Here is a 72,089-nt window from a genome sequence, read left to right as displayed (position 1 = left end):
ACCAAATTATTAACTGGAATCCACTTATGTTCTATGGTGTATAATTGTGTTCTCATTAAGAGTCTATTCTCATTAACTAAAAATAAAAATAGCTCATTTAATCAAAGACTTATGCTGAGTCAGCTAATGTACTGAATTCTCTTATTCTGTCATCATAATCCACAATCTAGGTTTTATCAGCAACAACTTGAATTTTACAGTGGTTTATGTCTCACTCAAATACAACAAGTAATTTTATTCAACATTTATTTGTGAATATAATGAATAAAGCATGGGGATAGTTAGGAGAGCTTCATGGAATCTGGAGTGGGGCTTCTCAGATCCTTAAGGGGATACAGCTAAGCTTTTGATGGAGGAGCTCCTCTGAAGCAGGATTGGGGAATCCAGAAAGGGCATAGGAAAGCCTTCAGAAATCTTTCCTGAAGAAAGGAAATCCAAGATTGTGGGAGGCATGGTCTTGTCTTGTCTCTTATCACCCAATTTCTGAGTTTCCTAAGAAAATAAAACATGCTGCTGTGTGGCCTTGAGACCAGAGTGTGATTTGACAGTGAACTTTGCTGACCCCTGAGTGGTAGGTAAAACTTCCTTTCAGTGGTGATAATTTGCAGACAGAAATCAGCTGCTATCTCATTGAAGTAGGACATGTGATAAAACTTTGCTTTACAAAATGCAAGAAATTATCTAAAATGAAACTAATTTAATATTTTTGTTTCTAATAGAACATCCTACACAAAATCGATCACTACGGACACCATTTGTCTTGTTCTGTAAATTATAATCAGTTTATAGGTATTTGGGGGGTGTGTGTGTGTGTGCGTGTGTGTGTATACACACACACACACACATACCTATACATTTCAGTTAAGTTGTAATAGAACACTCCTATAGTTTTGAGTTAAAACATACTGTGTATAACTTTGGGGATTTATAAAAACTGTCAAAAATGTGAAATGTAAGGGGTGAATGAAAAATGTCTGTAAACACATAAAAGATTAAAATAAAGGCTGAGACCAGTGAAACAAACTGATCTTGTGAATTATCAATTAAAGTGCCTTTATAGGATATTGTCTTAGTAGAGTCTGTGTTTTAACAGCTGCCAGTAATTTAAACTAGTGGAGGCCTGAATAGCCTGTAATAATTTGAGTATTCATTGCATTTATAAATTGCTTCTTAATGGGAGCCCTGATTAATGTTGCCTTCCTTAAATTACTTGAACTGTTGTTATAAAAATGGAATGAGTAAATAAATTTTGCAAACATGAAAGGTGCTTGTTCTCTCTTTCTCTATGTGTATATATGTGTGATATAAAATTATATGGTAATCTTATTGAGTTGTAGTTTTAATGGTTTTAATCTTCATTTAGATCCCAGGAGTACAAATAGTGAAAAGGTCTCAAGCATATTTGGCTGAAAAAGGTTAAGTTTGTGTCATAAAGGGTGTTGTAAGAGGGGCTGAGTTTATCACTCAGTGGTAGAGCACTTGTCTGGCATGTGTGAGGTACTGAGTTTGGTCCTCAGTACCAAATAAAAATAAATAAATAAGTAAAGGTATTGTTTCTGTTTATGATTAAAACATATTTAAAAGAGTATCATAAGAGTCTTTAGGTGAAATATGAAGCCAACTTTTTTAGGAAGAGATTTTGTCTAATAATCAATGAATTCATTAATAATATGTCATTTGCTTGAATTATTTAATTGGCTACAGGGTCCTTTGCTGGTTATGTACTGTAACACCTTGTCCATTTACTTGGTTTTACTCTGAGTACTTCAAAACCAACTGCAGTTTCTTAAAAATTATTCTAAAATTAAAATATTTAAATTTTCAGTTTAAATATTTTCTAAATTCATTGGTCCTTTCTTTGGTTAGCTATAAGGGAGAATGTTTTCCTATTATCACAGATGATTATAACTAGTTTTAAAACTAATTCAGTTAAATGATACACAAAAACTTTTTTCTCATGCTCATAAGTGATATTTAAAAATCGTTCTTTTTAGATATACATGATGATAGAGTATATTTTGACATATTTACATGGAATATAACTTATTTTAATTAGAATCCCATTGTTATGGTTGTATATAATGTGGGGAATACTGGTAATGCATTGATATATAAACATAGGAAAGTTACATCTGATTCATTCTGTCTTTTCTATTCCCATCCCTCCTCATATGTCTTCATTCCCTTTTGTCTAATCCAATGAACGTCTATTCTTCCCTCCACCCATTATTGAGTGTTAGCATCAATATATCAGAGTAAAATTCAACATTTGGCTTTTGGGGACTGTCTTATTATACTTATAATAATAGTTTGCAGATCCATCCATTTAATACCAAAAGTCATTAAATAATTCTTTTTTATGACTTAGTACTATTCCCTTGTGTATATGTACCACATTTTATTTATCCAGTCATCTGTTGAAGGGCACCCATATTGACTCCATAGCTTGGCTATTTTGAATTGAGCTGCTATAGACATTGATAGCTACATCATTGAAGCATACTGATTTTAAGTCCATTGAGAAAATGTTCAGGAATGAGATAACTGCGTCAAATAGTAGTTTCAATACAGATTTTCTAAGGACTCTCCATACTGCTTCCCAGAGTGGTTGCACCAATTTTCAGTCCCACCAGTAATGTATGAGCATGCCTTTCTCCCTACATCCTGGCCAATTTTTGTCATTGCTTGTATTCTTTATAATTGCCATTTATCTGGAGAGAGATGGAATTCCATTGTAATTTTAACTTGTATTTCTCTAATTGGTAGAGATGTTGAGCAATTTTTTCATATATTTTGATCATTTGTATCACTTTTGTGAAGTGCCTGTTCAGTTCCTTTGCCCATATAATGTTTGAGGTTTTTATTTTTTTTATCATTTATATATCCTTGAGATTAATGCTCTTTTTGAGCTGCAGATGGCAAAGATTTTCTGCACTTCTGTACACTTTGTTTTCACATTCTTTATTGTTTTCTTTGATGTGAAAAAAAATTTTGTTTGATTCCATCCCATTTATTGATTCTTAATTTTAATTCTTGTTCTTTAGGAGTTTTGTTAAATTAGTTGGTTCCTAAGCTGAAATTATGGAGGTGTGGGCCTGCACTTTCTTCTGTTAAGGACGGAGTCTCTGGTCTAATGCCTAGTTTGTGTTGAGTTACTTTTGAAGCACACACATTTTAGGTAACTTTTAAATACATGTTAAAATATGTAAGAATGCAATATTACTCAATATTAAAATTATCTTTACATAGTAACCATAATTTGGCATTTTTTCTTTTGACTATATAAGGGAGAATGAAGAGCTTATGAAATTAAATATGGAATAGGAAACATTTTTAAAATCCCCAAGAAACAACAAAAGCTATGTGGGGAAAATACCAATGAATGTGATGAAATTAAGAAGTGTTCCAGAAATAAAAAGATGAAGGTTTTAAATGTGAGGATGCCCATATTTGATGATCTTAGAAGAAATCAGTTAGTTTGATAATCAAACCCCATTCTCTATCAACCCCTGCCCTCTTTCTGGATCAAGGCCATCCACCTAAGTTCTGCAGTCCTATTTGTTCTACTATAGAACCCCAGTCAGCCCTGCTGTCTAAACCTCATTATTTTACTTTATTTCTAGGCATACTTTTGACAGAGTTTTGCCCTCCAGTATCTTGGAAATCATGCCGGTGCCCTGGAAGCCTTCATATCTGGACTGGCTCAAGACCCAAAAAGCCTCCAGCTTCTGATGGGGATGACAAAAGCAGCCATGAAATCTCCCATGAGAGATAATTATGATGAAAGTACTTGGTCTGACCTTAATTTAAACTCAAATATTTGTAACCTTCTAAGATTATACACTCAGGGAGAGGAAACTGATAAGATATAAAATTTGATGTGCTGGGAATGTAGCTCAGTGGTAGAGCAATTATCTAGCCTGTGTCAGAACCTAGGTTCAATCCCTGGTATGGAAAGATGAGAGGGATGGTCTCAGATTTGCCAAGATATGATATCTTATACAAAGGAAGATCAAGACACACTGCCAGTCATTGATGCTAATGAGGCTTAAGAGTTTGAAAGACAATTGGTCTGGACATAGAATATATTCTTAATTTTTTTCATTAACTAACTATATGATCATGAGTTGACAGATTGAGTTCTCCAGATTTTAGGATTGTTTAAATAATTTCTTTCATTTTTTGTAGTTCTGAGATTCTGTAATTCTGAACCACAATACTTTTAATAATAAATAAATTGCTTCAGATGAACCAATATACCTTCCACAAATAAATAAGGGAAGATATTAGACATTATTTTATTTCCTTAAACAAAATGTGTAAATAACTAGAGGCAGTATCTAACATTGTGGGGAGGAGCATTAAGAGATTATTTTGAATTACAAAGAGAGAGCATAATAAGATAAATATACAGTATTTTATATTTATTTTTTCCTGTTATTTTTTCTATGTTATTGTAACTCATATTCTGGAATAACAAGAGATTAAAAATAACACTGTGAAAATTAGAGTAGCTCTATGGCCCCAACTAGATGGCTTCATTTGGAGGAACATTATTTCTTTTTTCGTTTTGTGGTGCTGGGATCAAACCTAAGTTCTTCCTCTTGCTAGGCACATGCTCTACCACTGAGCAACACCCCCTATCTTGGGAACATTGAATTTTGAGGAATGAGCTGTTGGGAATATATGACCAAAATTATGTACTAATTGTTGTCGTGGAATGGCAACGTCGTCAGTAACATATATTCAGAGCATGCAGAAGGCAGTTAATAATGTCTGACCCTAATTAGTTTATGTCTAGAAGTGATCTGTTTTGACTCAAAATTTATTATTTGTTTCTATTTTCTTTTGTTTTAATTTATTTTTTATGATTCCAATCACTTATACAGTAAGCATTAGATTTTTGATTCATGGTATACAAATGGACCACAACTTTCAATTCTCTAGTTCTACATGATATAGAGTTGCACCACATGTGCAGTCATATATATACCTAGGGTAATAATGATTTTTATCCCATTCTACCATCTTTCCTACCCTCATATCCCTTGACTTTGTCTCCCTCCCCTTGGCTCAAAGTTCCTTCATTCTCCCTATACCCCCACATTATGTATCACTATCTACTTACCAGAGAGAACATTCAGCCTTTGATTTTTGGGGATTGGCTTAATTCACTTAGAAAGATATTCTCCAACTCCACGCACTTATGTGTAAATGCCATTTTTTTTCTCTTTTAATGTTGTGTAATATTCCATTGTGTATTATATAGCATAGATTTTTATCCATTCATCTATTAAAGGGCATCTAGGTAGGTTCCACAATTTAGCTCTTGTGAATTGAGATGCTAAAAACATTGATGTGGCTGCATTATTACAGTATGTTGATTTTAAGTCCTTTTGGTATAGACTGAGGAATGAGATAGCTGAGTCAAATGGTGGTTCTATTCCAAGTTTTCTAAATAATCTACATACATCTTTCAAGATTTGATGTATTAATTTTCAGTCCTACCAGCAATCTATGACTGTGCCTTTTCCCTTACATCCTTGCCACACTTATTGGTGTTTGTATTCTTGATAACTGCTATTCTGACAGGTATGAGATGAAATCTCAGAGGAGTTTTGATTTGCATTTCTCTAATTACTGGAGATGTTGAACATTTGTGTATATATTTGTTAATGGAATGTTTAGAACAACGGTACAGAATAGGAGACAGAGAGAAAAACCCACATAGATAAAGTTATTCCATACTAGAGAAAGACTCCAAAAACATACAGTAGAGGAGAGATAGCCTCTTAAATTAATGATGCTTAGAGTACTGGAAATCCATATGCAGCAAAATGAAAATCAACCCTTGTCTCTCACCATGCAAAAAAAAAAAAAAAACTCAAAGTGGTTTAACAACCTAGGAATTAGTCCAGAGACCATGTGCCTAGTGAAGAAAAAAGTAAGCCCAAATTTTGAACATGTTGTATTAGGCCCCACCTTTCATATCAAGACTCTAAAGTGCAAGAAATAAAATCAAGAATTAATAAATTGGTGGAATCAAACTGAAAAATTTTTTTTTTTTTCCCCAGAAAAAGAAACAATCAGTGAGTTGGAGAGAGAGGTTACATTTTGGGAGCAAAGTTTTGCCACACTCACATAAGATAGAGCACTAATCTAGAGGATATATAAATAACTCAAAAAACAACACCAAAGAAGTAAACAACCCAATCAATAAATGAGCTAGGAAGATTTATAAGGAAACATAAGTTATGTTGACCTTTCCCAGTGTTGGTAATTAAATCTTCTCTTTGACTTTGAGGACAAAATTTAGTCCTTTTAAGTGTTAGAATTTTAATAGAATTTTCCAATCCTGTTGGCTAAAATAGTTCCTTAGGAATAAAATAGACACATATCTTCTGCTGGCATTGTTCTGTTTCTTAACTACTAGAAAAAATATTGGCTAGGGTAGGGTGTGGGGAGTGGAAAAAGAGATAGATAAAGAGAATGCTTTGTAAAGATATAGTCTTTGGGGCTGAAAAAGTAATTCAATTGAAGAGCACTGGACTAGCATTTGTGAGCCCCTGGGTTTGATCCTCAATATTAATCTGAAACAAATAAAAGAATGCTATTCATATACAACTACAAAAATTTAAAAAAGATTAAGTCTTTGAAGACTATAGTCTCCTGAATCTTTTTTGTTACTTGTAATAAAGTTCACATATTATAACAGTCACCATGTTAAAAATGTAAAATTGAATGGTTTTTTGTATATTTGCAGAGTTATGCAACCATCACAACTCTCTAATTCCACAAAATTTTCATCACCTCAGAAGGAAACTCTGTACCAATTAAACAATTATTCATTCCCCAGCATCCTTATGTAGTTCAGGATGATTCATGTGAATATGTGGCATTTTGTATGATTCTTGTAATGTAATGTTTTCCTGGTCTTTTCATGTTGTAGCATTTAGCAGTAGTTCACATCATTTTTTGGCTGAGTAGTATTCCATGGTCTGAACATAGCGCATTTTATTTATCCATTCATGAGTTGATTAGTGTTAAAATTGTTTCCATATTGGTACTATTAGAAATAATACTGAAATGAATATTAGCATGAATATTTATATAGATGTATTTTCACCCCCCAGAATATATGCTGTGGAATGGGATGACTGGGTCATGGCCAGAGGTACCCATTCTGCACTCAGGCCTGTGATCCCTTGTCATCCTGCCTGAGAAACTACCATGTCTCACAGACAGACTTTCTTTGTTCCACTAAAGAAAACTCACCAGCTTACAAACCCCCAAATCCTATCACTTAGTGGTAATTTGGGGAGTTTATATCAGTATGGTATCCTCACTTACCTGTCTGTGGCTTGTGTTTAGCTATAGTCAAGCCTCCCCTGTGACATACTCAGTTCTGTGTCAAAGATTTGACAGTGATCTGAGTTTGGCTTTCATTTGCAATCCATTTAACTATTCAGCATGACAGCTCCTACTGTTTCTCTAGTTAATTTCCCAAAGCAATACTTCTTGGTATATATATGCCTCACTGTAAATCAGAGAGGCAGCACTTACTGCACAAAAAGAATACCCAACGAATTGAGTGACTGCCTTCAAGATGACTGCAGTGTACCTGGTACTCAGGAAGGGGTCTGAGGCAACAAATGTGAGGAGTGGACACCCTTCTCTTGCTGCTGGTTGTTTTGCATTATGTTGCAGTGTCCTTTCTTTGCATTGCTGGACATGACCCCTCCATCCCAACCTGGCTGACCCTGATGATCACATTTGAGGATTTTTGACCTCCAGTGGTCTCATATTCCTAATGGAGTTATTTTTTAGCAGCTTTTGTTTGATTCACACCTCATTGGATTCCTTACCAAAAATATCTAGATATGGGTTATTTCATACCCAAACCTGAACACATTTTGTGTATCCTGAGACTTTATAGTGTGTGTATTGTTTGTTATAGGAACTAACCTACCTTTTTTCCCTTATATTAAAAAGTGCAAATCTATTTTGTTCTAGTGGAGCTGTTTTGGTAAGATGTAAGCAGTTCGGGTTCTGTTTAGGGAGTGAATTCAAGGGATTGATGATTCAGTTTGAACTTTATTTCATATCAGTAATAGAACCATTTATAATTTATCTGAATAAAATATTTCCTTTTCCATTGTGTTTTAAGCCTTCCCTACTCCCATGTTTCTGCTTTGACTTTATGTTTATGAATTTTTTTTTCCCTTGGAAACCAATGATTAACCAAAAATGGGCACAAAGCTGTGTTCCAGAATCTACCTTCAGAATTCATGTATTGGGGCTGAAGGAGTTGGGATGTATTGGGCTTTAGGTATCTTCAGGGTTGAAGAGGGCAAGATAAAGAGGGGACAAGATGAGAGAAGAGTGAACCTATACACCTCTACTAATAAGGAGGGTCCATTTAGTTCAGTATTATATTTTGACATACAAGATACAATTTTGTTTACAAATGACAAAAAATGTTTCCACTTATCTTTAAAGAAAATAAAAGAAAAAGGCTTAAACTCCAGTGCTAGAGGTTTTATATATAACCTAGGGTTTTCTTTGCAGTTTCTAGATATATTCCCTTTAAGCCACAAACATGAATAAAAAGAAAAAAAAATGTTTACTAACTTCTGAGAATCACACACACACACACACACACACACACACACAAAAAAAAAAAAAAAAAAAAACACTCCACAAAATAGGCAAAAACTGGCCCTACCTCTGTGGGCAATCTACATTTAAAGTTTAGATCAAATATGATTTCCAAGTAAATGAAGAAGATTTCTGTGACAGAATCAGGGTTTCTTATCTTTAAATTTGGGCCAAATAACTTTATAATTAATTTGTCTCTCCTTTTAAGACCCTTTCCATAGAGTGTACAAGTTATTAATATTTGTACATAGTAGAGTGATAGGGGACTCAACTTTAGGGCAGCCATGAAAATCTTAAAAGCTCTCAATGGATGTATTTTTTAATATAATTTTAAGAGATACTCACCAGCCCTTCCTCTAAGCAAATATATATTCTAAGCTGATGACACTCTACACACACTAAAGCATTCACCAAGTATATTTTAACAAGATGTGATTAGAGAAGAGGTCCCACCGGGTATAGTGGAAAGACCCAGAACTTTAATGCCAAGCAGATATAAATGGGAGAAATGGCTCAGCAGCAATAATAACAACAAAGGAGATGATGACATATTCCCTTGGAACCTGTCTCTTCATCAATGAAAGAACAATTAGTATAGCCATTTTCCAGTGTGATTGTATTACAAATAACAAACAGATACTACCACTTATCACTACCACCTAAGATTAATACATCAGCCTAAGGATATACCTCAGTGGTTGAGCACTTGCCTTGCACATGTGAGGCACTGGGTTTGATCCTCCACACCACATAAAATAGTAAATATATTGTGTCCATCTTATAAAAAAACTTTTTAATCAATATATCATATATAGCAGCCATTCAGACTATAGTGTAGTGTGGTTAATTGGCCTCATGATGACTTGTTTGCCCAGTGGCATAACCACTGTGGACTGCCATAGCCATGTCCCTCACCTACTGTCACTCTTGTGGCAATTGTAATTCCCATCCTATAGAACAGCAGTGCTTTAGGGGACCTAGCCAAGTGTCTTGCACACATTTGAGTTTAACACTTGATGGAGGGAATTGAGCTCATCCACAAGTACTGGTTCAATGTGTTTCTTCTAAGTCAGCCTCCAGTCCCCATTGTATTTGAGGAACTCAAAGCTCCCCACTTGACAAGGACTACCATGTATCTTTTCTGTTTGGGCAAAATGTGGTCTGTGTCTTCAAGGAGTCCTCTCATTTCTAGTTGAGTCTACCTCGTAACTGCTTAGCACTTCATGTAGGCAGCCACCACCCCACCACTGAAAAGGCTATTTCCCTACATGCTAAGGATGGGAGGGGTATTACAACCAGGAAGACCCAGGTCCTCCTTTGAGGAATCCATCAGTTTGAGGCTTGATGAATCCATCAGTACACGGCTTGTTACCAGGCCTATGGCTCTGGAAAGAATGAACTCACCCACTCCTCCCTACACAAATTGGAGTCCTCAAAGGCCCCAGCCTCATTTTTCCTTCAAGATGAGGTAACAAAGTTCTGAGCCCTGGGAGTTCCAGGAGTAGTGGTTGTGGAGTGGGTGACAGTTGATGGAAAGAAGGGACTCCATCTTGTGACATGACATGAGCATAGTTGTCTTCCATCAAGGAACGGTCCCAACACAGAATTGTCTGTTTCCAACTTCATAAGGGGAACTCACAGAACATCCACCAGGAAAGGGCCTTACACTCTCAGGAGCTTATATTTATGTTGTTGGTTGTTAAGGAGCCATATCAAGATAGCTTTTTAAGTGGGGAGTAGGGCAAGAAGCACAGTGAACATTGGACATCCCTGTCCTGAAGAAGTTTCTGACCAAGTTTTCAGGGAAAAAAGAAGCTCAAAGAACCATGTGGTCCAAACCTCCTTCTTTGGCTCCTACAATCTCTCTTGTTTCTTCAACAAGTGTTTCTTGGGAATCATAATGCCATGTGGGAGCTCTCTCTTATGTATCCTACATCTCTTTCCAGCTTCATCTCTCTTCCCTTCATTCATACAACTTTCCCTTCTGGTCATGGCAGGTTCCCCATAGACCTTTGGACTTTGGCTCAGACTGCTCTTTTACTCAGGGCTGGCTCTCTCCACATTTACACCACTGAACACCTTATCCTCCCAGGTGGTCAACTCTCCATCTCTGAAGCACATAGTACTTTGAATTGATTTCCCAGAACCACATTGTGTCCAGTTTGAGGCGACGTGGAGAGTTATCTTATCCAACTCTGATCAGTTGCTTGAATACTGAGGTCAGAACTTCCCTACTCAGCAACCAATCCCGCATCCAGCATTCATTTAACTGAGGGACTTGGTTCATTTATGAACAGCTCAGTTAGGAAGTGATTAGCTTCAAAAGTGGTTTTGCCAACCATCCTCACAGCTGCTAATTCTCCTTACTGAAAATTCTAGGTACAGTAAATTTTATCTTAATTATATCCTTTGAGGTAGGCCTTATCCTCATTTTCCCAATAAAAAAGCTGAAACTGAGAGTCTAATATTAAGTGACTACTCCAATTTCTACCAAAGACCTGAACTTTTCAATGTGGATCATTGCTTTATTAGTAAATGTCTAATAAAGCCTAAGATAGCCTCCCAGAAGGGTGTACCCCTGATCCTGGCTTGGCTCCTGGACACAATTTAGTTACTCCCATTTCTTAAATTGCCAGAATGATATTTTCAAGAAGAGCTAATGATTTTCTGCTCAGACACATAATGACTTCCCATCTCACTCAGATTTCAAACCATAATCCTTGACCAAGGCCTTGAAATCACTGAGCAATCTCACCAGCTACTCCAATACCTCTTTAGCCTCATTTCTACTGCTTTCCTCCTCATTCACTCATATAGAGTACAAGCAGCGTACACATGCTCCTGCTTCAGTGTGTTTGCACTTGCTATTCCCTCTTCCTGGAAAGCTGTTCTTTAAGATACTCATGCAGATAATTTGCTCATTTCCTTTAGTTTTCTGCTTGATTGGCCCCTTATCATTATCATCCCTCTTAGCCTGCTCTGTTTCTCAATTTAGCATGTATCATCACCTAACCTAAATTTATTTTTTGTATGTATCTACTGGAATATAAGCACCTTAAATTAATGTAAACAAGGATCAAAGAATTTCAGAAAGTGAAAACTTCTATGAAGAGAATAAAGTAGGAAAAAATAAGAAGGCAAAATAAAGTAAAGAAAGGATGATGCAGTTGATAAATACAGGTTGCTTTGTGGTCCAGGAGAGGTTGCAGTCAAATAAACCTAAGGAGGATTTCCACACAATGGAAACCAATGAGGGCCTTTACAGAGGGTCCACTCATTCTGCAAGCATGTGAAGAAAGTGTCAATGACACTGATCATGAACTCAGGAGCTCACATGTGATTCCAGAGGTGAAAAAGATAGTATTATCTAGGTTGAGGAAGAGAAAGAATGCATTCCAGAGACCAAAAAGAGCCTGAGTAACAACTTGTCAAGGGCAATTCCTGGTGATTCTTGGAAGTAGTTTCATATGGCTGGAGGTGCAATTAAATGTCAGGAAGCAGAAGGCAGCAAGGCTTTGGAACCAACTGCCACATTGAAAAGTTCAGATCTTTGGTAGTTCTTGGAGTAGTAACTTAATATTTGGCCCTTGGCTTCAGCTTCCTTATTTGGAAAATGAGGATTAGGCCTACCTCAAAGGATATGATTATGATAAAATTTACTGTAAACCTGAAAACCTCAGTACAGAGAAGTAGCAGCTGTGAGGATGGTTGGTGAAACAACTTTTGATGCTAATCACCAACTGCTACAAGGGCCAAGTGAACTTTAAAAGGAGCAAGCTCTGTGAGGACCCTCAGGTTCTGCCAGCTCTCCAGTGGAAGATTGGTACAGAGACAGCTGGTCTGGAGAAGGAAGGATGTGCATCCAGGCATGCTTTTGGAAGTAGGAGGGCTGAGGCACACATAAGGCAGCAAGAGTCTACAGGAAGGAGTTGGAGGGGTGAGCCTAACCCATTAGTGGACTCAAGTCTACTATAGACACCTGCCAGCAGAAGTGCTGTCAGAAATGAGAATCTGTCTTTAAAAATAATAATCTTTAGATTTTTTACCTCCTCTGAAGCTTAATGTGAAAAAAGTGAAATGGCCAAGCACAGAAAACCCAAGCAGACCTAATTCTGCAGAGGAATCCTTCATATTCATAGTGACAAGTAGATAATGAACCCTCCAGTACTAGCACATAGTGGTTACTGACAAATCCTTTCTCATCCCAACATCCCAGAATCTTAGGGACAAGTTTTATCATAAACAATAATTCTTAGAATAATATGTACAGTGGTTATAAAAATGGAAAAAAAAAACAGTTCTTAGATGCACATTCATTTAATGAGTTTGTGCACCTTGGCTGAATTGGTTTTCTTTTTTTCTATGAATAAAGCATAAATTGATACTCTATTCGATCACATATTTCAGAAAGATGCCTTGGGGAAACAGCCTATGAAAAGAGGATTCTCTAAGAACAAGTACTTTTCTATTTAAATGTAGATGGCCAAGTCATAGGAGACATTCATAAGAAGATATTGAAAATTTGAACATATTTATGTGGCTCAATGATATTGTATACGATGATTTTAAACTAGAAATGAGAAGTATTTCTATAAATTTTTGTGCCCTTTACATGAACCCCAGATTAAGTATGAGTTGTGAGAGTTTTGGAGAATATTTTAAGGAAACAAAATGTAACATATTTCCTTTCTCTGGGAAGTGGTTTAAAAAATCAAATAAAAACATTTAGTCTGTCACTTAATTCACACATAAGGAACCATCTCTGGTAAAATCACAGTTACATTCAAAATAGCAATCACCTTCTTACCTTTCAGCAGCTGAAGAGAAACTCATTGGTGAGAGTCTAGAATGAACATGAAAACCTAAAGGATATTCCCCAAGAATAGAAATATGAAAGAATCTGAGAGTTGATAACTCAATGTCTCTGAGCATACAAACTTTCTTTTTTTTAATTATTTAATTAATTATTAATTTATGATGGGTGCTGATCATTGAACCCAAGGGTGTCACACATGCCAGGCCAGCATTCTACAACTGAGCCACAAATCCAGTCCCACATACAGGTTTTCATATAATTTTCCTCTGCTTATTGAAGATTTGTTTCAATGTGCTGATATGTTGTTTCCTATAAGTCTTAGAGCCAGAATAAAGCTATGGTGAGGGATTTGTTATTATTTTTATTGTAGGTGTTAATTGCTTTTTATTTTCTGTTTAAGACTCTCAGTTCAGTCTTTTAACATTGAAATGGTGAAATACCCAGCTGCAGAAGAAATAAAACAGGTAATGGATGAAAATGAATTGGCATATTCCATGAAAACGTGTTGTGTCTGTGAAACAAATCTGAATGTAGAAAGAGCAAACATTTTCTGGAAATATGTGGAAAAAGTGATGAATTATATGAGCATGAGTAAACTTGTCTTTCTTGGTGTCTCTCTTATATAACTAACATAATTGTATTTTATTTTTTCATTTTTTCATTCCTGTTACCTATACCTAATATAAAACCATCAATACCCTATAATAGATTACTACATTATCTTTCTAGTAGGTCTTCTGCTCCAATTTTACCCTCTCTAAATATCATATTCTCACCAGCCAAGTCCTCTTAAATTTTGCTTACCTGATAGGGAAGCATACAATACTGTTTCAAATATAGACTCCAGAACCAATCTGCCAGTTTTAAATCTTAGCTTTACTACCTACTTGCTGTCTGACATGGACAAGTTTGTTAACTTTTTGAGCCCTAGTTTTCCTATTGTAAAGTGGAAATAACAACCGTACATACTCGAAAACTATTTGAGAATTAAACAAATTAACCTCTATAAAGCATTGGATCAATGCCTAGTAGAAAGGAAGGACAATAGTTATGTTCTCCAAAGAATAAAAATAAATATTCTGTTGGGAACCTGCTTTCAAATGTTAAGTAACTTCTTATTGCTTTCTCTTTCTTTCTTTCTTTCTTTCTTTCTTTCTTTCTTTCTTTCTTTCTTTCTTTCTTTCTTTCTTTTCTTTCTTTCTTTCTGCAGTCAAATTCCTCCATTATTCCAGAACCTTCCACAAGAAGCTTCCTGACCTCTTTTCTTCAATAAACTCATCATCTATTCTGCCTATTTGGCCACCATATGTGCCTTGGATTTTCATTGCAACTTACATTTTCATGTCTGAGTCTTCTTTAATTAGACTTCAAGATGTGATTTTTGATATTTCATAAATTTTAATTTAGGTATATGTACTAATTATGAAAATAATAATAAAAGTAGCATACTCTGTCAGGTATTATGCCTAGTGCTTCATATGTATTATTTCATTAAATTCTCATGACTACTTTCTGAAGGCAATATTGCTATCCTCACATTATAGTTGAGGAAGCTGGAATTAGTCTCATAAATTTCAGTGCTGATTCATAAAATTTGTTATTATCATTACTTAAGTCAAAATGATCAGAATATGCTGTCTTTAAAATAAGACAATGTTTTGACATGCTTTTATTAATAAAAAGTCAAAGTGACCTTAGGCTTCATTAGTTGAGTGGTGAAAGAGGACACACCTGTCATGTTTCACTTTTTAGAGGGAATGCCTTCAATATTTTTCCATTTGGAATAATGTTGGCCTGGGGCTTAGTATAGATAGCCTTTATGATGTTGTGATATGTTCCTGTTATTCCTAGTTTTTCTAGTTGAACATGAAGGGGTGCTGTAATTTTTCAAATGCTTTCTCTGCATCTATGATCCTACGATTTTTATCTTTAAGTCTATTGATATGATGAATTACATTTATTGATTTCCATATGTTGAACCAAACTTGCATGCCTGGGATGAAACTCATTTGACTGTGGTGCATGGAATTTTTTATATGTTCTTGTATTTGATTTTCACAAATTTTACTGAGAATTTTTGCAGTACGTTCATTAGAGATATTGGTCTAATGTGTCTTTTTGATGTGTCTTTGCCTGGTTTTGGAATCAGGGTGATGTTGGCCTCATAAAATGAATTTGGAATTACTCCATCTTTTTCTATTTTATGAAATAAACTGAAGAGTATTGATATCATTTCTTCTTTAAATATCTTGTAGAACTTGCCTGTGTATCCATCTGGTTCTGGGTTTTTCTTGGTTGGTAGACTTTTCATGGCATCATCTATATCATTGCTTGAAATTGATCTGTTTAAAAAAGATATATCATCTTCATTTATTTTGGGCGAATTATTCTGACTGTAGAAATTTGTCAATGCCTTCTATATTTTCTATTTTATTAGAGTACATGTTTTCAAGATAATTTCTAATCATCGTCTGTATTTCTGTAGTGTCTGCTGTCAAATTTACTTTGTCATCACAGATGTTAGTAATTTGAGTTTTTCTGTCTTTCTCTTCATTAGCATGGCTAAGGGTCTGTCAATTTTAATTATTTTTTTTAAATAACTAACTTTTTCTTTTGATTTTTAAAATTTTTTTATTTCTTTTTTATTGATTTCAGTTCTGATTTTAATTATTTCCTGTCTTCTACTTCTTTGGGTGTTTATTTGCTCTTTCTTCTCTAGGGCTTTGAGATGTAACGTTAAATATTTATTTGTTGCTTTTTTCTTCTTTGAAGGAATAAACTCCCTGCATTAAACTTTGCTCTTAGAATTGCTTTCATAGTGTCCCAGAGATTTCAATATGTTGTATCTGTGTTCTCATTCACCTCTAAAACTTTTTAATCTGCTCCTTGATGTGTTCTGCAACCCATTGTTCATTTATTAGCATATTATTTAGTCTCCAGGCATTGGAGTAGCTTTAATTTCTTGTTTTATCATGGATTTCTAATTTTATTCTACTATGATATGATAGAATACAGGATATTCTTTCATGAAGTGTGAAATATTCTATATATGTAAGTTAAATCTACTTTATTGATTTTATTATTAAATTCTATAATTTATTTGTTCAGCATTTGTTTGGAAGATCTATCCAGTGATGAAAGAGATGTGTTAAAGTTACCAAAAATTATTGTGTTGCTAAGTATATGACACTTCAACTTGAGAAGAGTTTGTTTGATGAATGTAGATGCTCCAGTGTTTGGGGCATACATATTTATAATTTTTAAGTCTTCTTGGTTTATTGTCCCCTTGATATGTTTGTTTATCCTTTTTGATTGACTTTATTTTGAAGTCTTCATTATTTGATATGAGGATGGAAATACCTGCTTGCTTCTGCAGTCCATGTGAGTGATATAATTTTTTCCAATTCTTCACCTTCAGCCTGTGGATGTCTTTTCATGTGAGATGAGGCTCAGGGAGGCAGCGAACTTTTGGGTGTCTATTTTTTTTTTTTAATTTAATCTGTTAGTATATGTCTTTTGATTGCTGAGTTTAGGCCACTAACATTCAAGATTATTATCAAGACATGATTTGTATTCCCAGCCATTTTTCTTTATGCTTGATATTTAATATGACTTGATTTCTCATCTGGTTAGATTTTCCTTAAGTGTAATACCTCCCTCTCCTGATTTCCATCACTTTTTTTTTCATTTTCTCTTGGAATTTTTTGTTGAGGATGTTCTGTAGAGAAGGCTTTCTAATTGTAAATTCTTTTAGCATTTGTTTATCATGAAAGGTTTTTATTTTATCATCACATCTAAAGCTTAGATTTGCTGGATATAAGATTTTTGGTAGGCATCTCTTTTCTTGGTATGCATTGTTGCTCGATTTTCTGGCTTTGAGGGTCTGGGTTGAAAAATCTGCTGAGATACAAATTAGTCTCCCTCTATATAAAAATTGATTCCTCTCTCTTGCAGCTTTTAAGATTCTATTCTTATTCTGTATGCTAGGCATTTTAGTCATAATGTGACTTTGTGTATATCTGTTGTAATTTTGTACATTTGTGTCCTATAAGCCTCTTGTATTTGATTTTGCAACTCATTCTTTTATGCTTAGGACATTTTCTGATATTATCTCATTGGAGAAATTGTGCATTCCTTTGGTTTGAAACTCTGTGCCTTCCTCTATCCCAGTAACTCTTAGATTTGGTCTTTTGATGCTGTCCAATAATTTTTGTATGTTCTATTCATGGTTTCTTACTATATGCACTGAGTGATCAAGTTTATTTTCCAGATTATATGCATTGTCTTCATTATCTGATGTTCTTTTTTCCATGTGATCTAATCTATTGCTTATGTTTTATATTGAGTTTTATATTTGGTTTATTGTATCCTTCATTTTAAGGACTCCTGACAGTTGTTTTTTTTTTTTTTTTTCAGCGTCTTTATCGACTTCTTGAAATAATATTATACTACTTGTATTTGCTCTCTTATCTCTTTGTTGGAATGAACAAATTTTGCCTGTATTTGCTCACTTAGGTCATACTTTAATTCATAGATCATTTTAATTATGAACCTTCTGAACAACTTCTCTGACATTTCATCACCCATTGTTCATGGGCTCTGTTATAGTAGTACCTGTTTTTTTAAAGGCACTTTCCTCCCTTGTTTTTATGTTGTTTATGAGTCCTCTTTTCTTGCATTGTAGATATGAGAAAACACAGTTTCTACAATATATTCTTGTAGTACCCATGCATATTTTCTGTACCTCATCTTGAAGTTGGGCTTGCAGTCCCTGCTGGTATCTCTCAATGTATGCTACTGCATCTAAAGTGGTGGCAGCAATATACAAGATAACTGGAGATAATAGTTGAAGTGCCTCAAGATGGAAACAAAGTCTTACAGATGGGGCTGAAAGTGTGGACCCCCACTATCATTGGGATGCCTGCTCTTAGATGCAGCTGATCTAGGCCATGTCTGTTGTAAAATATTAGTGGCTACTGTGTGGGAAAGGCTATGGAGAAGACTGCAGTGTCCCAAGACATTTAGGTTTAGGCTCCCAGGTGTGTGATAGGGCAAACTCTGAATCTGGGTTCTGTGTAAGTTGGCATGGGTGGATCTGGACCAGGCCTGGGCTCCCACAGTATTCTGCTGTCTGAAGAGATGGTCCTGTGCCAGAGGCTGGGCTCCAATCGGTACCTGCCAATGGAGGGGTGAAACCAGGCCTACTCAGAGCCTGGGTTCCATGCAGCCCATTTGGGTATATATGGGCCACCTAGCTTGATCTCATAAGGTAGTCTATTCTTTTTTTTTTTTTTTTTTTTTTTTGGAATACTATACTTACTTTACATTGTAGAAGTCTTTCACCTCTTTAATTCAGTTGACTCCAAGGGTTCCTTTTGTTGTTGTTGGTGGTGGTGTTTTTTGTTTGTTTGTTTGTTTGTTTTGGGGTTTTTTGAGGCCACTGTAAATGTGGTGGTTTTCCTCGTTTTGCTTTCTGAGAATTTGTCACTGATGTATAGAAATGACTTTATTTATGGTATTGATTTTATATCCAGCTACTTTGCTGAATTCATTTATTAGTTGCAGATTTTATTGGTGGAAATTTTTAGGTGTCCTAAGTATACAATCATATCATCTGCAAAAAAATGCAGACCTTAAAATTCTTTTTAAAATTTTTTCATCTGTCTAATTGCTATGGCTACGTTTTAGAACTACATTAAAAGTAGTGAAAGGGGGAATCCGTGTCTTATTCCAGTAAACAGAGGGAACATTTTCAATTTCTCTCCATTTAGAATGATGTTGGCCTGGGGCTAAGCATAGATTCTCTTTACAATAGTGAGGTATGTTCCTGACATACCTGGTTTTTCTAGCATTTTCAACCATGAAGGGGTGCACTTTTTCAAATGCCTTCTCTCTATATATTGAGAACATCATATGATTCTTATCTTTAAGTTTATTGATGTGATGAATTACATTTATTGATTTTTGTATGTTAAACCAACCTTACATCCCTGTGATTAACCCTACTTGATCATGGTGCACTATCTTTTTAATGTGTTTTTGTATTCAATTTGCCAGAATTTTATTGAGAATTTTTGCATCTATATTCATTAGCATATTGGTCTGAAGTTTTCTTTCTTTGAAGTTTTTTTTCTTTTCTTTCTTTCTTTGTCTGGTTTTGGCGTCAGGGTAATTTTGGCCTCATATAATGTGTTTTGAAGCATTTCCTCTTTTTACATTTCATGAAATAGTATGAGGAGCATTGATTAGTTTTTCTTTAAATGTCTTATAGAACTCAGCTGGGCATATCTCCAAATCTGGGCTTTCTTTGGTTGTAGGCTACTGATGTCATCCTCTATTTCCTGGCTTGAAATTGATTGAATTAGCAGTGTCACCTGCTAATCTTTTAGAAAAACAAGTTTTAACCATCAACACACAATCAGAACTTCCAATCTTCCAAATACATTAGAAAAACAGTTAATCACAGTAAAATTTACAATTCAATTTTGCTCTAGTTAGAGCCAGACCTCTTTACATATTTGGACTATTCTTGTTTTTTTTTTTACCTTTTCTTGATATATAAAGTTTCTATTTATGGAACCAGGATGGCAGGCAAGAGGGAGGCCACATTTTGTATTGCTCCATGACCTGGGATGCAAGTAGTGAGAATACTGCTTCTGTGCAAGCAGTCTTCCTACCTCCTGCACTTGTCCAGGGCTCAAGGCCTCAGCATCAGAGAAGGTCCCAAACTACTCACCACATAGGACTACTGGGTATGCAAGCAAGACCATCAGAGGTGGCAGCAGCACCCGTGAGGAACTTTTGACCACCATTGAGGGAGAAAGCATTTATGAGGCTCCCATGGAGGACACCCAGCTGCTTCCCATGAGTAGTAAATCAGACCAAGATTCATGTGTGGACCCCCATCTACCTAAATGAGGCTCTTCCTGTTGCTGCTGTCTTGGGACTCAGCAGCAGGGATTCAGCCCCCTATGTGCATACCCTACCTGACCATGGGAATTTCACAAGGCTCCCAAGTCAACCCACACTGCAAAACACATAGTTCACTGCTAAAGTCATGCCTGGCTTCCCCCACCCAATCCAACACCCCACTTCTGAAAGCAAGATCCTCCATCTTGGGTCACCTTCATCACTATCTTCCAGGTATCTAGTTTCTAACTTCCCCTCTCCCCAGCAGCTGCTAACCAGGTACAGTGGCATTCTGGTTACCTTCACCATCCGGAGGGCAGAGATACAAGCTAACAACGGATGACTCCACCTATTGAATGAGACAGGAAGCAGGAAAAATACTGATCTCCAACCAAAACAAGCCCTAGGTCTTTCTTCAAGATTTTTTTCCCTCTCCTCACATCACATCCCCAACATATGTAAAACCAAGTACTTTGCATAAATTAGGACTTTAAGGATGGGGACTTCTGAATAGTATGTTATAGAGGAGTTGTACACTCTTTTTATTCTTATTTTTTTTTCTTTTTCTTTTTTTTTCCCACAAATTTCTGCTACTTTAACATTTTTTTTATTTTTCTAGATATATATGTGTGTTTGTTTTATGTTCTCTCCTATCTTCCCAGTTACTTGTCTACCCAAATTTATTTCCTCTCCTTTCTCCTGCTACTAATCTTTCTCTTTATATTTCTCTTTTACACTTCCTAAGACATAATAGCTCTATATCTTTACCTCCTACCTCCTTAGCATATCAACTTATCCTTCATCTGCTTCTTTGTAACTGTAAACCCTTTTACAAACCTATGGGCTATATTGTAGATAATAATTAAATTCACAATATCTGTACATTGTGACCATATGTAAACATCTTATTAGCAAACACTGGTTTTTAGGGAGTATATGGTTTATATTGAGATCTGATAACATTGTCCTTCACCTCAAAGGAGTTGATCCCTACAGGAGCACTATAAGCCTGTAGGGTAAAAACAATAGTGCCTAGGATCCACAGTGCTAGGAGGGAAGACACACAAGCAATATAAAAAGACAAAGGAAGAAAGGGCCTGAAACAAATCAAGATACAACATTATTAGAATCCATGGCCAGCACAATAGAAGATATGACAGAAAGAGCTAAGGATGTACATAATTTAAATATTCTGCAAATTAAAGGATAATATAAAAGACCAAATACTAGCAGCAAAATATCATTTTTAAAAAGAGCTACATAAACAAAAGAAATACAGGAAGCAAAACATTACTTTGGTAGGAAGATAGAGATTCAAAAACAAAAAAGAAGAAAAGAAAGAAACCCATGAAATGAAAGAAAAATAATCCAAATTTTAAAAGTTCAATTAAAAGACTCACCAGCAGATTAGACCACTGGAAATATAGGACCTCAGACAATGAATATATGACCTCAGATATAAAAGACATCAGATATGAAGACATATATAATTTTGAAATGAATGTAGATCACATAATGTAAATAGTATGAAGCCTTGAGCATAACAGTCAAGAAATATGGCATAGCATAAAAAGAAAAAAGGTTTTTATTTTTAAGACATATTCATTGAAAAAATCTGCAAGAAAAAGCTCTTCAATGTACAACTTCAAAGTATAAATATAAATATCCTCACACAATTAAACTTCAGTCAGGATATTTTATGAAACTTAAGAAATACTTTTATTCTTCAGTTGCAAACAGCTGGAGCTGGTGCAATAAAGTGATTTTAGTGATTCTTAGGATGCAAATGTGTCTTGTGGCTCTGGTGGTGGTGGTCACTTCAACCTAAATGCATGATGAAATCACAGTGGACGACATATACAGAGTTATAAATCTCTGAATTTCTTATGTAATGGGAAAGTAATTGGGGTAACTCTTTTAACCATATAGGAGATAGATAAATAAAATAAGCTGGGAAATAGATAAAGGCTCTAATTTAACTATAAACATAGCTAAAAATGCTCTTATTTAAAATAATATTTTTCAATGTCTTGTTCGTTCAAATGTAGGACATGTCCAGTAGAATTTGTACTTTAGATTTTGGAATTTCCTTTGTCCTAGGCTAGCAATATAATGCACAACACCCTCTTGGTGGGCACAGCAGCATTGAGTGGCAGCTCCTGATCAATGACAGTATCATCAGTGGAAGGAAGCAGCACACTCCAGAGCACTGTGCTTCTTGGCATGTGGTGCGGTGCCTGATGCATTATTAATTTGAGATGTTTTCATTTATGATGGGCTTAAGTAAAGCAGCATCTATGATGCCAACTGGGCAGAGCTCCGGAAGCAGTTGAACATTTCTCATATGAACTGTTATTGGAACTTCCTTTACAGTGTATGGAAGAATGGAAATTTAAATAAATTAGCTAAGAAGAAAAGTGACACTTTGTAAAGGAGTGTGTCCTGTTAATTAAAAAAAAAAGTTTTAACCATCAAACAATAAACAAAACTTTGAGTCTCTCAAATACATTAGAAATACACAGTAATCACAGCAAAATTGACAATCAAATTTTACTCTTGTTGGAGACAGAGCTCTCTCTTTTCATTTTTGAACTTGACTTGTTTTCATGTTTTCTTGCTATGCATATATTTCTCTTTCTAAAGCATAGCTATATTGACAAATTCTGCAAGATGCCCTTCAATAGATGAATGGATAAAAAAATGTGGCATCTATATACAATGGAGTATTATGCAGCACTAAGAAATGACAAAATCATAGAATTTGCAGGGAAATGGATGGCATTAGAGCAGATTATGCTAAGTGAAGCTAGCCAAGCCCTAAAAAACAAATGCCAAGTGTCTTCTCTGATATAAAGAGAGCAACTAAGAACAGAACAGGAAGGAAGAGCATGAGGAAAAGACTAACAGTAAACAAAGACAAATGGGGGGAGAGAAAGGGAGAGAGAAGGGAAAGAATATGCAAATGGTAGGAGACCTTCAATGATACACAAAAGTATAAGAGGTTATGATGGGCAAGGGGGAGGGGGAAAAAGGGAGAGAATTGAACAACAGCAGAGGAGGCAGAGAGGGAAGGTGGGAGGGGAGGGGAGGGGGAATAGTAGGGGATAGTAAAGGTAGCAGATTAAAACAGTCACTAATATGCCATTAGGTAAAAATGTGAGTATGTAACAGATGTGATTCTGCTATCTGTATTTGGGGTAGAAATGGGAGTTCAAAACCCAATGGAGTCAAATGTATGAAAGATGATTTATCAAGAGCTCTGTAATGTATGGAACAATCAATAAAAAAATGTACAACTTCAAAGTATAAATATGAAAATCTTCAAAATCTTCAATACACTTAAGTTTAAGTCAGGATTTTTTTTTAAATAATGGGATGGTAAAAATTCTAAAGTTCTAAATATCTGGTGCTAGTGCAAGGAGGTGATTTCACTGATTCTTAGGATGCAAGTATTTCTAGTGCTTGTTATGGTGGTTGACACATCAACCTACATGCATGATGAAATTTCTAGAATTGTAGGGGAATGGTCTTCTTTGTGTGCTACATAATGAAGCCATGAGTGGTACTTTATTTTCTAGTTGTAAATTGCTTGAGGTTTAAAAGATAAACTACATGTTCCTTTCCTAAAGGAGATTGAAAATCAAATTAAGAAAGAAGTTAAAACTGAGAGATAAATTAATATTTAAAGAAAAATCTGATCTCTATAGCCACTATGTATTTTGTCTTCACTTTTTATTTTGGTAAGTTAAAAAAAATCAAAATAACTCAAGTTAGGCGAAATCAGAGAAAAAAAATAGCAAATGCTTCGCTGATACCTTCAATTTTTAAAACCATTTAGAACATTTTAACAAAATTAATTGAATTTTTATTAAAAAATCATATTAAATTATACAATATTATATAATCTGATTTAATTTATATTAAATTTCAATTAATTTTAATAAAATATTCTCAATGATTTTAGAAATTACAAGTGTTACGGAAACATTTGCTGTGTAATTGCTTTTTCAGTTCTCTGATATCACTTGACTTAAGCTAGAAATTTTTGGTTTATATTTTATCTTAATTTACAAAAATAAAATTTTTATCTACTTTTTTGTTAACTTTGTTTATCTTCCCCACTTACTGTTTTTGATCAATTTTTTTTAATGTGTTTAAGCATTACTGTAAGGCTAAGAAAAGTATGTAAAAAGTCCAGACATTTAATGATACATTCTTACAAATTAAAAAGGATGCATGAAATTATACTTTTGGTTTCACTGACAAAACTTATCTTCCTGCTGGACATATTTAACATCTAGAAATGGAAATTAATATCAAGTGACTTTTTAATAGAATGAAGATAAGTAAAAGGGATAGGTGTCATGGCATTTGAATTAAAAGAACCTTTGAATTTATGCACTGAACTTTATGTTCAGGCCCTCCCACTGTAATTTTCCTTTAGTAGTTATACAGTGTTTTATTTTATAAACTAAAGAATTCACAACTTTTCTACATCATATTTTTTTTTTTTGCATATAGCCCAAATTCTGTGGTATATATCTTTTTCATATGGGTTGGATTTTTCTTGTTTTCTGTTATATAAATGAATCATTTTGATCTTAATATAATTAAATTTAACAAATATAATTATAAAAAAGGTTGCAGCTATAGTTATTATTGCTGTCAATTACCTGATAGCACAGGAACAAAATTTTAAATAAAAGATGTCGCGACCCCTTGCCCGCAAGGAAGACGCAACTCAGGAATCTTCTTTCAGCAGTTTATTCAGGTCCTTGATACTTTTTCTTCTTTCAGTAGTTTATTCAGGCCTTTGTATTGACATGTCTTTTAGCTTCTACTGCTACTCCTACTGCCACTACTACTACTGCTACTCCTACTGCCACTACTACTACTCCCGTGTGCCCCAGCCTTAATAAAGCAGATAAAGCCCCAATGCACAACTGCCACGTGGACTTTTCTCATAGGGTGCCAAGTCACAGCGTGCCATCTCATTCTGATAAGGAGTTGTTTGTCACAGACTACAGGGGAAACCAGCGCCATCTTGTAATGGCGGCCACAGTTCACAGAAACGGCTCACCACAGTTCCCCCTTTTTTGTTTTATTACGACAATACAGGCGAGAGTAGAGGTCCTATCCCACTGTGCAGAAGTGGCTGCATAGTATGGCCCAGCCTTAAGGAGGGCCCTTCCCCAAACCTGAGGCCATATCAGCCGACGCCTTTTTTCGTGGGGCGGGGCGTGGACGTCAAACCCGCATGCAATAGGACATGCTCCCCTTGAGGTCCACTCAAGTGGATCACTCAAGTGCAGTGCCTTGCCTCGCATCCTGTATCGTGACGATGGTAGACGAAGGGGGACAGCTGAGGTTGTCTTCGTAGTGCAGACAAAATTAAGTTGTCAACACCCTAAGAGAAAGGCACGGACAACAGAGAGGGGGAGAAATTTGGTTGTGACATCTGCCGTTGTTAGATAAAGGTCAAGACGTTCCTGTGGAACACATATGTCATGGCCTTGTGAGCTGGCCACCTTGACATGCAGAACAGGGAATTGGGGGCTGGGCCCCGGGAGCCAGAGAAGGCCTGCTACCAGCAAGTCAACCTCTCTTTCTGTTGCATGTCAAGGGGAATCAAGTAGCCCCTGTCTTAGGTCATCCACCGCCCCTGCACTGCTTACCCGTCTCTGGGGAGGCCCCATTCCCCTGTCTTAGGTTGCAGTGCAAGCGTGGAAGTTGCCCGTCACTGGGTACTACAAGATCAGCTCAGCGTGTTGTGGCCAACAGGACATTGTTATGGTAACCGCCTCCATAAACAGGACCCATGACCATCACCATCAAATGGCAGGTGTAGTTGAACCGTAAGATTAGCTAGCAAAGATCCTAGTGCAGAAAGGCAGGGAGGAGAGGTATGCACAAAGGAAAGATATGGTAGAAGTTCCAACATTAGAAGAATGACAAAAGAAAGACATGTCCATCCCAGTGCAATGTTATAATAACTTGGGGTGCAACGACCATGTCAAAGGTTTACTGTTTAAGATGCGCAAGCCAGACCTGTGGCGAGTTGCCATTTTCTAAAGCAGCAAGAGCTTGTATGATCATAGCCTTATCGTGAGCACTGCGGGCCTTGAGGCGACAGAGAAACTACAAGCAGAGAAACATACCAAAGCAACACATTGCACCAAAAATGCCTATTCCCACCCATTCCTTAAAAAAGGAAAAGGCAGAAGAAATCCAAAGGGTGAATTGTCCCAAAGTCACCGGTATGACACGGGTGTCCTTTAAAACAGCTATCTGAGTCAGTTGAGACTGGATCAAATTTTTTGTCACCATGGACCAATTTCCGGCCAAGTACTCTCCGATGATGCGGGAAGCATTCCTGGAATTATTAAATCTGACAGAGGTTATGCATAAATGTGCACGTTGGTCAACACAACCCAAAAGCACCAAGTCAGCCAATTCTTCTACCTGAGCTTGGAGTAAATCTATTCTTTGGTTGGCAGCTAAAATCCCTGGCAAAATATGTTGATTAATTTTACTTTGAGATTCAAGTATGTTGGAAGTTTGTTGAATAATCTGATTAATAGTGGCAGCAGTTTGGACCTGATTAAGAGCCTGTTTGCATTTAGCAAGCTGTTCCTTAATCTTCACTTTATCAGTTAAAAGAGCATCCTTTACCAATCTCCATAGAGAGAAAGTAGCAATCGGGACTCTATCTGGACCCTGGTCCCTCAACAACTTTTGGAGATCCTGCTTTACCAAATCCCAATCACTGTTATTAAGAAAGCCTCCCGTCAGAAACCAAGGACAAGCCTGGGCTATAGCTTCAACGAATTTAGTTGTTGTCTTGGTTTTTATTTCTGTTCCTTGTTTGTTTAACAGTTCTTTAACTTCGTTGGCCAGACGAAGTTTCACTGTTGAGTTACCCATGGTATGTACTCTGTCTCTTTAAATTATATTTGATCCAATCCTCCCCCTTCTCCCTTAGAAGGTGAGCCTCCTCCGCTTACCTCTGCTTTCCGAATCTCGGTAAGGACCTCCAGATGCCAAGTCCGGCTAACGGAAACCGAGTCCTGCGAGATACTTTGAGGTTAAAAAATTTTAAAAAAATCACAAGACACCAAGGTTCTTCATCCAGGAGGAGGCATGTGTGCCTTTTTTTTTTAAATTTTTTTTTATACTTTGGAACAATTTTTGAAAACCTTAGAATCTATAAACAAATTATTATATTTTGAGAAGAAATATCAATGAAAAGAAAGTTAAAACCTTTAGATATTTTGGAGAAATAATTATAATAATTTATCATTTTATGAGTTTGAACAATAACCTTGAGAATTAGAAATTACTTGATTGTATTTTTACTTAATAGCAAATTTATAGTAAACGCATTTATCTCAAATATCTGTAACTGAAAAGGCAGAGTATCTGATAAATGTAAATATAAAACATAAATTATGGGTTTTCTGTTGAAGAAAAACAATTAGGCAAATATATATTAACTAATTAATTAGGCATGTGCTAATTAATTTATAGATTAACAAATATAGGTTATCTAAATATCTAAACACATATATATATATATATATTAAGAATAAGAACATAACTTATAATTGTATTAACTTTATGTAACCACGTGGTCTTAAAATATTTGGATCCATTTAAATTTATTTTTAACTAGGATTGCACTCTTTTATGTGACGTCACTTGATGTAACTGAAATAAGATCCTTGAGTATACAGTTTTATTTTTATAGTTAGAAATGAAAATAAGGATTTTTTGGTCATCACAGGAACTTTGCCGGCTTGTTCCTGTGGCGAGCAAATGCATCCTCATAACCTTCAAATTTAAAAGTAAAATATAAAGAAGCATATTTGATATCTCTCATCAATAGAACATTATTTAGTAACACAACTATAGAGAAAAAGTCAGGTTATTTAACTTAGAACTAGCTTAAATTTAGGACTGTAACATGGAAACCTGTGGAATTAAATTTTGTCTGAAAAAGATATCTTTCATTAGCATTTACAGGTAGGCATTAAAAAAAAAAAAATACAGGCTCCGAGCAGCTCCGGTAGAAATCTGAAACACAGCAGTACAGGTTAGTGGCTGGAAAGCGGGACCAGAAATCCTGTCTGAGTGACTGTGGAACAACCAATCAGAAGCCCGAAAAGGTGTGGGAGGTGGGACCAGGAAGCTACTCTTCCGGCCAGGCACCCCATGGTTACCATGGTGATGCAAACAACATGGAGTCCGCTGCCCATTTTAGGGGCAAAAGTTCTCCAAGTTTTCCTAGCCAATTGCATTTTGTTTGAGTTTGTCTGCATTTTTTCGCGCCTGGCTAAGATCTTACTGCGGTAGCAGTTTGTTCTGTCTCTGTGACCTGCGGTTGCAGCTCTTGTATATCCTGCACTTCCTGGCGTTCCCCTGGAGAGTCTACAGATAGAAAGGGGTTGGTCCGTGGGAGGTGACAAAGTCGCCCACTCCCCAGGGTATCATTCCGTCCCTGGATTGCCCAGTAGACCTTGGGGCGGGCCCCTGTTCCTGTTTTGAGGGCAGCGGCCAGAACCTGTCCAGTAATATGAGCTCTATCAATATCCTTATAAGTTCGAATCATGTCATCAACACTCTTTGTTCTGGTAGATTTAATAGCATTTTGGCAATAGGAGTTTACATTTTTAAGAGCCAATTGCTTAATGACCAGCATGGCTTGTTCCAAGTTAGGGAATATTTTCCTTGCCACCTGCATCAATCAGGCAATGAAGTCAGAATAAGGCTCAGAGGGTCCTTGAGCAATTTTTGAAATTTTTGTTTTAGCATTTGAAATAAGTAGACCCTTCCAAGCCTAAATGACTGCTGTAGCTACCTGAGCATAGACCCCAGGATTATAATTAATTTGTTGGTTTATGATAGCATATTGTCCCAAGACTGTTAACATTTCAAGGTTATGCCATGGGAAGCCGGCGTCCTGATTGACTCGGGCTAGCTCGCGACACCTCTCTTGATTTTCACCTTTTCACAACAAAAAATCCCCTCCAGACAACACAGCCATGCAAAGCTGTTGCCAGTCACTAGGTGTCAGCTGATTGGCAGAGAAAGACTCAAAGAGAGTCAATGTAAAGGGGGCATGGGATCCGTAATTAGTAACTGCCTCCTTTAGTTGCTTAATATCCTTAAAGGCTAGAGGAACATGCACTCTGGCCGGCTGTCCATCCAAGTTTTTAATTACTGGGAAGTTTGGGCCGTCTTAGGCTGCCACTGAACATCCCCCAGCCTTCTGGGGTTGTCCTTGTCCCAATCGGGGTTATAAGGAGGGAGCGTGACAGCATCAGGGCCGTAGGTGCTTTAAATCTTGACTTTTTCAATTGACCCTCCAGTTCCTCTATCTCCCTTTCCAGTTCTTTTTCCTGCCAGCTGTTACCATGGAGCCCAGTTAGTAACTCCCTTATCTTAGAAATGTAGTCAGCACTGTGAAGCCCAGCTCAAGGCCAGAGGCCTTGTTACATATTTTTGTGAAAAACTAGTAAGGGAGTGTCCAGTGCCTGGAATGCTGATTTTTTCAGACAGTAGCCAAATAAAACAGGGCAACATGAAAATAGGAAGTTTATCTACATTAAACCTTTTTGTAGAGATTTTTTTTTTTTTGCTGAAAGTCCTAAAATAAGCCATGGTGAATATTCTGGAGAAGGTCAATTAAGACTTTTCTGTGGGCCTGATAGGGAGGGGGAAGATGAGAAGGCGGGGTTGAGAGCGGCTAGGGTGGATCTAATTCCTCAGAACTGTCCGAGCTACTTGCGTCCTTGGGAGTTTTTAACTCAGTCAAGTCCGGATAGAGCCTTCTCCTCTGTTTAACTTCAGACTCCCTTATCTGTTCACCACTCTTACTCCTAATACTTTCTGCTACCTCGCTATGTGACCCCTCCGATTTTTCTTCATGCAATTGCTCAAGAATGGCCTGACCCTCGCTCACAGCTTCTTGGCATTTACCATCTGTTATACATCCTCTAATTAACTTCCAAAGTAGTATAACACCATCCTTCAAGATACCCTGCTCACAAGCGAAATCCAGGTCCTTCCCTAATTTGTCCCAGCTGGGAATCGTCAGACTCCCTGAAAAAACAAACCAAAGAGCTACAGAGTCAGTCTCTTCTAAAAACCTCTGTAATGTGCTCCGCTTCACTTTAAGTCCCTTAGAACGCAGTAACCCATCCAAGGCCAGCAAAATTGGGCTTGAGGGAGTAGCACCCATACTGTTCCAAACAGTATAAAGAAAGTGAAAATACAAAACTCCGCTCTCTCCTTATTTACAGAGGAGCGTCTTATTTTATTATTTTCCCCTGCTCTCTCTTTATCTACAGAGGAGCGCCTTATTTATTATTATTATTTTTTTTCCGCTCTCTCTTTATCTACAGATGACACAACAACAAAAGAAACACAAAAAACAAAAGCGAAATGACACAACAAAAGAAACACAGAAAACAAAAGTGAAAGTACACAGTGCAGCTGCAATAAATGTGAGGCTCTCTCTTTCTTTGTAGAGGAGCTGACCCCGCTTTGGACGCGGATCCCATTTACTGGGACTATCCCTTCTTTGATCGCAGATCCCACTTACCTGGGACTAACCGGTGCACCACCCCTGACTGACTGAAAGTTCTGGTTCCCGGGTCTCGGCACCACTTGTCGCGACCCCTTGCCCGCAAGGAAGACGCAACTCAGGAATCTTCTTTCAGCAGTTTATTCAGGTCCTTGATACTTTTTCTTCTTTCAGTAGTTTATTCAGGCCTTTGTTTTGACATGTCTTTTAGCTTCTACTGCTACTCCTACTACTACTTCTACTGCTACTCCTACTGCCACTACTTCTACTGCTACTCCTACTGCCACTACTACTACTCCCGTGTGCCCCAGCCTTAATAAAGCAGATAAAGCCCCAATGCACAACTGCCACGTGGACTTTTCTCATAGGGTGCCAAGTCACAGCGTGCCAACTCATTCTGATAAGGAGTTGTTTGTCACAGACTACAGGGGAAACCAGCGCCATCTTGTAATGGCGGCCACAGTTCACAGAAAAGGCTCACCACAAAAAGAGCTACAGAAAATAAACACAAATAAAATTTTAATAAGTGCTACAGCAAAAGAAAAACCAAACAACAACATACAAAAAAAAAAAAAAGAGAGAGAGAGAGAGAGAAGAGGGGAGTCAAAACACCTGGTAGCTCTATATACCAATTTTTTCTTTTTCTTCTTCTCTGCAAATACACAACTTCTTTTCAAAAAGGCCACTCTGTAAATAGTTCAAAGTGTTTATGGCTTCTTTAAACTGCTAAATCATCTCTGGCTTGAGAATCATCTATTGCTTTAAAAGGTCCTTTGGTACAACCCTTGCACAGTTGTCAGGGGACACTGGCAATGGTGTAAAAGTGGGCATGAAGTCTGTGATGGGATTCAAATATAGATTCCCAGGTCCACCATGTCCAAGTCCAGGTAGGCTCATCAGTGGCACAGCCACAGAATGTGGTGCAAAGAACAGATTCACAGCCACTCTTTTACAAGCTCTGAATTCTGCTGCACCTGAGCAGAAAGTTTTGGTTGTTAAACACATGAAGAAGATTTTGTTTCCAGAAATTTAACAAAAAGTTCTGGCAAAGAACTATTAAGCAGAGATTGCTCATTTGGTCTCAAAAATGTGCTGGGGACAATTTTTTATTCTCCCCCAAGCCAACCCGTCATCCACTTAGTAACACCACAGTCATCTTCATTCAAAACTGCTCCATTTTCTTTTTTTAAATATACAGGATGCTTTCTAATAACTGTAACTCTTCATGACACTTACTTTTTGATGTATGAAAATGTCCAATAAACAGGTTTCTCATTAGGGCTTTGTCAATTTTTCCTTCTGTGCCATTTTCCAAGTTCAGCAATTTCTTTTGTGATTATTCAACATTTCTTGTTCGAGTTCATTGTCCTTTTCATGTCCTTCAATCTGTTCTTCCTTTAGATGTAACTTTTGTGTAAGTCTGGTTGCTGAATCCAACACACTGTTGGCTTCATCCAAATGTTCCCGTAATAATAATACCTCTCTAGATTTTCTTCCTTTTCCTTCCATTCGGTTATATATTGTCTTTCCTTTTCTAATTCAGCCGAATACATAGCTTTTTCTTCTTGTTGGAAATGCTCTAGAACTATTTGCAGGTTAGTTAATGACATGTCATACTGCTTTATTTGTTCCTGATAGAGTGAAAGCTGCGATGCTTTCTCATCTCTCTCTTGGGAGAGTAAATGCACCTGTTTCTGCAGGGACTCTGCCTGCAAACTGGCTTGATGACTTTCATTAGAAGAGGAAAGTAGCTTTTCCTCCAATAGTGTGACTTTTCCTCTCAGGTTCATCTCTCTCTTCTCTCAGCCAAAATTTCCCAGATTTAAGAATCTTCTCATTCTAAAAGATGTCTCCCCAGTTCTTTGTCCATCCTGGGATTTATGTGTAATTGTTTGTCACATAAGTATTCAACCTCTTACTGGAGTGTACTCTTTTCCATCTGTTGGTTCTTTAGGGACACGGTTAGTTGGTCTGTCTCCTGCTGACATAGAATGGTTTATCCTGAATGGATTCAATTGTATTTAAAAGCCAATTTCATTCTCCAGCCTTGCCCTGTTCTTTTTCTTGATACAGTTGCTCAAAAGCAAGAGTTTTCTCTTTCATTGAATAGTACTCCAACTCTTGTTCTTGCAGCATCACAAAGAACTTCATGTTCGTCTCTTGTAATGCTTCATTCTACATTGCCTTTTCTTTGGATGTTTTCATTATTTTTTTTCAATTTCCCCTTTTAGTTGAGAAATGTCCATTTCTAAAATTAATATCCTCTCCTTGAAGTTAGCAATTGCTTGCCACAACAACTCATTTTCATTCACTTTGTTAGTGAACTTTGCATTTGAAGAAAGTAACTGATCACTTTTGGCTTGGATTAAGAGGTCTTTTTCTTTCAGTAAATTTTGTACCAGACTTTGTTTTTCCTTGAGCTGTTTAATTTTGGAATTTGGTTGTTCATGTTCTTTCTTTTTTCTCTCGGAGATGGCAGCAGTTGCACAAGACAACCTGTGATTACTTCCCTGGAGCATCCTAATGGTAGCATCCTTTTCTTGCAGTGATTGTCTCAGCTCTTTGACCTCTGAGGACTGGGAGGTAAGTGATGACATAGACAAGAGCTGCAGTGTAATCATATCATGTTTTCCTGAATAAATTTTAGCCTGAGGATCTTGTTTCTCCATGTCTTTCTGCTGGATAACTTTAGTGAGTTTGCCAACTTCATCTTTGGACAGCTGATCAGTCTTTTGGTTAAAGATATATTCTTTTCATTTAGAAGTTGAATATCAAGTTCTCGTTCTTGGATTCCTTTCATTTATTTTTCAGTTTCATAGTTATACAAGTTGTGTATTCACTTCCATTTTCTATAGGAAGGCTTTAACTATTTTTTCTTGAAAACTATCAGAATTATCTGCTGGTGTATTGTGTGTGTCTCCCTGCAACTGGGCTTTTATTTATTCAATGATTTTCTGTAAATTCTTAATTTCCTCATCTTTCTGCTCCATCACAAAAGGCTGTAATTGACTACATTCTAGTTCCAAGTTTTCACACTGTTCAATTATTTGTCAAATTTCCACATTGAGCTGCTCTTTTTCTCTCTTCAAGAAATCACTGTCATTTTCTGCCAAAGATATTTTTTAATAATGTTTTTATTTGATCCTTATATTCTCTAATTTTTAACTCTAATTTTTCAGTTTGTAGAACCTGAATAGTTTTTTCCCATCTCACCGATTTTAGACTCATCAGTTACTGTAACTCCTGAGTCACCTTAAACTGATTTTCAAGTTTTTCAATCCTTTCTAAGTAGTCATTTAATTTCTCTCGATACTGGCAATTTATCTCTACCAGTTTCTTTTGATGTGCATTCTGAAAACTGACATTTCCTCTTTTTTTTTTTTTAAGAGAGAGTGAAAGAGGGGAGAGAGAGAGAGAGAGAGAGAGAGAGAGAGAGAGAGAGAGAGAGAGAGAATTTTTAATATTTATTTTTTAGTTCTCGGTGGACACAACGTCTTTGTTGGTATGTGGTGCTGAGGATCGAACCCAGGCCAAATGCATGCCAGGCAAGCGCGCTACCGCTTGAGCCACATCCCCAGCCCTGACATTTCCTCTTGATGATGATCAAGGTCTTGAGTTTTGTTTTGCTCAAGTGACTTAATAGTATCTTGTAGTGTGCAGATTTTACTTTGATCAGATTATGTGTTCCCTTTGCCTGAGCTATATCCCTCTAATGGTGAATATGAGATTCAAGTCTTCATACTTCAATTGACAGTCTGTTGATTTCTTATTGTGATGAAATGATATCACTGAAGTTCATGTCATCTCTGGAAAAAGCTGAAAACTGACTAATCTCTTTACTAAATGAAGGTGAGGCAGTGGTTTCTGGTACTCCACCTTCTCCAGAATCTACTGACTGCAGTGTTGACAACTCATCTTCTAGTGCAAACTGTCTTGCTTTATGTGGCCTGATTTCTACTTATTTCTCTTCCAGTTCATTCCCATAATTTGGAGATTGATGTTGGATCAGTAGCTCTGATGCTGCATACCTTTCTTCCAGCTCAGTACAATAGATTTTAAATCTTTTATCATCCATTTGGTATCTTCAAGGTTCTTTATTCAATAATTAGTTAAACCTGCTTCTACATCCTTGAAATAATAGAGAACCTCATTCTAGGTGACTTGGAGATACTGCTGGTGAGGGAAGCCAAGCTGTCCCCCATGTGGCCCAAAGAGTAGCCAAAGCCAGAGTCTAGGCCTCTAAACCAGGACAATACTGTCACAATTTCAGTGAGCCATCAGACCTGCTCTGACAACCACCTCAGTCTCTATCCACCTCTTCTCTGAACCTCCTGGAGCACCAAGGAGTTAATTGTGACCCAAACACTCAGAATTCCATGAAGGGTTGGGCTCTGCCAACCATTTCATTCTGCCGGGAAATGCAGAGCCCTGGCCTGGGCTTGCACCAGTGAATCCCCACTAGTGACCCAGTCACCCCACTGGGCCTTAGCTCTTTCTCTAAATTTTCTGCCCTTGGGCTTGGGTGAGTTCCCCCTCAGTGTGGGCAACTTGTCCCAGCTTGCCTCTGCTCCTGCCACCTGGGCGCTGGTGGCCATATCACCCCTATCTCATTCTTAATGATAATAAACGTGAAACTTTCCCACTAGGATCAGGAGCAATTAAGTGTATCCTCTCTTACTACTCCTTTTTAACCTCTTACTGACTTCTTAGCTAATCCCTCTTGTGTGTGAGGTGAGCACTCTATCACTGAGCCCTAGCCACAACCAAAAAAAAAAAAAAAAGAAAAGAAAACAATGATGGTTTTTTAATGGGTTGGGAGTTTATCTCTGTGGTAGAGCATTTGCCTACCAGGTATGCCATCCTAGGTTTTCTCCCAATACCAAAGAAGATTTTTTTTTAGAAAGAATGACTTTATACAGATAGTATAAGCCATTATATATAGATTATACATAAATTATGAATTGTATTGTATACAATTAATCACACTGAAAGCAAGAATGTGAATTCAGGTTCCTAATTCAAGCCATCACCAATTATCAGGAGAAGGGCTCATTACTATTGGGCTGAGGAGTGTGATGCTAAAGATCAGAGACTCCTTTTCCACATGCATGCTTTGTAGACCTAATGTCTTTTGTGAATTGTAAAATGAGATGTTTTTGCTGTAATATAGACTTATTTATAAGATTAGGATTTATATGACCCAGACTTATGTATGAGACTGGGACTTCTAATTTTTTTTTCTTATAAATAAGTCCTAATCTTATTTATTTACTTACTATTGAAGTGTGGATTTTAAGCAAAAATTTTAAGTATATACTGGAAATGTTGCTTTCCTGCTATATTTTTTTTTTTCTGAAATATCAAGCTGTCTGCTTTATCTGCTAACTTTGGAAAGCCTGTGGAGTGCTGATGCTCTATGCTCTGTCCTGTCTTTTCAATTGCATCCTGTGGTTACAGGCAGCATGTACTGTGTACTCTGTTGTCTAGTGCCATGGCACTACTGTGTCAAATAGAGCTGGTTTATCCGGAGTTGAAACCTAGGGGTAGTAAGTAATTATTTCCCAAACATGTCTTTTCTTCCTGGGTGTCTTTCCTTACCTGGGTCCCCCGGGGAGTACCTGAAGCCTGGGCAGGATAGCCTGGATCCTCCTCAACTGCTCTAGTAGGTCTAGACATGGATTTCTTCATATTGCATTTTAAATACAGCCTCTATTGGAATAACATTTTGTGCTAGGTTTGGGTTTGAAAAGTAAGATATGATTATTAGTAACAACAAATGAAAGGAACAAGTTGGGAGATAATGAACCTGTTTTCCAGAGGACAGTGTACGAGCAGTAGTCCCTCCCAGTGACCTCCTTTCCAACAGCCATCAGGAGGTTTTGTCTCTGTTTGTTCTCTTTGTGGAGCTAGAGAGAAGGAAGCTCTCCATGGGAGATAGTGCATTTTGCTCTGGTGCTCAACCCTGACCTTCTGATCTCTGTTTCCCTCAGGAGCCCTGTCTTTCTCTGGTTTTTAATTGCTAGAACAGAAGACCACAGGCTGGGTAATTTATAAATAAAATAAGCGTTTTCTTAGTTGATTTTTTATTAATTCTATTCAGTTATACATGAGATCAGAAAGCTTTTTGACTCATTGTACATAAGTGGATCACAAATTTATGTTTTCCAGTTGCACATTATGTGGAGTTGCTCTACATGTGCAGTCGTATATGTACCTAGGGTAATGATGTTCATCCCATTCTACCATCTTTCCTACCTGCATCACTTTTTCCTTTTTCTTCCTCCCCATTTGCCCAATCAAACTACCTCTATTCTTACCCCCCAACCCCCTTTATGGATCAGCATACACTTAACAGAGAAGACATTAGGCCTTTGTTTATTTAACAATTGGCTTACTTTGCTTAGCAGGATATTCTCCAATTCCAACCATTTACCTGAAATTTCCATAATTTTATTCTCTTTTAATGCTGAGTAATATTTCATTGTGTGTATACACCACTGTGTCTTCACCCACTCATCTATCCAAGAGCATCAGTACTGGTTCCACAGTTTACTTATTATGAATTGAGCTACTAGCAAATTAATGTGGCTGTGTTTTTATGGTATGCTGATTTTAGGTCCTTTGGATATAGACTGAGGAGAGGAGTGGGATACGTGGGTCAAATGGTTGTTCCATTCCAAGTTTTCCAAGCTTTCTCTATACTGCTTTCCAGATTGCCTGCATCAATTTGCAGTCCCACCAGCAATGTAAAAGTGTGCCCCCCACATCTTTTCCAACACTTATTATTGTTGGTATTCTTGATAGCTGCCATTCTGACTGCAGTGAGATGGTATCTTAGTTTTGATTTGCATTTCTCTAATTGCTAAAGATGTTAAACAATTTTATATATATTTGATTAATTATATATCCTCTTCTGAGAAGTGTCTGTTCAGTTTTGTGGCCCACTTATTGATTGGTTATTTGATTTTTTAGTGTTAAGGATTTTGAGTACTTTATATACCCTAGAGAGTAGTGCTCTATCTGATGTGCTTGTGGTAAAGAGTTGCGATCATTCTGAAGGCTCTCTACTCACCTCACTAATTGTTACATTTGCTGACTTTGCTGAGAAGAAGCCTTTAAATTTGAGTCCATATCATTTATTGATACTTTTTAAAAATATTTTGCTATAGCATTCTTATTAAGGAAGTTGGGGCCTAATATTACATGATGGAGATTTTGGCCTACTTTTTCTTCCATTAAGCACAAGGCTTCTGGTTTAATTCCTAGGTTCTTGATTCACTTTGAGTTCAGTTCTGTGCATGGTGAGAGATAGTGATTTAATTTCATTTTGTTCCATATGGATTTCCAGTTTTCCCAGCACCGTTTGTTGAAGAGGCTCTTTTTCCTCCTATGTATGTTTTGGTTCCTTTGTCTAATATAAGATTACTGTAATTATTTGCGTTAGTTAGTCTCTTTTTTCTCTATTCTTTACCATTGGTGTACAGGTCTATTTTGGTGCCAATACCCTGCTGTCTTTGTTACTATTGCTGTGTAGTATAGTTTAAGTGTAATACCACTAGCTTTATTTTTGTTGCTAAGGATTGCTTTGGCTATTCTGGGTCTCTTATATTTCTACATGAATTTCATGTCTGCATTTTTTATTTCTGTGGAACATTATTGGGATTTTGATTGGGAAGGTATTGAACCTGTATAATGCCTTTTGCAGTATGGTCATTTTGAAAATATTAATTCTGTTACCCAAGAAGATAGGAGATCTTTCTAACTTCTAAGGTCTTTTTCAACTTCTTTATTAGTGTTTTGTACTTTTCACTGGTGAAGTCTCTTACTGCTTTTGTTTGGTTGATTTCCAATTTTTTTTTGAAGCTATTGTGAATGTTACAGTGGTCCTAATTTCTTTTTCAGTTGATTCATCATTGGTGTATAGGGATGCAATTGTTTTATGGGTGTTATTTTTATATCCTGATAATTTTCTGAATTTATTAGTTTTATAACATTTCTGGTGGAGATTTGGGGTTCTAATGATATCTCAGTAAATGCAGAATAAGCATTTGGCTAAACATAGCATCCAAGAAGCTAGGAAAATACTTATTGAAGGAAATATACTTATTGTAACAAAAACATTTATTGTTGGAAAATACTTCAACATTCTAAAATATGTTAAATATTAAAATATGTTAAAGCCAAGGCCAGTATCATTCTAAATAGGAGAAAACTGAAAGCATACCCTCTAAAAAGTGGAATAAGACAGGGATGCCCTCTCCCACTGCTTCTATTCAACAAATGTCCTTGAAACCCTACTCAGAGCATTAGGCAAAAAAAGGAAGATAGAAATAAGAAATTAAATGATTCAAGTAGGAAAAACAAGTGCTTAAACTTATGAACAATTCTCAATACCTGCAAATAGCAACCAAAGCCAAAATGAAGAAAGAACCTCAAACTGACATTAAGACCTTGTAAAGACAGAAGTAGGTGCCTCACTGATTCTTTCAGAGAAAGCGAACTGATAATCTAAAGATTGGGCCTCTCAGATTCTACTGTTAAATGAGTCCTCTAGGGATGGGCCTCTCAGATTCTACCGTTAAATGAGTCCTCTAGGGATAGAGTTGTGACTCAGTGATACAGCACTTTCCTCACATGTGTGAGACTCTGGGTTCAATTCTCAGCACCACATATAAATAAATGAATAAAATAAAGGTCCATCAACAACTAAAAAAAATATATATATATATATATATATATATATATATATATATATATATATATATATATATATATTTAAATAGTCTTTTAAGAAGTTTAAATGATCTGGCCCTCCTACCATGAATGAGCATTCAGGAACCCAGAGTAGGTAGAATCTTATCTCAGAGACATTTGTGGTTGGGTACCTGCTATGTGGAATACACTTAGAACTTGTGGGACATCCATGAATCTTTAATGTAATTGCTATATAAAAACAGCACTGATTGAGTTAAAGTGAGAAAAAAAATAATACACAAGAAAGCAATGATTTTTGGATCCCAAACTGCTAGTTGTGATGTGAGGGGAAAAATTCTAAGATGCTCTCAAATCCTTAGCCTCTAGAGAACTTGCACCTACCTCCAGCTCTATGATTCAACAGTAATGTTGCTGCCCCTTTGAAGATATTTTACAGATGTGATTATGGTCTTCAATCAACTGAACTTAATATGAGGAGATTGGCCAGGTGGGCCTTATGCAATAAGGTGGGCTTCTTAAAATTGCTCTCTAGGTGGTGGTGGAAGTCAGAGACTGTAAACTATCCTTTTTCCATGGAGAAAGACCTGCAGGTAGCCTCCAATAGTGGAGCTGAAGCAGAAGAACACTGCAATAAATTACACCAGCAGCCAATGAACTTAGAAAATGATCCTGATCTGGGTTCAGATCCTTACTTTGACCAACAATTTGGCTGCAGCCCAATGAGGCCCAAAGCAGGAAACACAGTTTTGCTGGTCCTGGACTTGGGAACCATAAACACAATAAACTGGTGATATTTTAAGCGACTAATTTCTGGCAGGTACTCAGGACAATCGCACTGAGAAAAATACTCAGTCAAAAACTCATCATTCCCCATGGGACAAAGAAGGATTACCCTGAGCTCCAGATGATTAGACCATAAACAATGAAGAAACATCTCCAGGCCGTGGCCTGGATCTACTGCATGGGCTGCAAAAGCATTTGAAGGGTTTTGAGGTGATGCAGACCAGGGACAGCCATGGTTTCCCCACTTCAATCCTTTCCTGTAAGAGACTCTGTGGGGGTTGTCCTATTTCTGCCCTATGGATGTAATTGGGAAAAGGAGGGGCAAGGAGCAAGTCCCTTTTGTCCCCAGGTCTTCAAATGAGGAAGAATTTTACCAAGAAACCTCATCTGCATCCAGAACTCACTAGATGACAGTGAGACTCTGGAGGCTTGGGATGAGGGTGAATATCATTTTCAAGCAGGAAGCATGTACATGTTTTGTGGCTGGGGATCTGACTGTAATGGTTTTATAGTCCATCTCCATATTTAACATCCTTCTCATTGAGACATGGTCTCTGTCCCATCTTTGGGCCCTGGGTGGCCTGCGTGACTGCTCTGGTGTGGAAGCAATGCTGAGTGATATCTGATGTTGGTTTGAGAAGGCTGAGGTTTTGACAGTTTCTTTGGGCTTTCTCCATTTTCAGCCTGCAACAAAGCACCTTCTCTGATTTCACCATGTGGAGAGGTCACATAGGAACACCAGAGAGAGAAAGACACCAAGCTTCCAGTCACTTCTATAGTCCAGGATGAGAGTTGGGAGAAAAGGAGACTTTAAGAAGATCTGGCCCCATCCACTATCTGATACAAACCACAGAGAGAGAATAAAGACAGCCTTGCTGTAGCATGTCAGGCCTCATGTTCATGACAAAAATCAGCCATCCTTATTTGTTTAAACAATGAAAGATATGGAAAGTCAATCAAGCAAACATAACCCAAGAAAATTTCCAACATAGCAGAAACATGGAAACAGCTAACAACCTAATCTCTAAATTGAAATGATCTTCAACTACTCAAAAAAAATGAAGGACAAAATGAACTTTGTTGGGATCTATTATACTGAAAACCTGAGCTCTGAGGACAGACAAAGAATATCCTTTCCTTCATGGCTCCATTAAGATAAGGGACTCCCAACTGACTTATCCATTCCTTAAGTACTTAACTCACAAACCATACTTCTTTCCTGTGCTGGGTTCCCCCCACAAAAGTGCATAATTATGGGTTTTCTGGGGGTAGAATTTTTTCATACTTGTGAAAAACATAGCAAATTTCCTAAATTGAGAAAAATAAATGAGGCCTGAAACAATTGTGCTTATATTGGTATTCTGAAAATTGAAATAGTCCGAGAAAAGTTATGTCAAAAGCAAGGGTACTTTTGTGCATGTAAGATATTTTAATATATTTTAAGTGACCACAAAATCTGGTTCAAACTCTAAGCTTTGATGAATCCTAGGTAGTTAAGAAATGCTCAAAAGTAGTAAAGGAGTAAACACATGTATTTGTGTTTTCCATGCACACATGAGTAATAAAGATTAACTTAGTGTTTGGGCCTCATTTGGTTTTCTTTCATGGAACTGCCTGCAATGCACACTGGCATTCCCCTTTTAGTTGTTGCTATATGGTGGGAGGCAATCTGTCTATGCTTTTTCTGCTAAATGAACTTGGTAAGCACAAACCACAGGTAATATTCAATGAAGGGTAGGTGAAAAGTCTTTACACATTAACAAAATTACAGAAATGTTTGTATTGTAACCAAACTACTTCCAAAGTAGATAGGGCTCTGGGTGTGCTGATCTGTTTTGTCTTTCTCTGAACTATATATATATATATATATATATATATATATATATATATATATATGCTTTCAATTATGATTTATTGTTGAACTGGCTTATAAATCACATTTCCCCTTTTTTCTTTCATTGCTTGGTCTCTTACTCACATTCCTTTTCCCTTTGGGTTCCCCAGGACCTGCCCTCACCCTAGCCTACCTGGGGCATGCAGGAAGTGCTGAGATCATCCAGAGGGAAAGAGAAAGGGACACGAAAGAAGATCCAGAGAACTGGTTCAAAGGGGGCCTTCTTTTGCATCGCTGGTGTTTAAGCCTCAGGATTTTGACTCTGATAGCAGATGTCAGCCTCTGACAATCTATCTCCAAATGATGACAATTCTACTTGCTTCCAGTGAGAAGAAGAATCTACACATTATAACCAACCAGTAATTATGAGCACTAAAGTTGGTTATCTAAAAGGACTGAGAACAAAGAGGAGTGGTGTGCAAGTAGTTTTACTCTAACACTTCTGGCCCTGCTGAGCAGCATTTGCATCAAACAGCCAGTATCCATGATACTTCATCATTAACCCTGTCAATCATATAGGGACTCCAGGACTCAAGTATTTCTGGCTCCAACAGAGAGGTCAAATTTTAATGTCATTTCTAATCTTAAATCATGAGACTTATTAAATCTTCCTGCTTTTCTGAATCTTAAATATTCATTCTACATAGTGTGCTTTTATAAATCTCATTTAAAATTTAAAGCTCTATTATTCAAATTGTTCTGATACTAAAATTTGCCTTCAATAGCATATTTTCTCATGCAGAATATATGATGAAAACTTACTAAATAAGATAGGTGGGTCAATTATGATTAAAGTCAAAAGGATATTTCATATGGCTTCAAATCTTTTCAGAATACAGTTATTATATATACTCCCATTGAATATATTGTGCATTACCATGCATTCTGGGATTAACTAAGCAATGCTCAACAAAATTGATTATGTTGAAGTTAAATTGCACACATTTGAATATTAAATATGAGAAATTAAGAGTAACAGCAATATAAAATGATGTATATGAATATGCATTGATCAGCCATTTTAAAATGAATGTTCTATAATTCATTTTAGGAAGCCAGCACTCTGCATGTAGATTTGCACAGTGCAGGTTTTGTAACTTAGTAACATCTTGAATAGAAGTCAACTTTAATTAGCATTGTCAAGTTCTTAATAAATTATCAAAAATTATTTCAGCTTATAATCAATTTTAATAGAGTAGCAGAGGTCTACTAAGTTGCCTATAGTCAAACAAAAATCAGAATTATTCACCTTTTCCCTATAACAATTCATCAAGAAAAATACTGTGTCAACTCTTACCCAAAGCACCTCATACTTTGACATTTATGACCTTTTATTTGATGGTTTAATCCTTCTTTGTTTAAAATCTGGAGAAATTTAACACAAAGAAAAGTCTCTGTGGATATAATATTGATCTCAATGTCCAACTCAACAAGTGATGTGGTCTCATTATTTAGATTCCATTCAAGAAAAGACATGGGTTTGTAAAAGTAGAAGTTAGAATAAAAAAAAACAGCCATTGTTCAAAACCTGGAAGCACCCTTCAGAGTGGAAGCAGTAATTCAGAGGTTGAGAACCCCCAGCTTAAGAGATAAGATCCACACTGATGTTCTGGTTCAGGCAGTTGAGGAGGCTGTGGCCAGATTACTGTCTGAAGAAGAGTTTAGTTTTCAATGTCTGCTTCACACTAAATTGACTTCCCTTCATCTGCAGTATTGTGTGCATGCTTGTTTGTTTCTTAGCATCCCTTCCCAGTATTATTCTCAGGAAAGAATCCTAGTTTCATTGCACAGAATAATGATTAAAATTAATGATCAACCATGCCAGAAAGATTCTGACATGTGTCTTCAGAGCATCTTGACTAAGGAAGGCATCAGAGTGAATTAACAATAGAAGCCTTCATGAAAATAAAGATATTATTTACCCAATGATTTAAAAAATCAAGTAAACACTCAGCCCCTACACTGTTGCTCACTCAGTGGTTGACCAAACAAGTCTTTCTTATAAATGAACTAGAGAATAGATAGGAAACAGCTCAAAAAACCCTCAAAGTTGTAAAAATTAAAATTTATATCTAAAAATAAAAGAAAAAAATGTAGCCAGAGCTCCAGCACTCCAGCATCCCCACAACCATTAACAATGACAAAAATATTCCACACAGAAAACTTGTTCTTCAATACACTGTCTCATTACAAAAAAAAATAATTTGAAGAATATTAGAGAAATATCTATTTTAATATTAATTTGATTTAAAAAAAAAACAAGACTAGGTGATAATTTAAAATGGGGAAACAACATGAAGTCACAACAGAAAGTACCTGCTACTAAGTTAGCATGAGGAATGGAAATTTACCTTGGAGTTTTAAGAAAAGAAAACAGGAAGCAAAGAATCGCCCTTTCTGTTAAAAAAAAAAAAAAAGGAGCAAAAGGAGGAAGAAAAATAGACTGTTCAGCTGAGGATAGGCCCCAAAAGAAATCAATGTTTTACTGTTATAGGTGGGGAGTATATGATATGACAAGCTTCATTGTCAAAAGACCTTTCTGGAAGTGATACCCTATGACAATGTACTTATTCACCAAGCTGGAAATTGTCCTTTACCTAATTAATCCTTAACCAGAGCAGCCATTATCCAATGTTTTCACCTTCTCCATGAAGGAAATCTCAAGCTGGTAATCAATTTGGGGTTTGAGTAAAAACATTACTTAATACTGAGCTCCTTGCTAAAGTTTTTACATTAATTTTTCCTTTTATACTAATCAGAAGAAGGCAAATCTTATTGTTGTAATAAATGTATGGGTACTAGTATTCAGTAAGTCTTGGAATAGGTTAAATGGCCCCAAATGCCAGAAGTGTGGAGAAGCCCCTTGTTGAATCTAACTTATTAACCATAGTGTCATCTGCATGTTCAGTTTTATAATCAATAGTTTGTGATGCCACATCAGAAACTCAAAATATTGTAAATATTTTTGATAAACTTAATATTGTAACAGTTTTGGTAGAATATATAAAAAAATAACTAGTTTTTATGTTTCAGGGAAATAAATTTCTTCTCTGACCATTTTGGTGATTATTGAACTGAAATTATCTGAAGGAGGATATTCTAATATCTTTTTCTCACCTGGGTTCTTCCTCACCCTAAGTCAGGTGGGAACAAGTGACATCGTTTGGGAAGAAAAACATTTCCATGGTAATACACACTTCAATTAGTCCCTGCCTGCTGGAAATGGAGAAGCTCCTTTGGAATTCTTCCCTGGATATGATGTGACTCAGAGGGAGCTCCACACACACCCAGCTGTCATTGCTCCAAGTTAAATTTTATAAGTAGCCACTGTTAGTTCATCTGCCCATAGTGACATATTGAAATTCTCTCCTGTTAATCCCCAATCCAAAGGGCTGGACTGTGACTGAGCTTTCCGAAGTCAGGAAGGCAACTTTTATTCTTTGTGTCTAATCTGAATCAGCAGCACCTGGGAGAATTTTGCCACTCAGCTTCTCTCCCCACCACTTGCTTATGTACTTATTTTTATTTTATTTATTCCAAGACAGGTTCAAACCAAGTTGTTGAGGCTGACCTCAAACGTACCCTCATCTGGCCTCAGCCTCCCACATTGCTGGGATTTCTGTGAAGTGCAGCCCACATGGTTTTAAAGCCCATATTCTAGACAATTAACTTCAATCTTCTCTGAAAGAAGTGATTTTTTTAAATAAAAAATCACATTAATACAAATTCAGCAAATTTTACTGTGCCAAACCACAAGAAACCCAAGCTGCCACATCCCCAGATGGGGGTTGACACTATGGTAAACCTTCCTGCAGCTAACAACCAGTATTCCTAAATTTTGCAGTGCAAACCAGACTAGTGTGTTCTCAGAACTTCTCCTTGTGCTTAATTTTAAACTCATCTAAAATAGAGGAAGGGGGATACTCCTCTTTCCACCTTGCATCCATTTTTCATTCATACCAGCCTAGTGACCCTCCAAACTTTTTCTCAAAGACTTTATTCTGAAATGAGCACCTTGTCTCCCTCAGCTTGCAGCAACAGTCCCCTTCTCCTGAGAGCTCAGGGAATTCAGATAACCCCACATCTTTCCCATCCCACCACTCTTTTCTGTTTTCATATTTTATTGTAATGGCACAGTGGTGCACACTTGTAATCCCAACATCTCAGGAGGATAATAAGTTGAAAGGCATCCTCATCTACTTAGCAAGGCCCTAAGCAACTTAGCAAGATCCTGTCTCAAAATAAAATTAAAAACAACAACAACAACAACAACAACAAAAGACTGAGGATGTGGTTCAGTTATAAGTGTCCTAGGGTTAAATCCTTAATACAAAAAAAAAGTATTATAAATTGACAATTTAGCATTGTACATATTTTGGGCTACAATATGGCTTATGAACACAATATAGAATATAAATTACCTCAAATATACATTACCTCAATTACTTATTATTTTTGATGAAACATTGGAAACTTACTTTTAATATTGTTTATCTCAAAATTATTTACTATTTTTATTATGCTACATAATAGAGTTAAATAAAAACTCGATATCCCTCCTGTCCAATATTCTGAACACTTTGACCTTCATACCTCCACATCTCTGTTCTCTAGCCTCTGTAACCACCATTCCATTCTCTGCTTATTTGAGTTGGGTTGCTTTAGATTCCATATATAATTGAGATATTGTGATATTTGCATTTCTGTTTCTGGCTTATGTCACTTAACATAATGCCCTATGCATTTATCTACATTGTCCTGATGTCAGTATTTCCAGATTTTATGGTTTAATAATGTTTCATTATAGATATGTTTCACATTTTATTTTTCTGTTAATCTATTGATAGACACAGATTATTGTCACGTTTTGGATGTTGGGAATAGTATCACAATCAACGAAGGCAGATATCTCTTCATATGAATTTCATTCCATGTGAGTATGTAACCAGAAGTGAGTTTTCTGTATCATGTGGTAGATCTATTTTTAGTATTTTGAGAAACACTTATAATTTTTTAAATAATGTTTATACTAGCTTACATTCTCACCTATCCTCCTAACTTTCTGCAGGGACTACTCATTTAAAGACTTCACACTAACTTTCTCTTCCCTTTCTCAATGAATAAAGTTTACCAATGTACAAGTGTCTCTCTTCTCTTCATGGAATATCTTAAAGCTTGAGCTCCATCTGCCTTCTTAGAAACTTGGTAGTTTTGATTTAGGAATAAGTGTGTTACATCCATGCACATGTGTGGGTAAATACATAAACACATTGACTATAAACAGCAGTATATTTATCTGAACATTACAATTTGTAAACTGACAAAAACATACTTTACATACTTAAAAGTGAATATATTTTATATTAAGAGGAGGATAGGTTGGTTATGAATGACAAATAAGACATCAGCTAAAATTAAAAGAATTTACCATTCCAACTTTATTGTATAATGCTCACAGTTTTCCCATGGATGTTTAGATTGTAGGACTTTCCAGTGATCTAGAGCTTCCTAGCTCATGAGGTGAGAAGCTTGTTCTGCCATGTGCTTACATCATGTTGTGCTTCTCTTTCTAGAGAAAAAAAAAAGGGCCCTTAGTTCTTAAGGTATAACATACAGAATCCTAAGAAAAATAAACATTTTGTCTTTAGATGTCAGTTATCTCTGGTATCTCATTAAAGGGATGGTAGCTGACTCATAGAATGGTTGACTTTTTATTTTGAAATTAGGTGAAGGTTCTCTTCTGCCAGAAAAGTCTTCCCTCTTTTGCCTTCCACCAGAAAAGCAAAATTAGCAATTGTGTGATCTACTGTCCACTGCAATCAACAAGAAATAACTCAGAACCTGCAAGAGCCTAATGTTCTATGTAAGTTGAATTCTTGTCCATTCTGATTTTTGCCTCAGAATCTTCTGCCTGTACTTGTTGCTTATAATATCTTGAACCTAGGGACGCTACTAGTATTTCCCAGAGGCAAATAAATCCCAAACACAATTTCTTTCAGTGTCTGCGAAATAAAAACCATCCTCTCACTCCCAACTCCTGTCTGGATTTAGTGCCCCCCAGAAAAAATCTGAGCTCTCCCCCTTTTTAATATCCAACATTAAAAAATTTTACATTGCCACTCCTACAGCAAGGCAATTTCTGAAATTGATAGAAATAACTGGTTGAGCCTGATTATCAGAACACTTTCAGGCACTGGTTTCACTCATCCTACAGATGGTTTTGGACCACCTTTGTGGAAGTGGCTGTGACACTTCAGTGAAATTTCTTCCTCAAGGAATTCCCAAGAACCTTGGGCACAAAAGGAGTAGACAGCAAATATTGGTGCAGGTTCTACTTTGATTTTATGCCCTGGAATAATTGTGAGAACCCTTTCTTCCTTAAGAAGAGGCAGAGTAACACCCCACATTTGGTGGACAGCAAAACCTGGATGCAATATGTGGTAACAAAAAAAAAAAAAAGAAAAGAAAAGAAAAGAACAACAAAAAGGCTCACTGAACCTTGATCTTTGCAGATGATCCGATTTTCTGCAATCCATAGAAGGAATCATGCCAATGACATGAGTTTGCAGACATTAACTGTCCCCAAAAAATCTCAAATTAAACTGCACTCAAAAATCCTTTCATGCTGGTTTCAACTCTTGTCAAGGAAATGCCTACTTTTGTAAACCATGATGTGAGGAAATGACTGCAGAGAAAGGGAGAGTCTGGCGCTCAGCATGGATGTTTCCCGGAATATCTCAGTTGTTCTCATCTGACTGAGCAGCCATGGCACATATTGACAAATGTGGCTTCTCTATAACATATTCATCTGGTCACAACTCTTGTGATTCATCCTTAGAGTCTTTTGTGGTTCTGTTGGATATTTTCCAACCATGCTGTATAGTGTTGCATGAAAGAGGCTGTTTTATCTTCTGGTCAATGATTTTTTTGAATCTTTGGATAGTAGAAGTTAAGTAGATGTCAAAAGCCTTCACCTAGTCTGTGAACTCCTCACTTGCTGGGATCATTTGGCTAGTAACTGAAGGCAGGTGGGGTGCAGATGGAGAAGGTCTGTCTTGGGGGTCGAGGGTGAGGGCTATGTATCTGCAGGTGGAAAGTGGAAATTGGTTTCTCTGCTTCTGGATGATCATGTCAGCTACTTCCTTGTGCCAAACTCTCCTGCCAGGATGTTCAGCGCCATTTAACTTTACAAAAAATGGAGCTGGCTCTCCATGGCCTGAAACCTCTGAACACGTGAGCCCCCAAAGAAACTGTTTTTTCCTCCTCTTACATTGTTCTGATCACAGCTTGTCTTCAGCGCAGCAAAGAGCTGACTACTCTAGGCTTTAGTGGCATTGTTACTCATTTTTAACTGACAGTTTTGGGAAGTTCCATTTAATATAAAGGAAAATAAAAATCACAGAACAATTTACCAATGAAGAAGTATCTATCGCTTCACACTCTTTTGACTACTATCCCATGATGCTGACACAAATGTCCTAGCAGTATAATTGTATTGTTACTGAGAACCAGGCACACTGCCTAAAATGCCTTTGCTTTAAACAATCAAAGGAATTTGGGCCCTTGCCTAATATTTGAAAATCCCCTGAACAGATAGACACAGAATAAACAGCTAAAGAGACAGACAGAATGAGAGGAAGGACTGTGTCTTCCTTTCCTGGAAACTGGAACTTTCCTAGAGATATGTCAACAAATTTTAGTGTCTAGAGATAAAATGACAATCTTATGAACTGAAAGATATGTGAGATCATTTACATTTCCTAACTGGGGTTTAGTAATCTGTCTTTCTGGTAAAAATATGGCTTATTCCAAGGTAGCTCTGGGCAAGTCTGAATCCAAATAAGTGGGAATGCCAGATAACCAAACCATACAAGACAGTGAATATTCATACAACATATATCTAGTTGAAATAAGCCCTCTCCCTATTGCATCCCATTGGCAAATTGGTCTTAGTTGTAGAAATACTACCACTACTCTTTATCTTCACAAAGGCAGTTATGGAATGAATTTATTTTTATAGCCTTCTGGATACCTCCATGTATGAAGCTTCAATAATTATTTAATAATTAAATTTATTTAATTATTAACAATCAATTAAATTTTAGTAATTATTTTTATTTCCTATCTTTCCTTTCTGAGTTAATGAGAACAATTCCACAAAATCTCTGGAACTTTCTCCAGGATGTCTATTTGACCACATCATAGTGAATATTGAAATAGGCAGAGTTGCAGTCACCTATTCATAGGAAACTCTCGCAGTGGTATGGACTTTTTCTCCCCTAGGAATAGCGCTTCGTGATTCACTGCACTCAGGGAAGAAGGGTAGCTGTGCTTGAGATGTTGAAGACTCTCAAGGCAACCTATGTTTAAGGCTTGGTCCCCAGGCAGGGTAATTAGGCAGCGGTGCACATTTGGAGAGGTCAGGGTAATGGGAAGTCCTGACAATGTGCATTTCCCCCAGAGGAGATTGTAAGCCCGGCCTGGGCTCAAGAGCTTCCTATCTCATGAGGTGAGCCCCTTGCTTGGCCATGTGCTTCCATCATGTTGTGCTTCCCTTTCTAGAGGAGCAAGCAAGGGGGCCTTTGTTCGTGGGGGAAAACATCAACGAACCTAAGAAAAATAAACATTATGACTTTATATGTCATTTATCTCAGGTATTTCATTAAAGGGATGGAAAGATGACTCATAGAATGGTTGAATTCTTCTTTTGAAATTGGGTGAAGGTTCTGTTGTGCCAGGAAAGTCTTCTCTCTCCTGTCTTGTGCCAGAAAAGCAAAATGAGCACATGTGTGATCTGATGTACTCTGCAGTCAACAAGAAATGGCTCAGAACCTGCAAGAGTCTTATGTTCTATGGAAGTTGAATTCTCATTTCTTCTGATGTCTGCTTCACATCCTTCAGCCTGTACCCCTTACTAAGGATATCTTGAAGCTGATGAGGCTAAGCTACTGGTATTTATCAGGGGCAAATCAATGTCAACTACAGTTTTCTTCAGTGTCTGTGAAATAAACACCATCCTCTCCTTCCTGACATTTTTCTGGATTCAGTGCTCCACAGAAATCATTTGAGCTCTCTCTCTTCTTTGATATCCAACTTTAGAAACTTCTACATTTCTATTCCTACAGCAAGACTGAGGTGTGAAATTTACAGGCATCACTATTTGAGCCTGATTATTGGGTCACTGTGGTGAAGCCGCCATTCTGCTCATCTCACAGACCTTTTTGAAGTACCTTTGTTGCAGGGGCTGTGACACTCCAGGGAAATCCCTTCCTCCAAGTGTTGCCCCAAGAACCTGGGCATTTGTCTAAGAGGGCTTTATACCTGATAGCCTAGAGTCAGGCCCAGAGAAGGAACCCTCAGGTTCAGCACAACTGGCTAGATATTTCTGCCTCTGCAGGTTAATGGAAGGGACTATTGGACTTTGTGGCCCAAAGGATTTCTGGACTAAACCTGGTGCCAGGCAGAAGCACCAGCAGCAGCTGCTGTCACCAAAGTGGGGCCTAGCTGGTGAAGAGGGTGCATTTCGATGGAAGCTCTCTTGCTCTCTTGCTCCTTCCCTCTGACACCCATGTTCAGGGACTCCCTCTCTTGCTGCTCTCCCTACAAAGCAAGAGGCCCTCCCACCTGCCCTTAAACTTCATTCTGCCCTGGGTGCAGTGATCTCGTAGATTGGCTTACTAGGAAATGAGGGGGCAGCCTGACCAAGTTAGTGGCATGTTGCTGAGTTCTAATTTCCCACCACAACCCTTGGAGCTGCCTTGGATGCTCCACTGCCCTCAGATGTCTGCAGTGGCCACTCCTTGGGGCCGACAGCAACCTAGGTAAGTTCTCTGACTGGGCCAATTGTCAGCTGAGCCAGGCCCTCCTGAGCAGGACAGGAGAGCAAGGCTGCTGGGCCTGGTGCTACCTGGGATGATCATCGCCTCCTCTTCATGCTCACCACCCCTGTAGTCCTCCCAGGTTTGCTCCCCCTGAGGATCCCCCAGTGCTGGCGCCTGAATGCCTGAATAAGTGTGCATGGAGCACCCAGGCTGCCTGCTGAGACCAACAGTGGATGGCACCATCTAGCAGGAATGCAGGATGGTGCTGGCAGGCGAGTGACAGCTGCTGTGTCCAGGGCCCTGGAAGGAGCAGGAGTGCCCCGAGGGCAAATTGGACAGGCCAATAGCAGAACCATGCTCCACTTCCAGGACCTGAAGAATTTGGGGCTGTATATGTTGAAAGGAACATGCCATCATGGGGTTCCATGCCAAGTCTCCCCTGTAACCTGACCGCTGAGCTGCTGCTTAGGTTGGATCCTCCTGGGATGCCACCAGGAAGGAAAGCTCCTCTGCTGACCCATGCATGCTGACATCATTATCCTGTCATTCTGCCTGTCCCTGAAACCAGCAGATATCTGGAGAGTGGCCCCGGAGGGCATAGCAGCCACCAAGCAGGACGCTGTGCATGAAAGGCCCAGAGAGTCCCACAGGGGACACAAAAAAGCTCACTTTCCTGCAAGAGTCTAGAATCTCCAGGCCTTTGACTTTGAAGTGGATGGATGAAGGAGGCCTCCACTCTTAATGCCAGATTTTCCCCTGCTTTGCAGCCATTTTCCTGAAGCATGGTTTATACATTCAGGAATTTCCCTGACAAGAATCAAAACCAGGGTGAGAGGATTTTTAAGGGCAGTGCATGTTGAGAGGTTTGGGGACAGTGAATGTCTGCAAACCCATGTCCTTGGCATGATCCCTGATATGGGTTGCAGAAAATGGATCATCTAAAGGGATCAAGTTTCAGTGAGTCATTTTGTGGTTCTTCTCATCTTGTCTTTGCTTGGCTTTTCTTTTTTCTTTCTTTTGTTTTTTTCTCTTACCACATATGGTATCCAGGGTTAGCTGCCACTGAGGGTGGACTGTTACTCTGCCGCTTCTTGAGGAATAAAGGATGCTCACAATTATTCCAGGGCATGAAATCAAAGGAATATTTGTTCTCTAGTCCCTTTGTGAGGCAGGCTCCCTGCCTGAATGTCAAATTACTTGGCCTACTACTGGTTGTTCAGCAGGCAAGTCAAATTCCATGGAAGCTGGGAAACCCAGAGGTGATGAAAAAAGAGAGCTGTTCCTTGGCACTGCCTTTTCTCCCTTTCCTCTGTTTATCCTTTGTAAAATTTGATGTTTCTTTTAGAAAATAAGTAAGATTTGTGCCAGAATATCTCAGTTGTTCTCATCTGACTGAGCAGCCATGGCACATATTGACAAATGTGGCTTCTCTATAACATATTCATCTGGTCACAACTCTTGTGATTCATCCTTAGAGTCTTTTGTGGTTCTGTTGGATATTTTCCAACCATGCTGTATAGTGTTGCATGAAGGAAGCTGTTTTATCTTCTGGTCAATGATTTTTTTGAATCTTAGGATAGTAGAAGTTAAGTAGATGTCAAGAGCCTTCACCGAGTCTGTGAACTCCTCACTTGCTGGAATCATTTGGCTAGTAACTGAAGGCAGGTGGGGTGCAGATGGAGAAGGTCTGTCTTGGGGGTCGAGGGTGAGGGCTATGTATCTGCAGGTGGAAAGTGGAAATTGGTTTCTCTGCTTCTGGATGATCATGTCAGCTACTTCCCTGTGCCAAACTCTCCTGCCAGGATGTTCAGTCCCATCCAAGGTTGCAAAGAATGGAGCTGGCTCTCCATGGCCTAAAACTTCTGAACATGTGAGCCCCCCCCCAAAAAAAACCTGTTTTTTGCTCCCCTTAAATCGTACTGATCAAATATTGTCTTCAGCACAGTGAAAAGCTGACTACTCTAGGCTTTAGTTGCATTGTTACTCATTTTTAACTGACAGTTTAGGGAAGTTCCATTTAATATAAAGGAAAATAAAAATCACAGAACAATTTACCAATGAAGAAGAATCTATCACTTCACACTCTTTTGACTACTATCTGTGATGCTGATACAAATGTCCTAGCAGTATAATTGTATTGTTACTGAGAACCGGGCACACTTCCTATAATGCCTTTGCTTTAAACAATCAAAGGAATTTGGGCCCTGGCCAAATATTTTTAAATCCCCTGAACAGATAGACACAGAATAAACAGCTAAAGAGACAGACAGAATGAGAGGAAGGACTTCCTTTTCTGGAAATCAGAACTTTCCTAGAGATATGTCAACTGGCAATCTTATGAACTGAAAGATATGTGGATCATTTGCATTTCCTACCTAGGGTTTAGTAATCTGTATTTCTGGTATTAATATGGCCTATTCCATGGTAGCCCTGGACAAGTCTGAATCCAAATAAGTGGGAATGCCAGGTAACCAAACCATACAAGACAGTGAATATTTGAACAAAATATATCAAGTTGAAAGAAGCCCTCTCCCTATTGCATCCCAGTGGAAAATTGATCTTAATGCTGGAATTATTACCGCTACTCTTTATCTTCACAAAGGCAGATATGAAATGAATTTATTTTTTATAGCTTTCTCGATACCTCTTTTTTATGAAGCTTCAAAATTATTTAATAATTAAACTTATTTAATTATTAACAAATGATTAAATATTAGTAATTATTTTTATTTCCTATCTTTTCTTTCTGAGTTATTTAAAACCATTGCACAAAATCTCCAAAACTTTCCCCAGGATGTCCATTTGACCACATAATAGTGAATATTGAAATATGCAGAGTTGCAGACACCTATTCTTAGGAATCTGTCACAGTGGTATGGACTTTCGCTCCCCTGGGATCAGGGTTTCATGATTCACTGCACTCAGTTAAGGGTAGCTGTGTTTGGGATGCTTAAGACACTCAAGGCAACCTATGTTAAAGTCTTGGTCCACAGTACAGGGAGGCGTTTTATGTTTAGAGAGGCCATGTTAGCAGGATGTTCTCAGGTCAAGCTTCCTAAGGGCTCTCTGCCAGAGGCAAAACTGTGGTCAGTTTCTACAAATCAGTATTTTGGTTATATTCCTCTGGGTGTCTGTGCCACTTACGAAAGCTGAATAACATAGGGAACTACTACAAGTCAATATGGAGAAACAAATAGCCTACAAAAAATGGGAAAACACATTATCTGCTGTTTATAAAAGATGACATACCAAACATTGAATAAACCAAAACATAATAGAGGAATCCAAAGGAAACAAAGAACATGGGTGTGTTTTCCTATTAAATACTTAGAATAAAAGGAATGAGAAAATCTGATGTCAATAGTACTGAAAAATGGAATTGTCAAGCTCTGATAATTACAATACGTAATTACAATACGTAATTGTCATACCTCTTTTGCAGAGAAGTTTCATAAAATATGCCAAAATTTAAAGTGCATGCCTATCTTTATCCCAAGAATTTTTATTAAATGAGTCATTCATTTGTACTGTGGCTATTTTTTTAAATTTTCCCAGAATTGGTCCACTGTATTCATTCTACATGAATATATAAATATATATTTTACTAGTTTTCTTTTGTTTTTTTTGGGGGGTGGGATGGGGAGAGTGTACTTGGACACAATGCCTTTATTTTATTGATTTATTTTGATGTGGTGTTGAGCATCAAACCAAGGTCCTCTCCTATGCCAGCTGAGAACTCTATCACTGAGCTACATCTCCAGTCTCTCCTGTGTTTTATTTCTTAAAAATACTTTAACATATCTGTATACATATTCTTGTATAATTATATCTCAGACAGATTTTGTTTTTAAAGTTACCACATTGCCTGGGAGTGTAGCTCAGCCACAGCACATTTGCCTTTCATGTCAGAGGCCTTGTGTTCCATTCTCAGCACCCTTTATAAATATATATATATATATATATATATATATATATATATATATATATATATATCCACAACTAAGAAAAACAATTAAGAAAATAATATAGACAGTGCTTTTAAAAAAGTTAACACAGCTGTAGTTGTACATATTCATTATGTGATACAATTAACATGTTAACTTTTCAAAGAAGAGTATAGTTCTATGGCTTCAAAGAGAATCACATTATTTTACAGCCATCACCATCATTTGTCCATCCCTAGGATTTTTTTATTCATGAATTCAACTTGTCCTTATTCAATACTATCTTGCCACTTGTCCCTGTATCTTATCCCAGTAACCACTCGGATACTCACTGTCAGTATGAATTTGATTATTTTAAAGATTTATTTTAACACTACCAAAGTACAAGAGCAATGTGTGCTGGTGTATGTGTGTATATATGTGTACACACACATACACCCCAATATACATACAAAACTTGCATTCATAAGCAACTTTGTCTTATTACTTTCCACATTCATGTTTACAAATCCTCCGATATTGTGCGAATATTCATTTATTTTGTTCCTGTACTTTGATAATTTCTACATTTAACCTCTCAGAGCATCTGGAGTTTATTTTGATACACATAATGAGATAGGGATTTGATTTCATGTTCTTACCTACATCATTAGGCATCTTCAAAATGGTCCCACTACCCTTGATGGAATAATTTGTCACCTCCAAATAATGGAAATATGACCCTAGTGACATTACCAAGTGTTTTATTCATGAAAGTCTTTCCTGATCTCTCTTTTTAGTTCTCTCACTCTGTTCCCAGTTCCCACCCTTAAGATATGACAATTCACTATGTGAAGGTAACTCTTGGTGCTAAATCCAGGACTTATTTTATTTTTTCAAGATGATACTTTTCTTATGGGCATCATGGCATATGCCTCTAATGCCAGTGCCTTGGGGGACTGAGGCAGGAGAATTGCAAATTCAAAGCCAGCCTCAGGAACTGTGAGGCACTAAGCAACTCAGTGAGACCCTGTCTTCAAATAAAATACCAAATAGGGCTGGGGAAATGGCTCAGTTGTTGAGTGCCTCTGAGACTCAATCCCTGATTCCAAATAAAAAATTTAAACACACACACACACACACACACACACACACACACACGTCTCAAACCTTTATACTTTTGTGAGTTAGTATTTCAAAATGACTTTTGACCTTTTTTCTCTCATCATTGCTTCTGCAAGGAAGATTTTATACAGACTGCAACAAGGAAAGTAGATAACTGCTCAACACTGGACTCTCTCTAAAGGAACATTCTTTACCTATTATGATGTGATCCTTTATTTTCATAGTTTTATTTATGTGGATCCCAAAAACTTAGAAGAACAACATCTGAGAGCTGCATATAGCTGTTTAAATGGATTTCAATGGGATTTTCCTCTCTGGGTTCAACCACATTATTTATTTTTATTTTACTTGGGATGGAACCTTAGGGAGCTTAAACACTGAGCCCCATCCCCAGTCTTTTTTTGTATTTCACTTAGAGTCAGAGCCTCACTGAATTGCTTATGGCCTTGCCAAGTTGCTGATGCTTGCTTTGAACTTGTCATACTTCTGCCTCAGCCTCCATGTGACAGGAGACCAGGCTCAAGCACCTTCTTTTTAACACACAAGACACATCAGTTTGTGTATCCAGGTGCTGCTGTCATCTTTGTCTTCTTTCCAGAATAAACACCTATCTGGTGGAGTGAGCTTTTCCTGAATGTACTGGCTTTTCTTTACCTCTTAGGGTTTCTTTACTCTCCTCCTGTTGGTAACTTTTGTTGTTGTTGTTGTTGTTGTTGTTGTTGTTTTTTCCTGGCAGACTGAGCCTAGCATACCTGTGGGCTTCTGCAAAACATTACAGTATCCCAGTAGAGTAATGATCTGGTTTTCTGAATGCAGCCATGATCTACTGATTTTATGTCATGACCCCTAGCTGGAATCTCAAGTTTGGTCATACTGGTGGCAACACCATTTTCATTATTACTGTGCTGAGGATTCCTCAGGGATATCTAATAGAGGATAAGAGATGAGTGGCCAAGCAATTGACTAATTATACCACAGTGCAGAGAAACTCAAACACCATGATAAAAACTGTGGGACTGCCACAATTCTGGGCTCCGGGGACACTGAGCATACTGACCCATATGGAATTCATATTACACCCTTGGAGAGAAAATGGCAGGCAATAGAGCTCAAACACAGCAAGGGGGCTGCCATGGCCTTGCAGTAGAAATTAGAAGTTTCCAGTAGTCCTTGTGGGCCCTCTTAGGGGTTTGGGTTTGATATGGAACAAGGCAGAGAATCACTGGAAAATTTCACATCATAGGGTGACATAGTCTGTCTTCTTTTTTCCATAGAATTGAAGATTAGTTGATTATGGCCACATGTTTACCAGAGTCCTAATTGCTGATCTACTTTTTAAAAATTTTCATTGGCTTTAATTAGTTATACATGACAGTATACATGCATTATTATACATGCATTATTATACATGCATTGATGCACTTGGATAAGTCATATATCAACTGGGTTTGTTTTTAATATGCCCTCCACCACGTGACCAGCATGCTGGTTTTATTTAAGAGGTTTGTAGCATAGAAGTTAACTAGTGAGATCAAAATAAACACACAGTCTCAATTACCTTTTTCTATGACCAGGTCCGAGAGCTATAACACACACATATTTATAATTTCCGTGGCATTTAAGCCTTTCTTTAAATTTTAAAGCAGAAAGTTCATTACCTATAACAGTCGCCTTTAATTTAGTTTCAATCCTTTCATCAATATTTACTTGATTACACAGAGCCTTGGAAGTATTTTGAGCTAAATTATTAAGAAACTTTGCATGCTAAATATTTTGAGACAATGTCAAAAAAGGAAGAGACAGTGGAGGCAATGAAAGAGACTAACACCAAAACACCAACAATTGTAATTCCAATAACACATTTGGGTCTTGCTAGCTGGGCATGAATTTGCTGTAAGACTTGTAAACCAGTATCAGAATACCATGACTCTGAATTATTAGCAGGTAATAAAACAAAAGAGGGCTGATGTTGTATCAGCACTCCTTTTCCTCCATTATACCTAGTAATACAATTGGTTAGGTTACATTTATTACATGTGACAACATATCTGTCATCTATCCATTTAACTTTTACATTTCCAATAATTAAAACATAAGGAGATTGGACACAGGCTCATAAGCCACAGCAAGATCCCTCCTTACAGTTCTTGCCAACAAATTTTGGTAAAGGCTTGTCTGTAAAATGTAAGAATTCTGAGTCAGCAATTAAGCGCCAAACATCCTTTTGAATACCACCCTCACTGTAAGTCAAAATATTACTAACCAATCCTACAGGTGTCATAGCAGAATTTTTTCGTAATTGCCTCATCAATTTTTGGAGATCAGTCTAAAATATACCCACTATCTTTACACACCTTATGTTGTACAGGAAAAGTATTTACACAATCCATCCATCTAGGAAAGGTGCCAATCTCAATTGTAGAACTATTTGGACAGTGGAGTATCCATGGAGGTTTTGCAGAAATGACTGGCTTGTTATGGGAAAGTCCCATCTTAATTACTAATGCAGTATAATGATTTAGGTCTCCATAAATAGAACAGTCAGTCTAGGTCTCCAATCACTGTCTTTTCCTCAAGTGATACTTTCAGACAGCCAGCATGTTTATCCTGGGACCAACACAAAGGTAATTGGGCACTGTAGCCAGAATAATGAAATCTAGTCACATGATTGGGAGTAAAATGAGTATATGTAAATCCTCCCATCAAGAGTGTGTCATTAGTAAATACTGTTTTTTAAACAGCTTAAGGGAAAAGGAATTAACTTAGCCTTAGGTGGATTTTCCATTTGAATATACCTAATAGCTCTCTGAATGCCTTTCAATGGATCTTCAGGGGGCCACGAACTTTGGCCCATATATTCAAAAAGACAAATTTCCAGAGCCATCCACGATTTCTGTATATTTTCTATGTCTCCAGGTAATCCATTAGAAAGGCAAACTTCTTGTAATTTCCTCCCTAGTTTCTCCCAAGTAAGTAAATTTGGGGATTCTTGTTCACAAAACCAAGGACAAAATTCGCCTACAACCTTTAAGAATTGTAATAACTGAGTTGTTTTTTTTTTTTAATCTGTTTTCCTTTCTGATTAATTATGGTGTCTAGAATAGTCAGATACATCTCCTTATCCATAGAAGTTGAATTTCTCATTTTAATTAATTTAAAATCTCATACACTCAGTACCTCCAGATACTTTTGGGACCCAAAATTGTCACCAATTCCTTTATCTTTATAGCATGCTCCCACTCAATCTAGTGAAGCTAAAATGTCTCCTCCTTAGGTGCCAATTCCATTGTGCGACCATCAGGCAGGTTTCATTTAAGAGGTTCATAGAATAGAAGTTAATTAGTGAGATCAAAATAAACACACAGACTCAATTACCTTTTTCTATGACCAGGTCCAAGATAGCTCTCCCCTCTGGCTCTCACCTTGAACCACCCGGTGGTCTCCTCAGGACTAGCAGGAGACAGAGAGATGCCTGCCAGAGCTCAGACTCATTCAGGCACTGACTCCAACTACTGCAAGACACCTGCCAGAGTTCAGCCCCAGCCCAGATCACCTAGCTGATTGGCATGGAAGCCTGGCCCAAGGTAGGTCTGGCTAAGTCCTGCCACTGGCTGACCCCCACCACTACTCAGGCCAGACCCAGGACCCACTCTGCCCCAGTCAAACACCTTCTGGAGCTCAGTCTGAAGACTGATCAGCCAAGTCCAGCTGCAGGAGAGCTTAGACATGGGTAAGCAAAGTTCCATTTAGCCACAGGTGGACCCCTACAGAGGTCAGGCCCAGGCCTGATTCCCCCAGCTGATCTGCATGTGAGCCTGGGTAGATGGTAGACACAGGGCCATCCTGCCCCAGGATGACTCCTGCAGCTGGGGACCAGGGAGATGTATGTGCTCAAGCCAAGTCAAGCCATTCAATTCCTCTTTGACCTCCCCCTGTACTGAAATTGTGCCTACAGCAGGTCTGCCTGGGTTGTTCCATCTGCAAAAGGGTCACATGGACTCCACAGTGTTATGTTATCAGGTGAGACTAAGGAACACATACATATGGATGCCACATAGTGCAGGTATGGGAAATGCTAATGGTATGTTTCCTTTTTATTTTTGCTTAAAGACGAAATACATAAGAACATTTGTGGCATTCAGAATGCTTCCTAATTGGTGGCACTGACTTGGAACATTTGGAATAGGTGCAACTTGTAAATAATAAAGATGACTGGGTCCTTTCCCAGGTCCCAGCTTCGAAGCACACAGCAAGTGCCTTCACTCCCCACACTTGCCTGCCTCATGGCGGAGCCCAGAGAACAAATTTCTAAATTTCAGTGACCCAGAAGATTTTTTTTTTTCTTTTCCCAGGAGGGAATCATGAGTGACTGTTTCTAATATAGCCACTAGATGGGGTGCAAAGACCAGCTTGTGGCCACAGGTGTGACCTTCTCCTGTCCCCCAAAGGGATCCAGAACACGTGAGGCAAACTGGCTTTGCCTAGTCTCCCCTGAAAGGGAGCCAGTGCTCATGATGCTGTAGAGGGAGAAATTGGGCTAATGAAGGTCATTCTCAAACCACCATAGAGGGTACTCCTTTATCAAAAAACGAAAAAGGACTAGGTGTTTATCCATGATATCCTGTAGAAAGGCATAGGGCTTCATTGCCAAAAAATGGACAGAAGGGCCCAATGCTTCAGGGCCCAAGACCACAAATATATGGGGCACCGTGGGAACCCAGAAACCCCATCAGGGTAGTACCCAGGACACATTATCCATTAAATCCCTCACTAGACAAACCAGAGGAAGTGCAGGATTGGACATCTGCACCTCCGCCAGAACAGTACTAACTCCAGAGATGGGAGTTCAAAGCATTCCCACTGGGGTAAAAGGACCCCTTCCCAAAGGAACAGTAGGCTTATTATCGGGATGTGGTTCTTCTACTCAAAAAAAAAAAAAAAAAAACTTATGATAAATCCTAGGAAATTTGATCCTGATTATGAAGGTGAAATAAAAATTATAGCCAGTTCTCCAAAGGGTATATCAGTAATTTCACAAGAAAATAGAATATTTCCGTTACTAATAATACCCAGCCTACATGGTAAATTTTCCAGTTGTACTGTAGAAAGAGGTTCCAGGGGTTTAGGCTCCACAGGTGTAGATTGGGCTATGCTTTATTTAAATTTATATTCTCGCACCATGCTAAACTTAAATATTCAAAGACATATTTAATGGGCCAGTGGATCCAAGTGCAGACCTTAGCATCATCTTTAATCAAGAATGGCCAAAACATTGGCCATTACAACAAGCCACTCAAAAGCTTTGAGGCATAGGAGTGGAGACTAATCCCCATAGAAGGGCAATGTTATCAGATTGGAAGGATCCTGAATGATGTGAAGGAACTATACAGCCATATGTATTGGATCATCTTTCTATAACTTTATGGGAACAAGATGTCCTGGATCAATTAGGATTGACATTAACAAATAACATCAATCCAAATGCACCCACTATTAGGGCTAGACAAGGTTTTAGGAACGGAAAAAGTTTAGGAGAACAAAAACAAGGTATAGAAGCACCAATTCAAATAGATCAAGGAATAAATAGACATGGATTGGGTTTTCAGAAGGGGTTACAGAGATAATAAAAATTACTTGGAAATCAGAAATACCAGTATGGGATCCTCAGTGGCCCCTGACTAAAGAAAAGATACAAGCAGCCCAAGACCTGGTCAAACAACAATTAGCAGAAAGACTTGTACAACCTTCTGTATCTTCCCATAATACTTCCATTGTTGAAATCAAAAAGAAATCTGGTAAATGGAGATTATTGCAAGATTTAAGAGCCATTAATAATGAGATGTTTATTGTGGTACCAGCTCAATTGGGGATTCCTCAATTGTCTGCTTTGCCAAAAACCTGGTATGTTTTAGTTATAGATATTAAAGATTGTTTTTTTTTCCAATTCCAATTCATCCTGAGGATAGTCCAAGTCTTGCTTTCAATATGCCTGAACTGAATCATGAAGGTCCTGATCAGAGATATGAATGGAAAGTACTCCCTCAAAGTATGGCTAACAGCCGAATTATGTGTCAAATTTATGTTAACAAAGTAATCCAACCACTTAGAATTCAAAATCCTGAACTACAAATATTTCACTATATGGATGATGTATTATTAGCACAGAAAGATAAAAACACATTGCTAGAATGTTATGCCACACTTACAAATTTATTAAAATTATAATTTAGAGATAGCAATAGATAAAGTACAATTAAATTTTCCAATTAATTATTTAGGAGGTCTATTATCCTCAAACATGGTCCGTCCACCAAAAATTCAAATACTAGTAGATCAACTCAAATCACTTAATGACTTTCAAAAGTAGTTAGGAGACATAAAGTGGATAAGGCCTTAACTATATATAACAACAGGAGAGTTGGGACCTTTATTTGATATCCTAAAATGTCCATCAGATCCCAATTCACCCAGAATGTTAACGCCTGAAGCAAGAAAGGCATTAAAAATCATTGAAACATACATGGAAAATATGCATTTGGATCGAATTGATATAAATTTGCCTTTATTATTTATTGTACTACCAACAAAAAATATTCCTGCAGGAGTATATTGGCTTGAATGTCCATTATTATGGGTACATTTATCTTATTCTCTTAATACTATTCTTAAAAGGTATCCTGAGGCTGTAGGACAATTAATACTGAAAGGAATAAAAGCAGCAAAGGGAGTGTTTGGAATTTCTCCCAATAAAATTAATACTCTATATGCTATGGATCAAATTGATGAGTTAGCTAATGAGTTAAATACTTGGGGAATAATCATGTGCAAATCTAATGTTTCATTTTATAACCACTTACCATCTAATCCTTTTTTGTCTTTTTGGTCATTGCATCCTATAATATTTCCAAAAATCATAAGAAAAACACCTATCATGAGTGCTCCAAATATATTCACTGATGGGTCAAATAATGGTAGAGCAGCAATAGTTACACCTTAGCAAACTTTTACATTTTTAGTACCCAAACAATCAGCTAAAAAGGTAGAGCTTAATGCAATATTATAAGCTTTTGTGATGTTCAAAGATTTTGTATTTAATTTATTTTCCGATACTCAGTAGATAGTTAATGCTATAGTATTCCTTGAAGATGTTGGCAAGATTTCCCCTTCCTCTACTGTTTTCTCTTTGCTTTCTACTATGAAAAGTCTAATCTGGAATAGAAAATATCTATTCTTTATAGGACATATCAGGGCACATACAGAATTGCCTGGAGCCCTTAGTTTGGGCAATGATTTAGCAGATAAAACTATACATGACATACATATTTTTCTCTACACAAGAAGAAGCTACAAATTTTCATAAACAGTTTCATGTCAATACTAATACTTTACAAAAGCATTTTAAATAATTAAGGAACAAGCTAGACAAATAATAAAACAATTTCAAAATTGTGTCACCTTTTTACCACAAGTTAATCTTGGAGTTAATCTTAGAGGACTGCTACCTAATCTTATTTGGCAGACAGACGTCACACACTTGCCAGAATTTGGACAGTTGAAATATTTGCATGTTACAGTTGATACTTCTTCTGGATTTTTGATGGGCTCCCTTCATGCTGGAGAAAAAACTAAAGATATTATAGCTCATTGCTTACGAAGTTTGCCACTGTGGGTGTTCCAAAACCATTAAAAACAGATAATGCCCCTGGTTATACTTCTACCTCTTTTAAACAATTTTGCTCATCATTTGGCATTACTCATATAACAGAAATCCCATACAATCCACAGGGACAAGGAATAGTCAAAAGCTCATAAAACAATTAAAATGTACTTATTAAAACAAAAAGAGGGAATTGGGAAAGGGTATATATTCCCCAAAGATAAACTTAAAATAAACCTTTTTACTCTAAACTTTTTAAATTTGGATTCATCTGGACTTAGTGTTGTGGAAAGGCATATGTGTCCAAAAAATGTACATAAGCCCAAGGTACTTTGGAAGGATATTCTCACAGGACAATGGAAAGGTCCTGGCCCAGTAATTGTCTGGAGTCGGGGGTCTCTGTGTTTTCTCAGGGAGAACAGCAGCCAATTTGGATTCCAATTAGATTAACTAAGGTCCCGACCCAGTGATTGTCTGGAGTCAGGGTCTGTTTGTATGTTTCCACAGTGAGAAAAGCAGCTGATTTGGATTCCAGAGAGATTAACTAAAGCGATTTCTACAGACAAAAAAGAAGATGATTTGGCTCAAATCCATAACAGTGGATATCCAGTACTGCAGTTTGGCTACCCTTACATGTGTGACAGAACCAGGATGTTTTTTTTTTTTTCATTATCTAATTTATTATTGCCCTTTCCCACATCGTGAAGTTCTATTTTGTTTTTTGAGCTCATACATACCTAAGTAAATGTTTTGCTGATCAGTTCTATTTTTTGACTAGAGAGCTTGTAAACATTTCAATGGAGATTTCACCTGTAAAAAGTTATAAGGCCTTTACTATTATGTTATATGTTGTATGCATTATACTATGTGTGCACACTTGTGTTTTATGTTGTATGTTTGTATCTATATATGTCCATATATCATATATGATGAGCCTCATAAAAAAATGGATCCAAATATTATTTTTATTCACGTGATTTAAATGGTTTAATTTAATTGGGTAAAGAGCTGCTGAGGATTGTTTTAATATGTGAACAGAAAAGGAGGTTAACAGATCTGTTTGTTTACTTTCACTTTTCCTTTTCAGTATATTTAATAATTCTGTTCAAGATAATGTAAATTGTTAAGAAAATTGTTTTCTTTTAGTGCCTTCTGGAATGTTACATAATTTTTTCTTTAGCCATTATTGCCAGAATTCCTATCTTCATCCCAGTGCCAGTGAAGACAAAGATAAATTCAATCTACAGATTCTGTAAAAGCTATCACTGAATTGCTTGCAGAACTTGCCTGGACTGTGTATCACTTGTATGCATTATGAACTCACTTGTATGCATTGTGAACTATCTCTTGGTGCAGAGACTTGTGGTAGTTTTGGGGTATTTTTGCTGATGGTGTCATTGGTGGTACAATTTTTCCAAAAGGAGTCGTGAATTGGCTTGGTGTATCTTTCTCCCTTCTGCTTGTGATGGTGTTCAGCTAAAATTTGGGGGCCAACAGAGGTGAAGCAAAGAAACTCGCCACCTGCTTGTACAAAGACCTATCCACAGGTGTGACTGTATGCTTGACTGGTAGTCATTGAAGGGTAAGATCCAACTGCAATTCTACCAAATGAAGACAGGAGGCTGATACCTTGAGGTCAGCTCACCCAATGACGGGTAAGAACCATATGTAGTATTGGACAACCTAAGGCAGGCACAGTCCCTAAACCACATGCTTGTTGTTTAAAGAGAGAGGGGGAGATGTTGAGGGGCACAGCCTAAGGGGCCCCAGCAAATTTTCAGTTGCCAGCAAACTTCCAGCTGCCAGCTGATGATTGGCTCATAGCGGCCCCAGCAAACTTCTAGGTGCCAACTGATTGACTCCTCTGCAGTGATGCTCATTGAGCTGTTTCCCTGCACTTTCAGACCACAGAGCTGCTCATTGCGGGACTTTTTTATGGCTCCGCCCATGCAACCCAGCCAATAGGCCTCAAGAACAGGAATAGTGGGGGAAGTGGAGAGGCTTGTGGGAAGCCCGTGGTGGCAGTTGGGCTCTGAAAGAATTCCTGAAGAGCTTGTGTTTTGTGGCATATATGTTCTAAAAATAAAGTTCATTTCTGCATGGCAAGTGGCTCGTGAATTGTGCCCAGCAAGACTGTGGCATTTTCCTACATCTTGCTTATTGGACCTGACACCTGCCCTCAGTCTGACACTGAAGAAAGGCCCAGTTCTGACTATGCATCAGGCTCCTTGGGACATGTAGACTCAGCCCATGTACTCAAGGAACTTCCATGTCCTTAAGTGGAAAGTTGGTAAAGGTACCCCTCTGTTAAATGGTGCAGGTAACTGTGATATTGGAAACTGGAGTGCTGAAAACTAGTATGCACTAAGCTCATCAACTGATCATTACAGGATAGCAATATGCAACCTGTGATGTTGGGTAGGAGAGTGTACCTGAGGTTTTCTCATCTTTCACTCACATTCATTTCTTCTTAGTGTTCCTTGTGTGGCTCCACTTCCCCTTTCCTTTGGTGTGGGCCCTCTCATCAAGTCTATCTTTGAGTCTAATTATTGCCTCTCTTTCTTTATTGTCAAGAGGTTGTTCTGATCTTTCCTGTAGCATCTGTGCTATCTGCAGGTGCCCTCACCTGGATCAGCTCATGTCTCCTCTTGCCTACATATTTCGTTGAGGTGGAAGTCATGGACCCATGAGATCCCAACTACAGCTCATTTTCTGTAGATTGTCCACCTCCTCTAGTGCTTAAACTTCCAGAAATTCCAAGTAGTAGTCCCCCAGAACTTAAGTGTGGAAGCAATGCAAGCATCCATTGATGGAGGAATTAATAAACATGTCAATCTACACAATGAAATATAATTTACCCCACATTATGTTAAGTGTAGTCACACAATCACAAAAATCACTTAGTACATAATTCTGTAGAAGATGTATCTAGAGTCATCAAATCCACAGAAACAGAAAGCAGGGAACTGGGGGGGGGGCAGTGGGAAGGCATTATTTCATGGGTACAGAGTTTCTGTCGTAAAGATAAAGTCTAGCAATAGATGGTGGTGATAGTGAATGTACTGAACACTTCTAAATTATATGTGCACTTAAAAATATTTAATGTGGGCTTGTATTATGGCTTAGTAATGCAGCCAATGTTTATAGCAGTTCAATTCACAATAGCTAAACTGTGGAAGTATCCTTGATGCCCTTAAATAGATGGATAATAAAACTGTGGTATATATATTCAATGAAATATGACTCAGCATTAAAAGAGAATAAAATTATGGCATTTATAGGTAAATGTATGGAGCCAGGGAATATAATGCTAAGTAAAGTAAACCAATTAAAAAAATACATAAATGAATTAATTAAAAAAAGATTGTTTATGTTAACATCAAAAGGTTTATATTATCTTCAAATGAAGACATAAATGAATTCAGTGTTGTTTAAATTTTTCAGTTTTAGTTTTTATTGGGGCAAATATGAAAGAGAATACCCACATAAACAGAGCTCTTTGGGGCTCTCAGTATTGGGAATAGGCTGTGGTGAACTTTGTATCAGGTAGCTGTCCAGGGGGGCACTCAGGAGGGGAAGCCACCTGTCTGAGGCCTGGACAACCACATATTGGGGACTCACATAGGCAAGGGATGCTCCTCCATCTGGAGCTGAGATGCTGCTGCTTCACAACAATGAGGCTTAATAAATGTTCAGCACAGAGAACCATGCTTAACACCTAGGATCCTCTGCAGCCCCTCTCATGGCCACACCATCTAGTGTGTGGCCCACAGGCTTGGTCTGATTGTGTCCTTGGCTTCTTCCAATTCATTTTCTTAGATACTTACTTTCATTGTTTGTGACACCAGAGTTGGTGTGCAACAGTTTACACAGGCTTAAAAAAATCATCATTCAGCCTGGAGACTGGAGAAGCCCTGGACTAGCTGTCCTGTCACTACACAACAACTGGGTGTTCCCTGTGGCAAGACATTAGGAAGAAAAACTTCATATGGCTCACTAACAGCACTCAAGAGGGCTTCTTCCACACACACACTGCTGGGATGTATATCAACACAAGCCTTCTGAAGATGGAAATTGGCAGTGATAGAAATTCCTGCCTGTTCTCTTGGCACCTCTTACCAAGTTTCCCTTACTTTTTGACTAATACTTTCACCATAAGTCTTAGAAATTGACTATATTCATTAAATTCATCTTGGCTAAACTCTGGAAATAGGAAAAGTTTTTCCTAAAACCGATCAGGCACTAGGGAAGAAGGTCAGTGGTGAGTCTGCACATCTCATGCACAAAGACCTTGGATGTGGACCCAGCACCAATAAATAAATATTTTAAAAATTTAATTTTAAGCAACCTCCCATTATGGTAATATCAAAGGAGAAAAAAAAATATGGGATTCCCCATCTGGCCCAAGGACATGACCTAGGGCAGTCAAAGCCAACCTCACAGGTGCTACAGACCCAGAAAGTGAAAAAGAGTCCACCTTTCACTTTCATCTTCCTCCAACCCATGCAGGTCTAGTTCTGATTTCCATGAGCTTCCTTATCAATCAGAAGTCATGAGGCCAGGCCCATGAACAAAGAGCTTGTAGATATCCTGGTCTTAGTTTCTGTTTGCTGCTTACTAATTGTGTGCTCATTGCCAAATCTCAGGACACCTTCAGGATTTTATTTTCTATCCTATACCATTCAGATAACCTTAACCCAAGGTTATTATGGGGATGACAGAGCATACTAAATGCAAAATCCTGCAACTGGGAAAGCACAGAGTTGTTCCCAGAACCATCCCCTAGAGCTGCTGACCCACCACTGACAGCAGCTTCCTGAGGTGAGTGTGTGAGGGACTTAGTCAAGAGACAATGCCTGAATTTAACCTGGGTTGAGTCACCCCTGAGATGTGTGACTTTGGCCACTCACAAATCTTCTCTCGGTGATAGTTTCTATTCTATTACATATTATTCTGCTCATGTCAAATCTAGCTGTGATACTCAGAACAGGTCAGAAGTCCCAGAACATGAAAAATCTCTTTGTATTAGGTTATATCTCTGCACTAATTCACACTCATTGCATGGAGAGCTTAGGTACCACCCCTTGATTCATACCAGTGTGTAGACAGCAAGCCAGTTATCACTGCTGGACTCTGAAATCATCCCACAAAGACCTGAACTGCTCTGGCCTTCCAAACTTCAGTCACCACTTGGCAGTCAGAACTGCATGAAGATGTGGGTTTGAATCTATGGCTATTGAGCACTGATGGATCATGAGCTGGTGCGTCAGGATTCCTGCCTGTCCACTTGGCACCTCTTAACATGTGTCCCAGGAAGGTCTTCAGAAGCATTTTCAAGCTTCCCGACACCCTGAATACCCCTAACCAGCAATTTCTCTCCTGTATAATGTTCCCCAAAATGCTTTCTTTTTTCATAGCCCTTTTTTACAGGCTTATGGGTCCATCTCTAGCCAAAAATGGCAGCTGATTTAAAGGAATTTCTGACTGCATCCATCACAACCCCACTGTCAAGATAGTTTAGAAGAAAATATGCAAGTGATTCCTATCATTGCAGCCTTTCAGAACAAGTGTGTCCCTTTGCAGAATTCAGAGTGGCTCCACCCGCTCCCACATAACTAGCCTTTAAAGCCTCCTGTATTACCTGGACCTTGGTCAATGGGCTGTGAGAGAAAAAGTAGATTATGACACCAGTGGGCAAAGTAAGTGGCTGGCATCTAGGTAGCCTTCAGATTCCATGGAGGAGTAACTACTACCTCAGGGAGGGAGATCCTGGGCACAAGGGAGAAACACCTATCTGGCAACAACTGTTAAGACTCAACCCCATAAGTAACAGACCAAAAGTGATCTACTGGGTAGCCCCAAGGGCACTGCCTTCTGTATGGTCAAGGTCAAGACAGATTGCTAAGAAAACGGAGTCACTTACCTGGAGAACCTCCCCAATTCCAGATACTGCAGTTGAAGCCCTCAGTGAACTGGAGGGCATAGAGGTGGGATGGAAGTGAAATCCTCCAAAATTAGGGCCTTGAGGTGCCCTAGAAAACAACGACAATCCAGGGATTTGGAGTGAGATCGGATCCTGGTATCAGCGCTCAATGCAGTTGCTTCAGAGGCCATTCAAACTCTGTTTCTCAGATAATAGAAGTGCTGCCAGGAAGTTGTTTAGAAGAGCCTAAGAGGAAGGGGTTCCCTTAAGAGATACAGATGTTATGTTCTGCCCCCTTTTAGACTTTTCTCACCACCAGGAAACAGTCTGAAAGGGGCAACATGATAAGCAGGAATTTACCAACATTTGTGATTGCAGTAGAGAGCTGCTCACTGCTAACATCATTTGAAGTTCACTCCTAAAATCACTTGAAGTTGTGTCTTTGTTTCAGAAACTGATCTTTAGAAGAGACCTGGAAGAACCAGCTTAAGCCAGTCAAAGATAGAGAGCTCCTCTTCTAAGGGACATAGGGCAAACTTTACTCACTCTAACTCATTGTAATTCTAAATTTTCTGCCCTAAGTAATGTGTGTCTGCCAATTGTTTGGTGTGGTACTGAGAATAGAAGCTAGGGGTGCTTTACCACTGAGTTACATTTGGTGGTAGAGATTTCTCAGAAGAAAGGAAAGAGAACATGATGCCATCTGTATCATTTGGAGCCCTAAAGAAATTAGTTTTGAACAGTCCTGCTACTTTGTAGCATAGAAATAGGATGCCCAAAGGAATGTTTATTACTGCATATGAAGACAAACTTAAACGGAAACTCACCAGACTATATAAGGGATCACTCCCTACACTAAAGTCTCAGTCTTTGGATAAAAATCCACTGAGGCTGAATGCACACAAATAAACACTGTTTCCTATTGTATACCCTGTTTTCCCCAATCTCTGTGACAATTCCATGCAACATTTCATTTTTTTTTATTTTTTGAGGCAAGATCTCACTTATCTATCCTTCACATTGCTATATATTTATAATGAACACCTTGCTTTGAAGTTTTTACATCCTATGAGAAGTGAAAAGAAAATCTCAAAAAGGATTTTGAAGACTCTTAATTAAATAGTATTCTACAAAAACTGACATGAAAACTGACTCAAGTTTTAAGCTCCTTCTTTAAAAATATTAGATAAGCTGTATTACTTAAAAATAACATATCCAATCTGATTTGTGCTCATTTTGCAACTCTTCTAAAATTACTCTTAAAATAGTCTAATGTGAGA

General features: G+C 37.7%; 2 pseudogenes; both read right to left on the bottom strand.

Annotated features, from left to right (window-relative positions):
- Window positions 1-31,721: 31,721 nt before the first annotated feature.
- Window positions 31,722-33,637, bottom strand: LOC113199499 (thyroid receptor-interacting protein 11 pseudogene; annotated as a pseudogene).
- A 270-nt stretch (window positions 33,638-33,907) lies between these two features.
- Window positions 33,908-36,656, bottom strand: LOC144249036 (thyroid receptor-interacting protein 11-like; annotated as a pseudogene).
- Between the last annotated feature and the right edge of the window lie 35,433 nt (window positions 36,657-72,089).

Source organism: Urocitellus parryii, chromosome Y (genome assembly GCF_045843805.1).
Source record: "Urocitellus parryii isolate mUroPar1 chromosome Y, mUroPar1.hap1, whole genome shotgun sequence".
NCBI lineage: Eukaryota > Metazoa > Chordata > Mammalia > Rodentia > Sciuridae > Urocitellus > Urocitellus parryii.
This window is presented reverse-complemented; position numbering and strand designations above follow the sequence as displayed.